At 44.6% G+C, this 72089-nt stretch overlaps 1 long non-coding RNA gene across 2 annotated transcripts; it reads right to left on the bottom strand.

Moving 5' to 3' along the window:
• Positions 1–24171: 24171 nt before the first annotated feature.
• Positions 24172–55802, bottom strand: LOC113604369 (uncharacterized). Of its 2 annotated transcripts, none has more exons than XR_008293746.1 (3): positions 55398–55802; positions 47179–47329; positions 24172–25284 (listed from the first exon to the last, which is right to left on the bottom strand). It is a non-coding gene; the product is annotated as an uncharacterized LOC113604369 (long non-coding RNA). The 2 variants fall into 2 exon arrangements; XR_003426276.2 differs by lacking the exon at positions 24172–25284 and adding an exon at positions 29928–32325 and having other exon boundaries at positions 55398–55801.
• Positions 55803–72089: the final 16287 nt, after the last annotated feature.

Below are 72089 nucleotides of genomic sequence, written 5' to 3'. Positions count from 1 at the left end.
TATCACTTGGAAGCTCTTGTAGGACATTAATCAGGATTATATTCTGAGATTGAAGCCCTAATGTCAACATATAATGTTTCTGAACAACTGGAAAAGAGGAGATGGCTTCTAGGCTACAAGATTTCTCAGCAATCTGATGGAATGAATAAGCACATTTAGTAAAAAAAAACAAAAAAACAAAACATGTTGCTCAAAGGGATTTTAATGTGTTCACAAGAGCAGCGAGAAAGGAATGTCTTGGAGGCAGTTTTTGGTCCTGCACATATAGACTCTGCCCTGGGGGAAAAGGGCATTCCCAGCCACCTAGAAGAATTCTACTCCCATTGGCAAGGGCATCCCTTATGGAGATGATGAGGAAATACTCAGTTGACTTTGGTCCGTTGACAAGGCCATCTTCAGAGTGCATGGGCTCTATCAGGTTATCTCATGTGATGCTCTTACAAATCCAGTGCCTTTTGATTCCATTAAACTTTCAGATAAAATAGATATGCCTCCTCCTCACACATTCGGCTCTATGAAGAGACTGGATTAATTGGGAGAACTTTTAAAAGTTCCTATGCCAGTCATTTATCATTTTGCATTAATAAGTTGACATTTCAGTTTTATAACAAGTCCCATGAGCTTCAGTAATATGATTCCATATCTGAAGAAGGAACTGATCCTTCTGTGTTAGAAAAGTCAGCTTTCTGAGCCCCTAAGACTGAGGGATCAGCCCTTGGAGACTAGTAAATTTACCAAGGGAATAAATTCCACTTTGTGAGGCCTTTTGAGGCTTAGACTACTGGCCTGTTTTTTTGGTGGTTGACCCACATCTGCATTTGAGAGACTGTGTTAATGTTTCTAGAAGTTTCTTCTGTGTGGACCATCTGACTTCCATCTGTAGTCTTACCAGATGCCCTTTCTTGTGAGCTAATGCTCATTTGAGTGTTTTAGGTCTTAGTCTTAGGGATCATCAGGTATGTAACACTCTTTGTAGATGCGCCTTTGGGAAGCTCTAAGATGCTTAGGCCTTGGGTTAACTGCTTCTCCTGACTCAGTGATCCTTATGTAATATTTTTAATTTGTCCTTTGACCACTTTATATTTAGATTTCTAATTTACTTATCAGATGCAAAGCTATAGTAAAAAAAAAAGTCTTAGTTATAGTCTAAACTGGAAACTGTGTGATTAAGCCGCCATTTTTAATTAGCAATGCCCATGGAAAGTATGGCTCCTGATTCTGTTCTCACTTTTTCTTGAAATCAGCTTTATACTGGAGATTTCTTCTTATTTCACAGCTGGGAATTCTAGGATTTTTTTTTTCTTTCTGCATATTTTCTATATAATAAGATCTGGTCCTGATACCTTGCTGCATGGCCCAGATAGGGAAAAGGGAGAGAGATAATCAAATTCTACAATATTGGGTGATAAGAACCATCAAGTGCTACAATATTTGGGTGTTAAGAGCCCAGAAATGCACTTAATAGACTGCTTAGGGAAGGTAGAAATCTTGTTCAGTAAGTAGGCTCAGTGGGGGAACTCAGCCTCCCAAGATACATAACTACACATTTGGGGACTGTTAACACTTGAAGTCATTTTATTTATTTGTTTTTTAGGTAGGGAGAGAGGGCACAAGTGAGTGAGGGGCAGAGAGAGAGAGAGAGAGAGAGAGAGAGAGGGAGGGAGGGAGAGAGAGGTGGAGACGTGGGGCTTACTTGGGGCTCCTGTTTTTACCTGATGCGGGGCTGGAGCTCACCTGAAGTCGTGCACAACCTCACCTGAAGCAGGGCTTGTGCTTACCCAATGTGGGACTTGAACTCACCGACTGTGAGATCATGACCTGAGCTGAAGTCAGATGCTTAATGACTGAACCATCCGGGAGTCTAACACTTGATGTCATTTTAAAGGTTGTTCAATAAGAAGGTGCACCCACCATATCTATACACACAATTAAGAAAATTTTTTTTAATGTTTATTTATTTTTGAGAGAGAGAGAGAGAGAGAGAGACAGAGTGTGAGCAAGGGAGGGGCAGAGAGAGAGGGAGACACAGAATCTGAAGCAGGCTCCAGGCTCTGAGCTGTCAGCACAGAGCCTGATGTGAGGCCTGATCCCATGAGCCATGAGATCATGACCTGAGCCCAAGTCAGATGCTTAACTGACTGAGACACCCAGGTGCCCCCACACAATTTTTAAGGCAGGCATAGGGAGGGTTAAGTCTTATTTAATAGTCCACCTAGAAAGCAAAGAGTTAAATGGTATATCATTTCAAATGCATTCAGCTGCATGTAACAAAATGCCTAATGAATAGCAGCTTAAATAATAAAGGTAGCTAAAAATATCACATAATAAGTTTAGCAGCTCAATGAGGTCAGAGTGGGGTTCAGTGTTTCTAAGATTATTTTTGGCATTTACTTCATGGGGAAAAAATGGTTGCCACTGCTCCAAGCATCAATCTCTCCATTCCAAGCAGAAAGGAAGGGAAGCAAAGACTTTTTCCCCTGAGGTTCTATTGTTTTGTCAGCAAAGAGAAGCTTCCCAGCAGACTTATTCTGATGTCTCATTGGACAGAACTTGGTTACATGCCCAAACGTAAGCCAATGGCTGGCAAACAGAGAAGGAATTACCATGGTAGTTTAGACCAACCTGAAGCTCAGAAGGGGCCTGATTCCTTTCATGAGATGAAGTTTCTACTGTCTTCAATAATAAAGGGGTTACTAGCTGAGTGGGCGGAAATGAAAATGTATTCCATAAGTATATTTTGATTAATTGTATGAACGAATTAAAAAAATTATCCTTAAATGTGTAGGAATAAATGTCAAAGAAATTCTTCATAGGGGAGGAGGGAAGAGGAGACAGTGGGTGGGGTGGATGCTGGGATGGGCAGGTATCCAGGTAAAAGTTCAGCACAAATTGTCCTGTCTGTAGGAAACCCTGTTGTGTTTCCTCCAGGTAGCCTGCATCTGCGGTATAAAATACATGGAAACTTCAGCCACTATGAGCCACATAGTGTAACTGTCACTTGTCACAGATGACTGCCCCTTGCCGGCTTGCAGTCCAAAGCTGAACCACCCAGTAAAGCTATTGCCTGTTGTTCTATGAGATGTTGTGGAAGCATGGAACACCAACTTCGAAAATCCCCATGACTCCATCCAGGGAGGCACCCTGCAGACAAATGCGATGTCCAGGGAGTACGAGGCTGAAACAATTTCTGTCGAGTTAAACTAGAACATTAAGTGCTGAGTGGAATTTGGCAGAAGGGAGAAACAATCACATTTTCTGAAAGAACATGAAAAGCCATAGTTATCGGATAAGCCAGGGAAAAAAATGAAATTACATAGGTATGAAGAGGAGTGTTTGCCTCAAGTGGCTGAAAAATACAGACCTCGTAGATGGGATAGGGTTACTCTGGAGGCAGAGTGATGTTAGCAATAAAGGCAGATGATGAAGAAAGGGAGGCATGGCCAATGTACAGAAATTTGGTTCAGTCGTCTATTCCGTGGAAGTGCTTGACAACATCTTTAAAACGGAGGTGTTGGTGTGAGAATCTGCTGAGAGTTTCCTTCTCTGAGTCTGGAGCCATTTCTAAAGGAGCTGAATAAAATGTAGCAATTAATTGAGACATTGTATGTAAAATTAGTGTAATGCCAGAAGGAAGGAGTCAGGTCTGCAGCCTGGTGGAAAGAGCATTGTTTAGGGAGCATCGACATTGTACTGCGAGCATGGTACATTCATTATCTCATTTAATTTTTACAATCACCATCTGAAGCAGGTGCTTTTATTATCTCCATTTGTCAGGTCAAAAGGGTTGTAGTTTAAAAGTCTTAAATGGTGAGTGGAAAGGTCAGGATGTAGACACAAACTGTCTGAATCCAAAAATCTGTGTTCCTAACCTCTGCTCTGTACTGTCAGCTGAAATTAAAAATACTGAAGTGACACAAAGAAGTTAGAACTGTGATTGGATGAACTGAATACAAGGGTTTGTGTGTTCCCCAGAAGTAAAATGATGTGGATTTAGTGACAGATTGCAGCTTAAACTGGCTCAAGCACCAAAAAAAAAAAAAAAAAAAAAAAAAAAAAAAAAAAAAAAAAAAAAAAAAAAAAAAAAAAGAATGCATTGACTCCTGGGATAGGCTGCACAGTGGCATCTCCAAAGTGTCCACATCTGATTCCCCAGAACCTATGTAGATGTCACCTCCAATGGCAAAAGGAGCTTTGCAGTTCTGATTAAACTAAGGATTTTGAGATGAGAGATTATTTTCGACCACCTGCGTGATCCCAGTGTAATCACCAGGGTCCTTCTAAGGGAAAGATGGAGATTTCACTGCAGGAGTAGGAAATGTGAGGATGGAAGCAGAAGGGTAGAGGCATGTGAGAAACTGGCCACAAACCCAGGAATTCAGGTGGCCTCCAGAAGCTAGAAAAGGCAAGAAAATGGATTCTCCCCTGAAGCTTCTGGAAGGAACACAGTGCTGCCAACACCTTGATTTGACTTCTGACCTCCAGAACTGTAAAAGAGTAAATACGTATGTGTTGCTTTCAGTCACCAAATTTGTGGTGATCTATGACCCCAGCCATAGGAAAATAACTCAACTCCTATACCTAAAAAAGTCCAGGGCAATGCTGGCTTCAGGCATGGCTAGGTCCAGGTGCTCTAAGAAGGTGGCCATCAAACTATTCCTCATCATACTTTAGCTCTATTTTCTTCTGTGATAGACTTGTTCACAGGCAGACTTTCCCTGAGTTGGGGCCCTTCAGTAGCTTACAGGCTTCCACTTTGCCGCTTTAGCAATCCTGGTAGGCCAAAGAACACTCTTTTCCAAATAATATCAGCAAATGTTCCTAGAGTGACATGTAGGGGCCTGGCTTTAATCTGAATCCAACACCTTGATTCTGATTGGCTAGGCTTGGGTCACTGACCCTCCCTTGGTGAGGGAAGCCGGGGAGGGGAGGGGGCATGGTGTGGGGTGGAGGGGGTGGGGGGAGATCAAAGTCAGGGACTCACCAGGTGGAGGGTGCTTTCCAAAGTGCTGTAAGTGCCTAAGACAGGATGCGGCAGGTGCACTGGGACATGGGCTTTTGCTGTTTTTAAGGAAAACCCGTAGTAGAAATGGAGGTTTGTCTCTGACTTGCAGAGACAGTTAAAAAACACACACACACAAAGCTCCTAAAGGAAATCAATTACAGATCACAGTTATGGGGTGAATCCAGGGACTTAGCTGAGATTGACGACGGGGAGGTGTGACAAGAAGAGGAAGTCGAGAGATAGCTAGCTAGCAAAGGAGGAAGAAGGTTCTGGGATTTCCGTGTCAGTACATGGTCCTGAGGAGGGAGGACCACTTGCTTGTTGGACGAGAGAAAGACGGCTGTGAGGGGGATGTCTTTGGTTACCTTCTAGCTGATGGCCCCCCCTTGTCTCTAGCTCCTGCATGGCTGGGCCCTGGTTGCTGAAAAGGGACTTTTCAGAGCAAATCTTCACACCCCGACAAGCTCTGTCTGCCTTGTAAGTCTTTACAAACACCAAGAGACCCTGACAGAGAGCTCTGGTCTCTGAGACGACTGTCAGATTGGGGCTAAGATTGGCAGCGCTCACCTTCTAGGCGGCCACTCCTTACCCTCGCATTTATCTTTGAAAATGACCATGACTGTAATTAACAATACCGCACATTTAAAAGTTGGTTCCCATCATAAGAAAAAGTTTGTAACTACGTGGGGTGGTGAGATTGATGTTAACTAAGCGTATTGCAGTGATCATTTTGCAATATGTACACATACTGAATTGTTAGGCTGTACGCCTTAAACTAATCCAGTGTTGTATGTCAACTACGTCTCCATAAAACTGGGGTAGAAATGAGCGAGGAGACAGGTGATATCATTGGTGCTATGGCAGCTAAACTCTGAAGTCAGTTGATTGAGAGTACGGTTCAAACTGCTTTTTCTCTACATGACTCCCAGGGAGAGCCTCAGATACCTGTTTCTTTCATTCTTGCCCTGGGTAAGGGTTCATCTCTTTTGGTGCTTATGTAACTTGACAGGATGGACACTAAAGCCCTTAGCTTTCATATCTAGGTGAGTTTTCCTGATTCTTTAAAAACACAAGCCAGATCATGTCGTTCTTTGTTCAGAGCTATCTGATGGCCTTTTATCTTTCTCACAGTCAAGCCAAGCCCTAACAAGGCTCATGCTTGGTCTTATTCTGTCCCCCCTCACCAGCTGCCCTTGACTCTCTGGCTTTCTCACTTTCTACTCTTGCCCTCACTCACTCCACAGCAGCCACCGGGCCTCCTCACTTACTGATTTTATTGTCTGTCTGCCCTGTCCCCCACCATGTGGCCAGCTTCGTAAACTCAGGACCTTTTTTTCCTGTTCTACTTGCTGCCCCTGGAGAAATATCTACGCATAGTAGGTACTCAGTAACTATCGTCTGAATTGAGTTGGTGCATTAACTCGTGAACGTGTGCATGCATTCATTTCTGCAACATTTAGAATGTGCCCAAAGTGTCAGCTAGTGAAGAGGAGCTGCCGCGAGCAAGACAAGCTCCACATGGTCTGGGCCTCCAGTAGCTCATACCCTAGTGAGAAGAGCAGGCAAGCCAACAATAGCAATCCAATGTGATAATTACCACGAGGTTGTGTAAACCCTGGGTGTGAAGGGAGCCTGGGGAGAGGGGAGACCAGCCAGGGGGGCTGAGGGTCCGTCCTGTTTCTGCACGTGTGATTCCATCTGCAGACCCAACACGTAATTAATTGCTAGTTCATGTTTATTTCCTGTTGGAACTGCCTCCAGGTGTGTGTGCCTCTGTTGTGAACGAATGCATTCCAAATCCAGCAGGTTTCCCAGCTCCCATGTTCAGTGTTAACTCCTGTGCCATTTAGTCTCCACTTAACTGGGTTTGCTGGTGGAAAATTGCTGTTTCCTCTCTGTGATGAGGAGAGCAGGAAAACCGGAGACCACTGCTGCCTCTTGATTCCAAGGAACAGGAGCAGAGAGATGCCGGAGGCACTTCTAACCGCCAGTCCAGCACAGGTGATTGGCTCAGGTGGGGCAGGGACGCCAGATTCCAGCTTCCGCCTCTGATCTCCGCCCTTGTTCTCCCCCTAGTCACCCTCTTCCTGTTATTCAAGCCTCAATTTAAATGCCACCTCCTGCCTGCAGTCGTTGTGGGGGTTGCCTGGGTGGCTCAGTCAGTCAAGTGGCCGACTTCAGCTCAGGTCGTGATGTCACAGTTAGTGAGTTCAAGCCCAGCATCGGGCTCTGTGGTGACAGAGCCTGGAGGCTGCTTCGGATTCTGTGTTTCCCCTCTCTCTTTCTGTCCCTTCCCCACTCACGCTGTCTCTCTCTTGCTCGCTCAAAAATAAATAACCAAAAAACAAAAAAAATTTAAATGCCACCTCCTCAGAAAGGCAGCCCCTATCTAACATTGTCACCTTCCAGGTCCTCCTAATACATTTTCTTCAGATCACTAGCTACCCTTTGAACACATCCTGTTTTCTGTCTGTCTCCCTTATGAGAAAGTCAAGTTCTATATGGACAGGAGCCATTTCTGTCCTGTTTGTGGCTGTGTCCCCCATACACATGGTAGGTGCTCCATAAATACTGGACAGTTGATAGCGGAACACTTCAGCTACAGCAGCATGAAATCTTGAAATTTATAGGACTAGAAGGAGCCAGTACTGTTTGTTTTTTTTGCTTGTTTGTTTGCTCCTGAGAAGGGCGAGGCCCAGGAAAGGAAGCAGCTCCACTCAAGCTACCCCAGAAGAAGAATCCAGGCTGACACCCTGTACTATAAGCCTGTGGGTCTCTACTGAGAAGGCTGCTGACAAGGGTTGTGTCTCCAAAGCCTTCCGGAGCCACAGCTCCTGGGCTGGTCCCGGCAGAGGCTCCCAGGGGTGCCCTCTAGTGGCAGGTCTGTGATAGACACTCAGCTGTCCCAAGCTCCCCGGAGTCCATGAGCAGAGTTGATGGGACACACCCTTCTCCTTCAGACTCACTCAGTTGGCTCCTTCTGGAGGCTTGTTACAGATTCCACCTGGGCCATGGTTGGCAAACACCAAAACCACAATTAATTCCAAAAATGACCATCAACAGTGATCAATAGTCCTTTTAGAGCCAAAAACGAATTTTGAGTACTAAGTCACCTCAGCCTGTATTTTGCTCACTGCTCTTGTGTGTGCTGCTTCAAGAGCTGCTCAGATATTTTAGCCCTGTATTCTTTTTTTAAATGTATTTTGTTTAAATTGAGATATAACCTTCACAAAATAGATGGCAGACATTTAAAATGTGCAGCTCACTATTTTTTTTTTCTCATATGTGTGCATTTAGAGAGCCACCACTCTGATCCAGACATTTCCACCCCAGATACAGACATTTCCACCCCAGAGGGCAGGCTTGTGTGTCCTCTCTCACAGATGATATGCTCCCCCCACCCCGGCCCCCGCACCACCAAATGTAACCACCATTTCCACTCTCATAATTTCATAGATTAGTTTTGCCTTTTCTTGCATTTTTATATAAATATCACTATTCAGTGCTATTTTTTAATAGCTGGATATTTTCAGTCAATATTTTGACTATGCCGTTGAATAGTTTATTTTTCTCCATTGCTGTGCACTGTAACATAGTATGAACACATTGCAGTTTCCTTATTCATTCTACATTTAGGACACTTAGCTTGCTTTCAGTTTTTGTCAATTATGAATAATACCACTCAGAACATTTTCATACACGTATTTTCATGGACTAAGCATTCACGTAGACTGTGTCTATGCCCAGGAGAGGAATTGCTAACGTATTTAGTTTTAATAAATATTACCAGACATTTTCCCGAAGGGATCATACCCATTGACCCTGCCATCCACAGTGAAGGAGAGTTCCAGTTCTCATATACCTCTGCCAACTCTTGGTATTGTTCATGCTTTTGGATTTAACCATCTGGTACCTCAGTGTGATTGCATCATGCATTTCCCTCGTGGCATATTTCATTGTTTCTTACCCCTGCATTCTGAACAACTACACATTCCTTGTCCAGAGCTTGCACACTCCCAGAGTTTACAAACTGCCTTTAAACTCTTTTGACCTTTTCCATGAACTTTTTCTCTGTGTCTCCCCTGGAATGCAATGTTATCACCATCTATGTAAGAATGTAGACTGGAAACCTTGACTCTCTTTCTCCTTTACCACCTGTACACATACGATCGCTAAGTCCTAATGCCCCTATTTCTAAAAATATGCCCTGAATTGTTTGCTTCTGTTCATTCCTGTTGTGATCATCCCAGCTCAGTTTTGTCATTTTTTTGGTCCCTACTAGCAGAACATTGCCCTTATTATTCTCTTAGCTGAAGAATGGGCCCCGTCTATCTGAGAAAGTGTCCTCTTTGACTTAGCATGTAACACACCTGGAATCACAGACAATAGTAACAGCAATGGTGACTGCTAACATTTTTATTTTTTTAAATAGTTATTTATTTATTTATGTATGTATGTATGTATGTATGTATGTATGTTTATTTATTTTTGAGAGAGAGGGGGAGACAGAGTGTGAGCAGGGGAGGGGCAGAGAGAAAGAGGGACACACAGAATCTGAAGCAGGCTCCAGGCTCTAAGCTCTCAGCACAGAGCCTGATGCCGGGCTCGAACCCACAAACCACGAGATCATGACTTGAGCCAAAGTCGGACACTTAACTGACTGAGCCACCCAGGTGCCCCAACTGCTAACATTTTTAGAATGTTCAGTGTCTCGCAGGACTTTTAAAGGTTCTGGTTTACTTGTTACAATATCCCTGTGTCCTCTTGCTACCCTTCCCCCTCCCTCCCCCCAGTTTCAGATGAGGGAAACAAACTTACAGAGGTTAGGTAACTGGAGTGAGGGCATGACAGGGTTGAGCTGGGGTTGGAAACCAGAGAGTCTGTCTGCACAGCAGACTGCTTAGCTACTCTATTATAGTTGCCAACAATGTTTAATCGAAAGTTACAAGCTCCTATTTAATAAACAGATTTTGCTTTTCTACACAATTATAGTTTGGGGATTTACAGTAATGTAACTGGGATTGAGGGAGTTCTGACAGCTGCCATCTTGGCTCGAGAGGCACTCCCTTACACTTGAAAATACAGTGGTATCCAGGCCAATATTCAGGTTTGAGCCTCTCCAGAGTCAGCTAGTTTCCCATGGAGGAAAACCATCGATGACAGCAATGAATCACAGGGGAACTAGATCAAGGAGTGTGCATGCATCCCTGAAAACCATCTCCACTATCAGAGACCTGACTCGTACTGTAGGCACTGCTGATAATAGGGCTCCAGTGCTCTCTTCACATGTGAAGATGGCCTTCTGTATATAACCACGGAGATGGGTATTTCTAGAGCCAGCAGTCTCAACAATAGGTGCAGTAGAATTGGGTACCATTCCTTCTGTATAGGCTCAGAATGGGGCTCAAAGCAGTCAACAAGCAATGTGACAGTTCCTGGGAGTCCCAGGGGAACTTTCCCTTAGCATCCTGGGTTCTTATGGGGCTTCATAAAGGATGCAGGGATTTCATCCTCTTTAAATGAAACCTTCAGGACCTAGCCCTCTGGTATGATAACCCACCAAGGATTAAATGCAAAAATAAGGTTTATTGAGCAATTACAAAGTCTCAAGCACTGGGCTGAACACTTTCTTGCCACAAGCTTATTTACAATTCACAATAACCTTATGAAAGAGTTACTTTTATGATGTCCATTTTGCAGATTGGGTTTCTGAGACCCAGAGAGGTTAACTAATGAGTCCCTACGTGAGTGCTTCTCAGAATTTTACGGGTTTATGAATCACCAGGGGATCTGGTTGAAATGCAGATTTTGATCTCGTGGGGCAGGTTAGGGCCTGAGATTCTGCGTTTCTAATAAGCTCCCAGGTGATGCCTAGGCTGCTGGTTAGGGGACAGCACTGAGAGCTGGTAAATGGTGGAGTTGAGATTCTCTTACAGGCAGCAGGACTCTGGGGCTTTGTCTCTTCATCACCATGCTCTCTTGTTTCCTGTTGCAGCTCTTTAACACGTTAAGACCCATGAGTTCTCCCTTCCTGTCTATACCCCTGTCTCAGTAGCCTATTTGCTCTTCTGCTCACCTCCAGCCCTTCCCCTTCCCCACACATCCACAAGGCATATTCTGTCGTGTGCTTTTCTGGTTTCTCCTCAAATGTCTCCTCCCCAGGGAGGATGCTATCTGAAATAGCTCCCCTTCCCTCTGCAGCAACCTGATGCCTCTCTCCTGTAATCCTCTTGTAAGCTTCTTCATAGCATTTATCACTCCAGATAGAATGTGAAATATACGTATGGTTGATTGTACATTGTCTATCTCCATCACTAGAATAAGAATGTAAGGTCCATGAGGACAGGACTTTGTTAACTTTGTTCACTATTTTATCTTTAGCATCTAGAACAGTATTTGTAACATAGTGAAGCTCAATAATTGTTTGTGAAATAAATGAATGAGAGAATGAATGAATGAATGAGTGAATGGTCTAACTTCCTAATACATAGTAAAAACAGAAGCACCTAACATTTACTGAGCATATTCAATGCCGGAAAACATACCATGCACTTTACCCAGATAGTGTCATTTGATTCTTGTAAAAGCTCCTAGGGCTGTTGTTATCCACAATTGTCAGAAGAGGAAACTGAGGCTCAGGGAGGTCTACTGATGTGCCCGAGGTCACACAGCTCTTAAATGACAGAATTCGACTTTTCACCTAGATCTAACCCTCGTAAAGTCACCAAGAAGTCACTCTACTAGGTATGTGACCTCACCATTGTTTCCATGGAAACAGATCATGCAGATAACTCAGCTGAAAATCACCTGGATGGGAACATTGAGCTTAGAGAGTGGGACCCCATGCTGGAATCACAGATATTTAAACAAGCTAGAAAAAAATCAGATGCCTGGCTTAGTAAATTCATCCTTATTTTCTTCATTTTTTATTTTCATCCTATAAGCCTCCTCCTGGTCAGGAAAAATGATTCCACTTGATGTTTGCTTTTAATTTTACAAAATTGACCTCTGCTATGTGGAAGGATGTATTTTGCCATCAAGAATGTGCATGTTTAACCCCAGTATGGCAGGTCATACTACTTCTTACAGCAGGCATGTTATCTCAGAGTGGAAGGAGAGAGTGGGGAGACTGGATTGCATTTTGTACTCGGTACCCTCAGCAATTTCTGGTGCATTGTAAACAGTTAAATAGGAATAACCTCTTCCTAATCTTGGAAGCAGGTTAATGGGTTTATTTAATCACTGACAAAAGAGTGTATTATCTAGGTGGAAGGGAGAACAGACAGAGGTTTGTGATCAGCTAGAATGGCAGAGGCCTGGGATTGAGGCTCTGGGCTTCTCCATGGCTTGACAATGATCCTGAAAATCAAACTTTAAAGGGGAGAGCCACATACCCTCTCTTGCCAGTGATCAGAGACGTTCTCTTGCACATAAACAAGTCTGTGATTTTTCAGAAGCTGGGTCAGTCCTGGGTCCCCCCAAGTTCTGCGAGTGTCACCACTTGGCTTAAGAAACTGGGGATCACCAAAGGCTTTTCAAAGTATTGTTTTCTTTCTTTTCTTTTTTAAAAAATTTTTAATGTTTATTTATTTTTGAGGGACAGAGAGAGACAGAGAATGAGCAGGGAAGGGACAGAGAGAGGGGGAGACACAGACTCTGAAGCAGGCTCCAGGCCCTAAGCCATCAGCACAGAGCCCAACATGGAACTCGAACTCACAAACCTTGAAATCATGACCTGAGCCAAAGTCAGTTGTTTAACAGACAGCCACCCAGGAGACCCAAGGTATTGGTTTTTTTTTCAAAGGAAGGAAACCAAGTTAAAGACTGTGGAGGTTCCTGCAAGAAGCCAGGAGAAGCACAGCTACAGGGCTCAAGGACGCATGTGGTTGTATTCTTAGAGGTCTTTGCATTTGAATTGTGTGGGAAATGGAGGTTGACTCTATTGAGAATGGGTAGATGTTTGAATCAATTAATGAAGTTTATAATACTAGTGGTAGTAAGCACAAAGGCAGTAACAGCATCACAAACCATGTTGAGCTTCCCACCTTTCGGTAGTCCCTTTACCTCCACAGGGGCCCCAGTAGGTATAGGACCAAGGTGCCTCATTTATTAAGAGTCTTTAGCTCCATTCCCTGGCCATGTAAGTTGGTTAGGATCCCAGAAGGATACGGATAATGTATTCAAATTAATTTGAGGAGTATTTAGTGAGGGGAAAATATGTGGGTGGGGTATAGGGACACCAGAGGGATAGTGCTAATGTTCAAGGGTTAGCAACAGCCAGGCTATTAAAATCGTTGGTCCTGAAGGGACAAGAAGAGGGAATTGTTACTAAAACCTGAGAATCCTGCAAAGAGGATCTCTCTGAATGAAGCTGTTGGCCTTTGGTAGAGGGATGAAGCCAGCCCCAGCTGACTATGAAGGGAGGGAGTCCTGGCCCCATCCACTCCCTTCCCCTAGTGTCCTGCTGTGGTTCCCCATTGGTCGCCCCTAGGCAGAAGCCAAAGTCAAGGAAGGACATGAATGCAATCCTCACAGGGCAGAGGTAAGGCAGCCAGGGCTTGACAGTGGATCTGCAGGGGCCAGTGGAAAAGAGCCAGAAAGCTGAGGGCGACTGGGCCAGCATGGACTCCTCACCAGAATCAGCTCAATCAAGTCTCTTCCGCAGGAATTTAGAGCCAGGGCTGAGGGTCAGCTGGCAAGTGAGGTTGGGTGACTGGGAATTACTATGATTGTAGTATATTCAGGAACTATATTGGGTGATCCACAGTCTACTGTGTGGACAGCAAAACAGAGACAGCCAGTGCTCAGAGAGGGAAGGAGGATGGAAGTGTGCAGAAAGAGGCACAACCAAGAGACGGAGAATGGATACCACCCGGGATCCTGCTTGTGGTCTCTTTCTGAAGATTGTCTACGCATAAATGTCCCCTTTTGCCTAAGCAGTTTTAGTGGGATTCTGATTTCCTAATTAAAATAAATAACCATCATCTTGGAGCATTTACTATGAGCCAGGAAATAGGCTAAGTTATTTATTTATTTATTTATTTATTTATTTATTTATTTATTATTATTTATTTATTTAGTAGGGGCTCAAACTCATGACCCTGAGATCAAGACCTGAGCTGAGATCAAGAGAGGGACACTCAACCAACTGAGGCTCTCTGGCTCAGTTCTTTATAAACATTATCTGATTTCAAACAATTCTATATGATGCTTCTTTTCCAGAAGTGCAAACGGGGCCTTGGGGAGGTTAAATAGCTTGCTCAAGGTTACACAACAGGAACAAGGCTGAACTGGGACTCGATTCCAGGTCTGTATGACTGTAAATCCCAGACTCCTGACTGCTTCTCTCCCCTGTGATGAGAAGAGTCTTCACTGTCCTTCAGGTTGGCTTCAGGACATCAGTGGGACATCACTGTGGTGCTGTGATTGACCTGGGAGCACTCATATTCATCTGTCAGCCCTTCACACTTCACTCGCCCTCTCCTCTAACACTCTGAGCCCTTGAGCTGTAGCGGCTGGTTATTAATCTTTGCTGCACCCCCAGATCCACTCTCTGCCTTCTTCTACTCTGTGCCAGTCCCAGGAGTCTGACTCCTGTGGGCTTCCTCTGGCTTCCACTGGGGTTCAGCCACTGGGGCAATGGCAGGAGTCAGAGGGGTGGAGGAGAGAGAGGGGGGTATTTCTTCACCTGCACCCTCTGTGCTTTGGCTCCTAGTAGGCTCTTGTAGCAGGATTTCCTGCCTGTGTCCCTCCAGTGCTGATGCTGCTAATGCTGCTCTCTGGTACCTGATCATCCCTTCCCAGTCCCCATAACCCTGCCCTTACCTGTAAACAGGCCCTTCTTTAAATTCTTTTCAAGATCTAAATGTGTCTTCTCTTTCCTGAGGGACCTTGTGCTGTAAACCGTGTTCCTTCCTGTCTTCGTGAATGTCCAATCATGTGGTCAGGACTGCTGGTCTAAAATACGGAAGCCCAGTACCTCAGGGCCACTCCACTGGCACACTGACCCTGCAGTTGCAAACCCAGCAACTCTTTTGGCTCATGACAGCCAGGCCTGTGCCCTGGATCCCAAGCATTAGGCCTGCAGGGCCATCAGTGATTCTGGCTCAGGACATGCTGGGAGGGGCTTTCCTTCTGTAGTTCTCCTTAATAATGCACATGACAGCCATCAGGACATTTCAAGAAACTCAGTGACAGCTCCCTGGATAGCTGTGTCATTATAGTAATAATTTGAATCAATAGTGTAGTAAAGCTGCCATACATTTATTTCACCCAAGAGATTAAGGGAACAATTATATAAACATTCTTTAGGAAAAAAACTAAACACCCCAGATGCAAAGGGAGACTGTGTGCTTGTCCCTAACCAAATGCTCTTCCTTTAATACATTTATTTTTTGCTCCTTTGTTACCAGACCCTGAATTCCCACACTCAAAAGGAATCAACATACAAATTTGCTGCACTTTATCTTCCAGCCAGGGAACTTACAGTGTGTGTGTGTGTGTGTGTGTGTGTGTGTGTGTGTGTGTGTGTGTATCTGTGTGTTTTGTTAACATCCCAGAATGCACAATGCCAACCTCACCACCATGTACATGGCAGAAACTCACTAAGTGCTTGTGAACAGTGGCTGCAAGAGTTACTGTCTAAAAGAATCACAGTGGCCTGGCTTCCGAGCACAGTGGTTTCTCCTGGTGATGAGGCTCTCCTTTCTGCCTTCCCCTTTCAGTATACTGGACCACAAACACCACCGTAATATGTTTGAAACTTCCATGGTGACAGTTTTATCTTCACATTGGTCTGAGGGAGCTGCAGCTGGGAACATTGCAGGCGCTGGAAACAGCATTAACTTTCGGAGGCCAGATTTTCCTTTCTCCGTACTATCTAGAGGATTCTCCAGTGTTCATCTGGTAGTTTGAACTTGGCCATAATTATAGTCTTATTATCCTCTCCAGCTTTACTTATCTCATTATCTCCTCCTTCCTGTGTTAGAGGTCAGTAGAACATCCCTTTTATTAGCCACTTAATCCTTCTATCTAGTAGTGCAACCATGAAGGATCCACTTAAGGTCCTTCTTTGTAGTTAACTTTGCTGACCTTTGCGATTCCACCCTCCCTCACCCCCTGAGCCTTTTCACTGGGCACAAGCAGCCTGGTTTTCTAGATCAGAAGTTTATTATCATGAATGTTATTGTAAGGAAGTCAAGTTTCATCATTGGTGAATGAGCACTGCCTTATTTTTATGCTCCTTTCCCCCCTTTACTTTTTCTGAAGGTTGGCTCTTCTCTCTTTGCATATTTGTTTTTGAACTGTTCTAAACTTTTGGTAACAGAAGGGCTAAGACTGATGTCTAAAAATCCACTTTCATAGGAAAGAGCGGGACCTCATGGCCAGTCATAGATAGATTGAAAGAGCCTTGTTAAAGAGTGTGTGTGTGTGTGTGTGTGTGTGTGTGTGTGTGTGTGTGTGTGAAAGAGAGAGAGAAGGAGAGAGAGAGACAGAAGGGGGAAGGGAGGGAGAGGGAGAGACTGAGATGAGACACAGGTGTGACTGTGAATAGTCCATTTTATTGATTCATTCAACAAATAATTATTGGGCATCTCTTCAATATTGACTGATAAAGGCACTAAATCATCCCAGATCATCATTTCTGACTACTTCTAACCCTGTACAACCTTTCCCAGGAGAATATGCTCACAATCTGTCTTTGTTTTTAACTTCTATCTCAATAATAAATTTGCAGTGTATACACTGTTGTGGAACAAACCCCACCATTTTTATTTTGTCTATTTTACAATTTACAAAGTTGCCTTTATAGCCTTTTGATAGTTCTCTCCTATTTCCAACCACCACTGTTGGAAATTCCCCACCTGAGAATACCGGTGTGGGGGCAGGTAAGACAAATATTATGGCTCTAAGAGACGTTTAGGGCTCAAGGAGTATCGCTGGCATCTGTGTAGCATACCCTGGTCGTGGTGGTGGTGGTGGTGGATTTGGGGGTGCAGAGGCACTGAGAGGATTTGGGAGATTAAGATCTCTGTGAACGAACAAAGAATTATTCTGGAGTTATGGTCAGATACTGTCCTACTAAGCGAAATTCACAAGAGATGCACTCATCACCCTAGTTGAGGCTAGTCCACCCCACCAAGGAGGTTTGGGAGAAGTGAGATTGTGGTTTCTCCTGGGCATACTGCTGAACTAGTGCTCCCAGCTTCCCCTTTGAGTAGTTAACAGGGTTATTAGGGAGAGTGGCTATCCCCCCTGAGGCTGACAAAGACACCCCCGCCAGTGGCAGCATCAATATCGCAGACGCAGACACTCAGCTGCATAGGTTACTGGAACCTCAGGCCACTGGGTTCTTCACTTGGTTCTAAGTGACAGCCTGGGCACACATCAGAACCCCCTGGAGGGCGTGCAAAACAGGGTGCCTGGCCTCAGCCCCAGAGTCCCCATTCAGTGGGTCAGGGGTGTGGCTTGAGAGTTTGCTCTCCTAACAAATTCCTGGTCCTGCGGCTGCTGGCTGCAGGACCAGACTTTGAGAATTGCTGGCATGTATTTACCCTGTTCTCCTCTTCGTTCTTTGGTGGCTCCAGAAGGTTAATTTCCTTGTGAGCTAGGGAGATAGCCAGAAGGGTATGCCTTTGGTTGGGGAAGTTTTCTTTTTCTTTTCTTTTTTTTAATGTTTATTTATTTTTGACAGAGAGAGAGAGAGAGAGAGAGACAGCATGAGTGGGGGAGGGGCAGAGAGAGGGAGGGAGACACAGAATCTGAAGCAGGCTTCAGGTTCTGAGCTGTCGGCACAGAGCCTGATGTGGGGCTTGAACTCACAGACCGTGAGATCATGACCTGAGCCGAAGTCGGACGCTCAACCGAGCCACCCAGGTGCCCGGGAAGTTTTATTTTTCTTAACTGTAATTATTTAAAACCTAAGAAAATTCTACTGAACACCACTGTGCCAACTCCCCTTTTACCAAATGTTAACAGTTTTCCTGATCCCTAACTAAAGCTATTGTTTATGTAGGTGATTTGCATGGCATAACTTACTACTAAGACAACTGTAGGAGAGACGTTTTCTTGCTGACCCATATTGCAGAGGAAGAGATTAAGGCCCATAGAGGTTTACAGCTGCTTGCCAGAGGGCCCACAGCTAGCAAGCAGGATCCTCGATTTGAGCTCAGGGAACCTGTTTTCAGGGAATCCGTGCCCTTCACCAACACAGTAATCTACCCACAGAGATTTAAGAGCTTTCTTTCTCTTTTTAAAAATTTTTTTAAAGGTGAAACATTAGAGATTCAGTCCAAATCCTGTCTGTACCCTATCCCTGACCTCAGTTCCACTTATACAGGCTTTGACTCTCCTACAGTTGGTTGAATTCAGGGGGAAAGTTTTTAGAGTCTCATTTGGGTTCTTTGTGGAATTGTCTTGCCATTGCCTGCGAGTCTGGTCATTTTTTCCTCCGGCCACAGAGCAAATGGCCAAACTTTGGTTCTAAGCCTTTAACAGCTCATTTCTCACCCACAGAGATGTTTTCAGGTGTCCTAGAGAATGTGGCCAGCCTCCTGCCCAAGTTTCTGTTCCATTCCTCTCGGGTGGTCTCTCCAAGCCCCAGCCACTGTCTTCCATTTCTCCCCCCTGGCTGGTTCCATTCCACCGTCCTGGCCGTAGTGTGCTGCCCGACTGACTGCCTCATCCTTGCACATGGCCTCTCCCCTGGTCTCTTCCACCCAGTGCTTCGCTCATTCATTTGCTAACATTTATCGAGCACCTGCTGTGTGCCAGGTACTCTCATTGGCCCCTGGGGATGCAGCAGTGGGGGCCAGATGCACAAATCCCTGTCTTTCTGAGTGCTTATAATCTACTCCCCCTTGGTTCTCTCTCCCCTGCTGTTGATCAGGTTTTTTTCCCCAAGATCTGTGCTCTGCAGTCTAAACATTAGCCTGTTGTCCTCCCACAACCTGCCTCCAGAATCAGACCCTGGTTCTTGTATCCTGCTTCCACTTCTCCAGAAAGACACTCAGGGTATCACTTCCTCTCTGAGCATGAGGGCAGGCATAAACTTCAGACATTGTATAAACCTGAGGGTTTCAAATTTGGTACCTACTTAGGACAACCTTGTCTTGAAGCAAAACTGTAGGCAGTCTGAGCTGCTCGGGTGTAAGCCAGGCAGGACAGCTGGGAGCTCTCTGCCTGGCTCATCTTTTTTTGTGGTGATGCCCAAGGCTCTGGCATGACACAAAACACAGTTTAACAACCACGCCTGCGCAAGTCACCTGCGCGCTGAAATTGACATCCTAGGTATACCACCCTACCCCCACCCTGGCGACCCTGGACAGTTTTCCGAGGCCACTGTCTCAGCCTGCATTTAATTGATTTTTGCTCCCGTTGACCGACATCCTGGGCTGCTGGTTTTGTCATTGTGTTCTTTTGTTATTGTTGTTGTACTTGTCAGGACTTATTTACTTTGAGGAAAAAAGGCTCAACCCACGTACTATGAGAAATTGGCTCTGACGTGTATTTCTTTTCCTTTTCCAGAGAAGTTTCCTTATACATTTTCTCAAAGTGTCATTAAACTCTAATAGGCTTCCCCCCAGAACTCCCCCCGCCCAAGACTGACTTAACCAAGCATTTTCTGAAAACAAGGTGACTCTTATTTAAGGATTCTGAATGTATTCCAGTTCTTGGCAGTCTTAAGCACACAGCTGAATGCGTGCTAAGTCTAGCATGGATAATTACACCAGCTGTGACCTTTTAGAAACATGTATTTGGACTAAAGCAGTGTTTAGTCACTTTTGATTGACTTAGGTTTTACCTAGTTTATGTTTGGTAAACTTCAAATATTTGCTCCCGTATAAGCTGGTTAAACTTCTCAAGAGGAGCGCCGTGTGTGGCCTGCTGGGTGGGACAGCCTCTCTGTCATGTCAGTGACACAGCAGACTGCTTGTGCTTTTGCACTTGCGTGTGCACACCCATGTGTGTGCACACGATTAGAGGCAGGTGGAGTGGCAGATGACATTTGGAAGTAATGTAGCCTGATGCTGCCACGGATGGGGCATGACGTCCAGAAGGGCACTGGCTGTCTGGAGACAGACTTGAGCTGTTACTGCTTTAAAGGCAGTTTGCAGCTGCCCAAGAGGCAGGGGAGAGCTGTCAGAGAGGACCCGCTCTCCCATTTGTGCTCGCTAGCCTCGAGTGATCTTGGACGACCCTGTCAAATTCTCTGAGCCTCAACATTTCCATCTGCAAAATGGAAGTGATGTGACCCCCTACCGCCTCCATGTGCTGTTGAAGAATTAGGGATTCTGCAGATTCCCTGCTGCACACAGTTGGAATTCAATAATGGTATAAAACCTCCATACTTGGGTTTCTTGACACCTGCTCATCTTTCTGCAGAAACTCTGATTTGGGCATTCTTCTTTAAAAAATTTTTAAGAAAACGTTTATTTCTTTATTTTGAGAGAGAGAGAGAGAGAGCAAGCAGGGGAGTACAGGGAGAGGAAGAGAGAGAGAGAATCCCGAGCAGGCTGTGCATCATCAGCGTGGAGCCCGATGCAGGGCTAGAACTCATGAAATGTGAGATCGTGACCTGAGCTGAAATCAGGAGTGGGAGGCTTAACCCACCGAGCTCCCCTTGTGCCTCTGGGCATTCCTCTTCTGCCACACTCCCTACTCTTGATTGCTTGGTGTAGACTGCAGAAGGTGCCAGAATTCTGCCCACATCCCCTTACCCTCACCATCCCAGTGGAAGCCCTTTTGTCTTCTAACTGCCCCAAACCGCATCTTCCCCCCTGGATTTCCCTGGCCACCGGAACCCACTCCACAGACTGGCAATCTTGAGGAACTCACGTCCTCCTCACCTCCTATGCCAGGGACAGTTCTCCCCCAGTGGCGGATGGGACCTGGTGTACACACCCCAGCCTCCTTAGCTCTCAATGTGGTGAGGCACGTGTTCTACAATGAATGCCAGAGTTTCCTGAAGGGAATAGCTTCAGTGGCCTGCAGTGTAGCTGGCTTGAAAACATTCCTTTTATTGCTTCTTGAGCGTCTTCATGACAGGGTAGCTGGCATCCAGAAGATCCAAGAGAGCAAGGTGGAAGAAGCAGTGTCTTCTCAGCCCTGTGTGTTTCCTGTGGCCGCCATAGCAAATGGCTAAAAACTTGGTGGTTTAAACAATACACATCCATTCTCTTACAGCTCTCTAGGTCAGAAGTCCAAAATCAATTTCGCTGGGCTAAAAGCAAGGTGTCAGCTGGGCTGTGTTCCCTCCAGAGGCTCGAGGGGAGATTCGTTTACAGATTCTTGAGATCATCCTCATTCCTCAGATCACAACTGCATCATATCACCTTCTTTCTCTTTGTTGGTCAGATCCTCGCTGCCCTGCTCTTACAAGGTCCAGTGGTTACTTAGGACCTATCTGAATAGTCCAGGAAAATCTCCCCATGTGGAGATCCTTAATCACATCTGTAAAGTCCCTTTTGTCATTTAAGGTAATGTTCAGAGGTTCCAGGGGTTAGGATGTGGACATTACTCAGCTGACCACAACCTACCCTCGGGTTATCTCCTGTCACCTCCTCCTCCTCCTCTTCCTAGTGACTTAGAAATGAGTCACTAGGTCCAGCGCATACTCAAAGGTGGGGAATTAGGGTCCTCTTTTTGAAGGGAAGACTATAGACATATTTTGAAACCACAAATTTGAATGACCCCAACTAAGACATCCTGGCACAAGCAAACATACACCCCAGTTTCTCATCCTTTCTCTTCCCCAAAGTTCAGTTGCTAAGAGACCTGAAGTCTTGCACTGGCCTCCCTGCTCTCTCTCTGAGCTGAGTGGGTTATACCCCAACCTAAGGACACTCAGGGTATCTCATTCTCAGCTGCCCTTCCTGGGACAGAGTGCTCATAAGGACACCAAAGTCAAAATAATCTTAAACTCCGCTGTCTGTTGCCTCTTTTGCCTTTGTGTGGGGGGGTCATGATTCATATGGTTGAAAAATAATTTCCTATATAAAGACTGGAGGCAGCAGGAGAAAAAACAAAGACTGAAATTTTATGTTATCTGTCACTCTTTACTCCTTTGTGTTAATCAGTCGGTATTTATTGAGAGCATACTATGTACCAGGTGCTGGGACAGCTGGCACAGAGTGATGAGCATGCGGGCATGGGGCGTGCTTCCAGTCCCAGGTGACTTCAGACAGTGACACAATGACCCCCCCCAGGTGCATTGTGACCACAAGTGCCCCCCTTTCCCTCCCTCTTCCCCTCCTTTTCCCTTCCTTTTTCTTCTTCCTTTGTGGTCCAAAAGCATTGGGATTTTCACAAGTAGCCAGGAAAGGGGCCACTAGTATGCTTTTACTATTGGTACTATAAGGCAAACCCCATTTTAACAAGGGCCCTACAGCCCCAATTCCTGAAAAGCAGACAGATTGAGAAGCTGATCGCAGATGAGGGAGGTGTAAGGCAACCCTGCCATGGAATGCATTTGGGCAGTTCCATTTGGAGCCACAACAGGAACTGACCTCCCATGGTCTCAGAACTGACAAAATCCTAGGGCCCCAAAGAGACCATGCAGATGAACATCTTTGGGCCATTAACTCGGTTTTGTCAGATGCTTCAGATTAGGGAAGAAGCCAGTCTGCCTGCTGGGTTTGGCTATCAGCCTTGATGAGGATCTTCAAGTCAGCAACCCCCGGTAGCAAGAGTTGCCCCAGACAAACCTTTGTGGCATCCACTGTCAGCCTGTTTTTGCCTCTGCTCAGGCCTGTTCCTGGCTTGGGTGTCTCATGCTGATCCTGCTTGCAACTTTTTTTATAACAGCTTTGTTGAGATATAGTTCACATACTATACAATTTACCAATTTCAAGTATACAATTCAATGCTTTTTTCTTGATTTATTCACAAAATGGTACAACCATCCCCACAATTAATTTTGGAAAATTTTTATCCCGCTTAAAAGGAATCCCCTACCCTTAGCTATCACCCCCTAATGCTCTTATCCTCCCCTTCAGCACAAAGGAACAACTAATGTAGTTTTGGTCTCTGTGGATTTTCCTGTTTACACATTTCATATACATGGAATCATACAATATGTGGTCTTTTCTGTTGACTTCTTTCTCTCAGCATAATGTTCTCAAGGTTCATCCGCATTACAGCATTTTTCAGTACTCCATTCCTTTTTATGGCTGAGTAATATTCCATTTCATGGATACACCAGATTTTATTTGTCCATTTATTTGTTGATGGAAATTTGGGTTGTTTCTACCTTTTGGTTATTATGGATAATGCTGCTATGAATATTTATGTATGTGTTCTTCTGTGGGCACATGTTTTCATTTCTCTGACAGTGGACCTGCTGGGTCATATGGTAGCCCTATGTTCACTTTTCTAAGGAACTGAAAGACTGTTTTCCAAAGTGACTACACCAAAGTGGAATTTTGCAATCCCATCATCAGTGTAGGAGAGTTCCAGTTCATCCACACCCCTGTCAACACTTTTTGTTGTCTGTCTTTTTGGGTATAGCCATCCTAGTGGGTGTCGAATGGTATCTCACTGTGGCCTGCTTGGAATTCAACATCTCTTGAAGGTTGATTTTTCCATGTTGGCGGTGCCCATGTCTCCTTTGGTACCATCTCCCTGCATCTTGCCCCATGTCTAGCTCATGGTAGATTCTCAGGCACCATGTGGATTTTCCATATTTGCTATTCACAGTGACACCCATCTCCTGCTTCACAAACAAGACTTTTCGTATTCTATCCATGATCTCCTTTTACCATGTGAATACTCACCCTAACCTTTAGCTCTACATTTCTGTCCAAGGATGGCCATTTTTTCCTTGGAATTCATGCTAACTCAGTTTCTTAGGAGAGAATCTACTTCAGATGCCCAGAATGCACCACAAATGCCCAATAAAGTAGCTGATGTTAGTTCTCCCAGCCCAGTATCTGGCCCAGAGGTGCTTCCTTCTGAGAAATGCTTCCTTCCTTCTCCTTGCCTTATGTATGAGTTTCCTATGGCTGCTGTCACAAATTACCACAAACCTGGTGGCTTAAAACAACGCAGATTTATTTCTTGAGAGTTGTGTAGGTCAGAAATCCAAGAAAGGTCTCAGTGGGCTAAAATCAAGGTGTGAGCAGGGCTGTGTTCCTTTCGGGGGAAAGAATCTAAGGGAAAGAATCCATTTGTTTTTGTTTTTTTTTTCCTTTTTCCTCTGTCTGGCCTATTCCTTGATGCTTAGTGACTACCTTCATGTTCAAAGCCAGCAACATTACATTTCTCAGAACCTGCTTTGTCACATCTCTGACTCTCCTGCCTCTTTCCTGTACTTCCCCCCCCTTCTTTCTTTCTTTTCATTTTAGAGAGAGAGAGAGCATGAGTTGTGGAGGGTCAGTGGGAGAGAGAGAAAAAGAGAATCTTAAACAGTCAGCTCCACAGTCAGCTCAGCACAGAACCAAATGTGGGGCTCAATCCCACGACCCTGGGATCATGACCTGAGCCGAAATCAAGAGTCAGATGTTCAACCTACTGAGCCTCCCAGGTGCCCCTCCTGCGTGTACTTTTAAGGATCCTTGTGATTACATTGGGGCCCCTCTGGACAGTCAAGGATAATCTCTTATTTTAAGGTCAAGTGATTAACAATCTTACTTCCATTTGCAACCTTCCTTGTCCTTTGGAAGGTAGCAACATATTCACAGGCTCTAAGGATTCCCATGTGGACGTCTGTGGGAGCCATTAGCCTGCCTAGCACACCTTGGTTTCATTCTTCCCTCTCACTTTTTACCCTTCTTGCCTTCCTTTGCTCTCTCTCCCTTGCCTCCCACTTGCTCCTACCACATTTTAATAGGGGAAGAAGTCGAGCAGACTGTCACTTTACCAAGCAGGCAATGCTGGCAGGTCAATGGCAGTTCTGGGGTCATTACTGAAATGCCAAAGGCAGTAGAAGCTGTCTGTCAAAATCGGCCTTGTAACTTGTAGGTCTTTCAGAGTGTATTTTTAAATGGAACGTTAACTCCACGAAGCTCATGTTTTTCGAGAATATTATGAATTTGCAAATCTCAGAATGCAATTCTTTCATCCTTTAATCAGAACCATTCAAAAGGCAAGTTATTCAGGCTTTGTGCACAAGGAGGATAAATTGCTGGGTGGCGCAGTTGCATCTTGGAGCCGCGAGGAAAACCGGGAGGGAAGTCCTTCCGTCCTGTGACCTTCACTTCAGCCTGTGAGTGAAGGCTCGCGCCGTGACATGGAAGGAAGGGGTGTCAGGGCCGTAATTGGCTTAAACCTTGAGAAAGATAAACCTGGAAGGTGAACAGGAGGGAAAGAAAAGGAAGCAAAGGAATCACAAAGCAATCTACACTTTTTTTTTCCTTTTTTTTCTATGAATACATTTGCAGGATGACAGATGAAAACAGTCTTATTCATTCAACACATCTTTCCTTGGGTGTGTGCAGTTTGCAAGAGAAACATTATGCAATCGGTGTGAAGCAGGAAAATTATAAGACAAAGAAACAGAGGGCGGTACCTTTTCTTTCACTGAGCTAATACTGATGTAATCACGCCCTAGGCACCACAAGGTGGCAAGGGCACGCTGAGGTCGTCTGTGGTGGGCGGTTCGCACCCATCTCCTGTGCCTCCTGCACTCAGCTCCGTCTCCGGACCGGGTAGTATTGGTGGTGCTTAGTGCCCTGCTTCCTACTGCAAGAGACGAGGCAGCGTGATTCTGAGCCAGCAGAGGATGTGCCCGGGCTGGTCAGTCAGGACTGAATGGGGCCAGATGAAGGGATAGTTGGAACTCACTGGCCGCAGCCGCAGCAGAGCCTGGTAGCACCCTGGTGGCATCCAGTCAGGCTGCTTTGCCAAAAGGTGCTACCTCTTGGTCCTCTAAGACTGACTTGGCTCACGCCTGTTTTCCAAGTTGGGTTTTCCGTCTTCTCATTGTGTGAACCCAGTTTTCTTCTCTAAATTTCTTCTCCGCTTAACATCGCAAAATTTGTTTTTTTGTTGCTTGTGACTCTGAGCCCTGGTGGATCACACTGTTTATTAGCCGGGAGAAAATGAGCTTAGTGGCTGCAGACTGTAAACATGCAGGAAGTCGGGACACTAGGGCTTAGGGACCAGCGTTTCCCTCCGCCAGGAGGGATCTTCCCTTGCTCTTCCTGGACATTCAGGTCCTTGTTAAATGCCACCATCTCAGAGAGGATTTCTACAGCCAGCCTGCTCAAGCCACCCACCCTCTTGCTCTCTACCAAGCAAGTCTGCAGCCCTGGAGATACATTGGAGTAACCTGAGAGCTGTAAAAATATTAGTGTCCAGGTCCTACCCACCATGGATTCTGATTTAATCTGGTGATCGGCTGGCTCACCTGGATTTTACATATCACTCTAGATGATTCTAACATGCAGTTGAGGTAGAGAATCCCTCACCTATCACACCACCCTGTCTGGATTCTCTGCAAGGTGTACATTTTCTACTTTTCGGATTTGAATACTGGTTGTCTTCCTGCACCATGATGTGAACTCAGTGGGAACAAAAGCTTTCTCTTGTTCATGTGCTTTGTAGTAAATAATACAACAAATACCGAATGAATGAATCAACAGCACAAACATTTCTTTCCTTTTCTCGGCTTGTTGCCTTCCAGTGTGCTCAGATTTGCTTTGGGTGGTACCTGAGCATTCTGTCTCCATCTCCCTCCCTTCTGGGTTATCGTGTTGACTCTCAGCCTGGGATCCGTCCCTGCCATTGCTGCATGGACTTGGAGGCTTGGACACAGACATTCCAAGCCTCATCTTGGGAGGGCAGTCATGGAACTTTAGATTTCTCAGGTGAGGCAGGGCAGCGGAGGGGCTTAGCTTTTCCACCCTTCAGTGAAGGATTAACAGAACAGCACACTCTCTCTCTGAGGAGGCTTGTTTCTTCTGGTCTGGGTATAGGGGTCAATTGTGTGGGCTTGACCCAAACTGCCTGGGTTTAAACTTTGGCTCTGCCTCCTTGAAGCTCTGTGCCCTTGGGCAAGTGACCTCACCTCTTTGTGCCTAATTTTCTCCATGGGTAAAATGGGGGCATTAATAATGAACCTTATTTCACAAGGCTGTTTGTATGAGATGAATTTACTGTTTTGATAGCCTAACTTAAGTGCTGTGCATTGTGCTAAAAGAGTCACCAGCCCTGAAGTTAAGCAGGAGTGTATATGCGGCAGTTGGGGGGGGTTGGGCAATGCAGTAAAGGGGTGTGGAGCGACTGTGATGGTCAGCTTACTGAGTGACCACTGGGAGGTGGGCCTAAGGCTAAGTGTTTTCCTTGGAACTTCGTATTAAATTTTCACAACCGCATAAGCCAGGCACTATGATTATCTCCAATTTTGTAGATTTATGAGCCAGAATCCAAACCCTAACAGGTCTGCTTGACTCCAGAACCCAAGGTGAGTTATTGCTGCGAGGGCCTGAATTAAACAGCATTGTGTGGTGAACTCAGGGTGGGGCGTGGGCTGAACTGGAGGAAGGATGTGAGGAGCTGGGATGGATGTGGGCAGACTTCCCGTCGAAGGCGTTTTGAGTGGTAACCTCAAGCAAGTGGGGAGGCCAGCGAGGACATTGCAGGCGTCCATAACTGTGCCCACCGAGGGGGAGGTGGGCGTGAGCCAGAAGAGGAGGCTGCTTCATTAGCGGCTCTCTACCTTGCCGGGGATGCCCCGCTGGCAGAGTGTATGCAAAACCTCCCCTGCGAATTTCCACCTTCCTTCCTGGCTTATTCTCTCCTATCTGAGGGCTTTCCCCGCCCCCCCCACCCCCCATATTCTCCCTTCCTTTCTGCCCCACTCCTCCTCCAGTCTGATGATAGAACAGTCGATGTATTCATCCTAACATCCAACGAATATTACATATATTGAGGGCTTGCTTTGGGCCAGGCAGTTGCTACAGGTAGGACAGTGAGAACACTCTCATTTCAGTACTCACCACCCCCTCAGCTCCCCCCAGCTGCAGGTGCCTTGGTCACAGAGAGCCCCCAGCATACCCCTGCCAGTCTCCGTGTGCTTCCCTGGGTGAGCCTCCAGTTCCACATCAGAAACTCAGCTGGGGACCAGGAAAATGCACAAAGGAAAAAATCACAAGCTGCAGGTAGACTCATGCCAGTTTTCCTCCCAAGACCCCCTTCAGACCCATTATTAGATGAGACTATGGGCCACAGGGAGCCTGTGTCTTCAAATGCTGCCCAATTTCCTCAGAAGTGTGCCTAGCCACCCGGGATTAGGTAGGTGGGACTACGGATCAGAAAATGATTGTTTCTCCTCTCTCAAGGAAACATCCCACTGCGTGTTTTTCTCCAAGAGAAAACTCTTGCTTCGCATTCTGTTCTAGGGCAGGCTGACTCTTTCTGGAAACCACCCACTTGCGTGGATTTTTGCAATAATCCTCACGTGAAAGCCCCCTCCCCATAGCCCATTAGTAGCCAGATGTTTCCAAAGTGGGAATCTAGCCGTGGAATCCCTGCCTCCACTCTGGCAAAAAGCTTCTCAGGGCTCCTAGAAGGAGCAAGGAGGTCAGCACCTTGCACCTGCAGAGCCTCATGGTTGGCCCTGCTTCAGTCTGGTCTGATTTACACCTCCCTCTTCTGCTGGGAAGCACTTTCTTCTCCTTTGTTCATCCCATCATCCACTCTTTCAGCTCTGCAGTTGGTTCCCAGCTTAGTTCCTGAATCCCTTTACCACAGGCTCACATCGAATTTACCCCAGCTGTGATTTCACCTGTATTAGTGTGGCCCTTTCCTTAATATCTGTGTCTCCTGTGAGCACAGTCGGAGTCGGGAGCTCTTGTCTCATTTTTCCTCCCCGCTAGGAGAGAATTCTAGACTTACGGCTGTTTCCCAACATTCATTTGTCTGTCCTACCCTAATAACTGAGCCTTGAATTCTCTCAGAGCAGCAACATGCTTAGTTGAAAGACCGTGTTTCTCAGCCTCTCTTGCACTGAAATGCGGCCAGGTGAGAGAAAGTTATGGATATAAAGGATTGTATGAAACACACGGGAAGACTGTCAGATGGAATATGACATCATCAGCGAAGGCACTTTTGACTTTCTTCTGATTGCTTGGGATGTGGAGATGATGGCTGGAACTTGAGCAGCCACTGTTAGACCATGAGGTAAAGGTGTAGCTTGGCAAAACATCAAGCTAGAAGGAGGCTGTACCCCTGATAACCATCAGAGTCCCCATACCAACTCTGGACTACCTGATTTCAGGCTTCTTTTGTTTTACCTTAAAATATCATTTTTGTTGGTTCTTTCCCATATAAGATTTGTTCAAATTATATGTATTTGAAGTGGTAAGATCACAGCTACAGAATAAGCCATCCTGCAAGAAATCCATTTATAAAACTCATAAACACTGTTTTCTCTTTTATATATTGTATTATGTACTTTCTTTTTTAAAGGGCATACAAAAGGTAAACTTAACAATACTTTGTCTTCTCCCAATTTTGGAGAAATACTTCCTAATTCAAAATCCTGTACCTGATAAGAAAAAAAAAGTTTCCACAAATTGACAATTATCCCCTGACTTCTCTCTTTTTAAATTTATTTATTTATGTAAAAAATTTATTATTTTGTAATTTAAAACTGAGTTAATATAGAGTGTAATAAAGATTTCAGGAATAGCATTTAGTGACTCATCATTTCTACATTAACACCCAGTGCTCATCCCAACAAGTGCCCTCCTTAATGCCCCTTGCCCATTTAGCCCCTCCTCCCACCCAACAACCCAGCAGCAACTCTCAGTTTGTTCTCTGTATTTAAGAGTCTCTTATGGTTTGTCTCCCTTTCTGTTTCTATCTCATTTTATTTTTGCTTCCCTTCCCCTATGCTCATCTGTTTTGTTCCTTAGATTCCACATATGAGTTAAGTCATATTTGTCTTTCTCTGACTGACTTATTTCGCTTAGCATCACTAGTTCCATCCACGTTGTTGTAAATGGCAAGACTCATTCTTTTTGATCACTGAGTAATATTCCATTATATATATACCACATCTTCTTCATTCATCAGTCGGTGGACATTTGGGCTGTTTCCATACTTTGGCTTTTGTCGGTAGCGCTGCTATAAATATTGGGGTCCCTGTGTCCCTGTGGATCAGCATTTTTGTAACATTTGGATAAATACCTAGTAGGGCAATTGTTGGGGTCTTAGGGTAGTTCTATTTTTAATTTTTTGAGGAACCGCCATACTGTTTTCCAGGGTGGCTGCACTAGTTTGTATTCCCACCAGCAGTGCAAAAGGGATCCCCTTTCTCTGCATCCTTGGCAACATCTGTTGTTTCCCGAGCTGTGAATTTTAGTCATTGTGACAGGTGTGAGATGATATCTCATTGTGGTTTTGATTTGTATTTCCCTGATGATGAGTGATGTTGAGCATCTTTTCTTGTGTCTGTTAGCCATCTGGATGTCTTTTTTGAAAAAGTGTCCGTTCATATCCCCTGACTTCTCTTTTAAAGCATCTCCCCTCAGGTTTCTTCTCCCATAAACACCAGTTGCCCTGCACATGCTTAGTTATTACTTTTCCCAAAAAGGCAAAGCTTTAACTACTACAATTTTATGTACAGATCTACTCTTAAAACAGAAACGAAAACAAGAACCACGACAAAACACAACCACAAAATGCACTCTCAAAAATCACAAACCAGATAGAAGATACTCTGGCAGTGTTTACAAATTAATCGCTGTCCTCATAGAAAGTTGTTATGTAACGAAAATGTAAGTAGACTGTGTACGATGCAGATAAATCCATCTCCCTACAGAGTGTGTCCACATAAACTCACACCTGATGCTGGTGGACTGCTCGTGTGTTGCCATTTACTCGTTAATGTCATCATTCCCAACTGGTAACTTCTGGCCATTTCATACCTGAGCTGTAACAGTAGCAAGTCAGCGGTACAGGAAACCTGCATGCGCGATGCTGGGAGAAACACAAGCCTGTGCTACTGTAACTCCGTTTGTGTACCAGCTGAGATGCTGAAAATAAAATGACAAATGCAAGTAGAACGTGGGATGGAGCATCTACTTAAAGGACATTTGTCAAGCCCTTTACTGGAGACATTGTGTGCATGAAGGCACTTTTATGATGTATTACTATTCCTTTCATTTTCAAATATAAAATATAAATACGGCTTTATGTTACCAAAAGACATAGTAAGAAAGTAAAAACAAAACAGTTACTAGCCTAGCCAGGCAAATTTGTTCGTTAGATTTTGGAAAAAGTCTGCTTTCTGCAGCTGGCAAAGAGAGTTACGCAAAGCTGAAAGTGGAGGCTGCTAACCAGATGAGATCAGTATGGGAAATGGGGAAACGCTTGGTGTAAATGTTTCCCGCACAGAAAACAGCCCCACGGTGCATTTCCAGGAGGCGCTTAACACAAAGGCCCTGCTCCCTCTTCTACCCCAACCCTTCATCTTGGAGCTGGGCATCCATATTGTGTGTGAAGTCCAGGATGTGTGGGAGGCAGAGGATGGCAAAGGGGGCTGGTGAAGATAAGAGAGTCTGTATGCGTGGGCTTCTCCCCAAACATCTGCCCACGTACACCTGCAGCTTGACAAGCTGATGTCACCATGTCGAGCCCACTACCACTTCGCCTGTAGTGGAAATCTGTGTAGTAAGCTGCTGGGGCTGTCTTTCTTTTCCTTCCTTCCTTCCTTCCTTCCTTCCTTCCTTCCTTCCTTCCTTCCTTCCTTCCTTCCTTCCTTCCTTCTCTATTTCTCTCTCTCTCTCTTCCTATTTCTTTCTCCCCCAGGAGGTATTTTCAGTTGATTAAATACATATTAGTCAAGGGCTCACTATGTGCCTGGCTCTGTGTCAGACACACAGCATTTCAATGTAACTTTTCCTTTGGAGTTTCTTTTTTATGAAATCCTCTCCAGTCCCACAGTCCTTAGCATCTGGGGAATGGATCTTGAGGTACTAGGAAGCCGAACCAGACACATTCCCAGTGAGAGGTGGTGTGGCCATTCTCACCTCTCAATGGAAAAGTCGTGCTTGGGTATTCCCTATAGGATTTGCAGCTGGCACAAAGCCTCTAAATTGAGACACCTTCTTGAAGAGTATACTGTAAGGTACCCTGGCATGATGTTGCTTCATCTTCTAGGTGCTGATTTCTCTTGGCCAAACATACTTCACAGATGAATGGGAAAGAATATGGGCTAGGACTGTTGCAGTACCCAACCCAGTTTCAGTTTCTCATCCTACCAGTCTCTCATCTGCCCCCATCCTGAGAAGTGGTCCCCACAGTGAAGTATCATATGATCCTTTTCCCAGGCACAGGTTCCTGAGAAGCTCAAGGATGGTTCCAAGAAGCTCAAGCTCCTACAGAGAAAGGAGAAAGATGAAACAAGGCTTCTTGCTGAGGCTACAAAACTTAGATCACACAGGCTTAGACACTCTGGTGGGTGGAGGTTCTTTCACCCTCACCAGGGCCTCTGCTTAACTACTCAGAATTAGCAAAACTGTCTGAAGTAAGCAAATAAATTAAAATGGTGATGCATGCCACAGGAATGCTTAAATGGCAGTGAAAGAAAAAAAGAAAGAAAGAGAAAAAAAAAGAAAGAAAAATGTAAACAATTTATGAAGAAATCCTAAGTAGGCATTTGCTATGAATATGCTATAACTTAGAAATACATTGGGAGCAGGGAGTAGAGTGGTTCAGGGAGACACGAAAATCCACAACAGGTTAAGTTAGAACTTTACATTTCTTGTGGATTTGCAGCAAATGTTTGAAAACAGTTTTTTATACTAGAGTCTTTGGAGATTCTCTTGACCTCCTAACGTTACAGATGGTACACAGCTTAAAATGAATCATGGCAGTAACATAATAAATACAGTTGATCCTTGTTATTTGCAGATTCTCTATTTCTGAATCTGCCTACTTGCTAAAATTTATTTGTAATCTCCAAATCAATACTTGTGGCACGTTTGTGGTTATTTGCATACATGGGCAAAGCAGTAGAAAATTTTGTCTGATATACACATTTCCAGCTGAGGTGGGATGGAGCGAGTGTCTGTATTGTTTCAGCTCTCATCCTGCAAACAACTGTCCTTCTTGCCATGTTTTAGTGCATTTTTGTGCTTTTTTGGGAGGTGATCTTGCTATTTAAAATGGCCCACAAGTGCTAAATTACTGTCTAGTGTTCATAAGTGCGAGAAGGCTGTGATGTGCTATATGCAGAAAATATGTGTGCTATATAAGTTTCCTTCAGGCATGGGTTATAGTGCCTTTAGTCATGCATTTGATGTGAGTGAATCAGTAATGTATGATAAATAATGTGTCTTTAAATAGAGATGCACATAAAATAAGGTTCTGGTTTGATTGGTTGGTGAAAATATCATGGCCAGGGCTTAGAGGATCCTAATTTCGTATTTCCCCAGGAGCATGGCTCAGTATTTGCTAGTTCGATATTTATTGTGATGCTATTGAACATAAGTACCGTGGATAATGAGAATCAACTGTACTCCTAAAAAAAAAAAGTCACAGAAATGCATTTCATATTTTTGCTACAAATTTGTGTTTCCTGCAGTTCCATAGCATGTTAGCAGACCACAAACACATAGTTTCTGCTGACAAGATGTGGCTGGAATTGCCATTAGGAGGGTTGGTGCCGTTCCGTATCCCAACCGTCAGGCATAGCCAGCCAGCTCAGGGCAGAGGAGAGTGTGTGTGTGACACGTGGGGTTGCTCATTTTTCACTCGCTGAGATGTCCGTGAGATCTGGGAGCCTGGGAGAAAAGTAAGGCTTTCCCAAAGGAGCCTACAGCTATACAGTTAGACTTAAAAATTTTTTTTTTCATTAAATGTTAACTTTGTTCTTAAGTTTGTAGTTTACTTCAAGGTAATATCTTGGAGGAAGAAGGAATAACACTGCCTTACAGATGACCTGTATCACTTTGTAAGGAGGAGCCACACCAGGCATAATCTACTGCATGCCAAGTCCTCCACCAGTCAGAGCATTTCCAGATGATAAGTATGAAATCTCAGAAATATGGACTCCTTTTATGCTCCACAAACCATGGAAAGGATCTAAATGAGAACAGAGCTGGAGTAGAGGCCAGAGACTTTTTCTGAAGATGGCACATACTCTCATCTTGTGGGGCAACTGTCATTGATTGGTAGTCATTTCAGGGGAAAATGTGTTCTGAAGGAATCTGGGGCCAAATCCAGGCTCAGTGGTACATCGTGGTGACATGATTAATTAGCCATGTTCACTGTGGGTGAGGAGGGCGGTAGCACACGTGTTATAATTTGCCTTCTGTAAGTTAAAGCAGTAGAGCGTCAGCAGAAGAACCTCTCTCGTTAGATCAGAATAGGACTGGGTCTGGACTGGTGGTCTCTCTCAATGCCGTGCTTCGCATGTTGCCTCATATAGAGTAGACGCTAAGTAAGCAGTTGCTAAGTGCAGGTAAGTGCTTACATACCCTTGAGTGTGGAGGGGCATGGAGAGAGGGATGGGGAATTTTTCAAGCCTATGAAGTAGAGCAGGTACAGTCGTTTGAGGTCACTAAGTCTTCCAGTTTGGCTTGAAATCCTGCCCCAAGGGTCATAGCCTCCCCTACCTTCACCTCAGGCCATTTAAAAATGTGAAGTGTTGCAGTGTCATCAGCACCACCCTTGAAGAACTGCCTGAGCTGCTGGAGGCCATAGAGACTCAGCAGGACTCGAGCTTGGGAATGGATTTTCTGATTTTCTTTTGAGTGCTTTAAACTACAGCTACCCATGTAGAAAGAGTCACTACATAAGTCTTCTCTGATTGATTTGTGTCCCTTTCAGGATCTTGTTTGTTAATGTAACTGGCTTGCCTCGTAGGGGGTACATTAAGGCTGAACAGAGCCAGCTCATCTGTCCTTCCTTGGGTACCCTGTAGAGCAGAGGGTCATACCCACAGTTTGTCTTCATGATCTGCTCACGAGCCACACAGAAGGAACACATGTCTGAACAGCATGGGGACAGGCTCTCGAGGGGTGTCTGTGGAACACAGCAGAACCCAGGGGCTAGTAGTGGAAGGAAGGCCCTTTTCTCTCTGCCCTTCAAATGGAATCTAAGCAATGGTTTTCGGTATGATGCACAAGGTGATCTACAGAATTTTGTTTTAGATTACTTTTTGAAAATTTCATCTTTTTTATGTTGTGTATATATTTTATAATATGCATGTTATATTACTCTAGAGTTAATATAACTCTATTATATTAACTATATATACAACTGTATTCACAGTTATATATATCTGTATTCACAGTCATATATATCTGTATCTCTATATATGTCTATATCTATCTATATATGTATATCTATATGAAGGACCACTTCTTACTCCTCCCACTAAGTATAGCACAAATCTTTGGACATTATCCATAAAGGAAACATAAGTATATTCTGGAAAGTGGAGAGGAGAAAGACCAGTTTTGAGACCCAAGACACAGCAATAAGTTCCTTGAGGTTTCATTTTGCCTCATATATCCTGGACTAGATTCTAGAGAAGGTAGTAAACCTGGAAATGCTAATGGGTTCAGACAAAGAAACAAGTCTCTGAGAAAAGTCCTCTCTCTCCAAAGACCAGGAAAGGGGCAGTGTAGTAAGACAGACCATCCAAACACCATGAGAAAAACCTATGACACTTACCCCCAGCCCCATCAGCAAAGGCCAAGCAGAGAGATGAGATGTCCACTTTCACCAAAGGGAATGAATAATAATGAGATGAGGTACCCCTCACTCACCAGCCGTGATGTGGTGTCAGTGGAGGCCTAATGGGGAGCCTGGAGTCCCACCCTTCAGCTGTAACGAGGCATCCCTGCCCACCAGATGGAGGCTCAATGGGGAACTGGACTTTCATCATCACCTGGCAGTACTGAGGTGGCACGAGTCAGAGGAGGGCTGCTAAAAAGCAAGACGTAAAGAAGAACCAGAGTCTCTTGATATAATAGAAAAATGTTCAAGATACAAGGGAAAATCACCCATCCTACCTGGAAGCAGGAAAATCTCCATGTGAATGAGAAAAGACAATTGACAGATGCCTACGTCTGGATGACACAGATGTTGGAATCATCTGACAAGGATTTTAAAGCAGCTAACATCAAAATGCCTCAGTGAACAATTATGAACATCCTTGGAACAAATGAAAAAAAAAAAAAAGGAAAGTTCAGCAAAGAAAGAGAATGTTTCAGAAAGAAAAGCAGTTATAAGGGAGAATCAAATTGAAATTTCAGAACTAAAATGTATAATTGAATTTACAACAACCCCCCCCGCCCCGACCCGCCCAGTGGATAGGCTGGACAGCAGAATGGTGAGAACAGAGTAAAGAAATCAGTGAATGTGAAGATAGAACAATAAAAATTACTCAGTCTGAACCACAAAGTGAAAATAGACTTTAAAAAAATGAACAAAATCCTGGAGATTATAATAAAAGGTCATGTTAGTCACAGAAGGCCAGGAGAAAGGTGGAGCTGAAAAAGGATTTGTAAAAATAATGGCTGAAAATTTCCCAAATTTGGTAAAAGACCTAAACCTCAGATTCAAGGAGCTGAGCAAACCCCAAGTAGAATAATCCCAAGAAATCCACATGAAGACACGTCATAGTCAAACTTCTGAAAACTGAAGACAAAGAAACATTCTTGATAATAGCCAGGAAGAAACCATACCATACCCAGAGGGGAAAGGCAATTTGGATGACAGTAGACTTCTTATCAGGAAGTAGGGAGGCCAGAAAGAAATGGCACAATATTTTTCAAATGCTGAAAGAAAAGATATGTCAACCTAGAAATATATATCCAGTGAAAATATCCCTCAGGAATGAAGGAGCAATGAAGACATTCTCAGATGAAGGAAAACTAAGAGAGACCTTCTGTCACCAGCTGACCTACCTTATAAGAATGGTGAGATGGAATTTTCCTAAGCAGAGAAGAAATGATAAAAGAAGAAATTGTGTACAAAAATGCTCAGGTATTCTTTTTCAACATTACTTGGGCTATTCGGGGTCTTTTCCAGTTCCATGCAAATTTTAGAATTGTTTGTTCTAGCTCTGTGAAGAATTCTGGTGTTATTTTGATAGGGATTGCATTGAATGTGTAGATTGCTTTGTGTGGTATAGACATTTTAACAGTATTTTTTCTTCCAATACATGAGCATGCAGTGTTTTTCCATGTTGTTGTGTCTTCTTCCATTTGTTTCATAAGCTTGCTGGGGTTTTCAGCGTATGGATATTTTACCTCTTTGGTTAGGTTTATTCCTAGGTATCTTATGGGTTTTGGTGCAATTATAAATGGTATCAATTCCTTAATTTCTCTTTCTGTTGTTTCATTATTGGTGTATAGAAATGCAACCGATTTCTGTATGTTGATTTTATATCCTGTGACTTTGCTGAATTCATGTATCAGTTCTAGCAGTTTTTTGGTGGAGTCTTTCAGGTTTTCCATGTAGAGCATCATGTTGTCAGCAAAGAGTGAAAGTTTGACTTCTTCCTTGCCAATTTTTATGCCTTTTATTTCTTTTCGTTGTCTGATTGCTGAGACTGGGACTTCCAGGACTCTGTTGAACCACAGTGGTGAGAGTAGATATCCCTGTTGTGTTCCTGAATTTAGGGGGAAAGCTCTCAGTTTTTCCCCATTGAAGATGATAATAGCTGTGGGTCTTTCATATATGGCCTTTAAGATGTTGAGGTATGTTCCTTCTATCCCTACTTTCTTGAGTGTTTTTATTAAGAAAGGATGCTATATTTTGTCAAATGCTTTTTCTGCATCTATTGAGAAGAACATATGGTTCTTATCCTTTCTTTTATTAATGTGTTGTATCATGTTGATTGATTTGTGGGTATTGAACCACCCCTGCAGCCCAGGAATAAATCCCACTTGATCATGGTGAATAATTCTTTTAATGCATTATTGTATTCAATTTGCTAGTATCTTGTTGAGAATTTTTTGCATTCATGTTCATCAGGGAAATTGGTCTGTAATTCTCCTTTTTAGTGGAGTTTTTGTCTGGTTTGGGAATCAAGGTAATGCTGGCCTCATAGAATGACTTTCAAAGTTTTCCTTCCATTTCTATCAACAATAGCCAAGTTATAGAAAGAGCCCAAATGTCCATCGACTGATGAATGGATAAAGAAGATGTGGTGTGTACACACACACACACACACACACACAGAGACACACACACACACAATGAAATATTACTTAGCGATCAAAAAAGAATGAAATCTTGCCATTTGCAACAAGGTGGTTGGAATTAGAATGTATTATGCTAAGAGAAATAAGTCAGAGAAAGACAAATACGTGGTTTCACTCATGTGGAATTTAAGAAATAGAACAGATGAACATAGGGGAAAGAAGCAAAAATAAAATAAAATAAAAACAGAAGGAGACAAACTACAAGAGACTCTAAATACAGAGAGCAAAGTGAGGGTTGCTGGAGGGGAGATGGGTGGGGGGTGGGCTAAATGGGCAAGGGGCATTAAGGAAGGAACTTGTGATGAGCACTAGGTATTGTATGTAAGTGATGAATCACTAAATTCTACTCCTGAAATCAATACTACAGTATATGTTAACTAACTTGAATTTAAATAAAGAAAAAAGAAAAAAAATGTTCAGGTAACCCAGGTGAAGGCAGGAAAAAGGAAACAAATGAAAAACAGAAGGAACAAATAGAAAACAAAAAATTAAATGGCAGAACTTAAGCCCTAACGTATCATTAAATGCATTGAATTTCATCATCTAAATGCATTAATTAGAAAATCCAGAGATCGATAGTGGGTAAAAAAGAAAAAAACATGATACAACTGCATGCCACCCATAAGAACCTACTTCAAATGCAACACTACAGACAGGAAAAGTAAAGGATGAAAATAAGAAAATGGTATGTCAGTAATCAAAACAAAGCAGAGCAGGAGTGGCTATCTTAACATCAGATCAAAGGGGCTTCAGAGCAAAGAAAATTATCAAGGACAGAGAGAGACCTTGCATAATGTAAAAGGGTTAGTCTACAAAGAAGATGTAGTAATCTTAAATATGTGTTAAATGCATTTAACAACAGCGCCACAAAACATGGAAAACAAAACTTGATAAAACTAAAAGGAGAAATAGACAAATCCACAATTGTAGTTGGAGATTTCAACATCTCTGTCTTTAACAATTGATAGAACAGTGAGAAAATCAGCAAAGGATACAGAAGAACCCAGTACCGTCAACTGACAGGGTCTAGTTAGCTTAGAACACTCTATCCACCAACAGCAGAATCCACATGCTTTTCAAGTACCCAGGGCACAATCACCAAGACAGACCATCCAGGGCCACAAAACAAACCTCAAGAAATTGAAAAGGTTTGAAATCACACAACAGGAATCCTCTGACCATGTGGAATCGAAATTGAAATCAGGAACAGAAAGATAATGGGAAAAACTCCAAACATGTGGAAACTAAACAGTGCAGTTCTAAATAGTCCATGGGTCAAAGAGGAAGTCTCAAGGGAAATACAATTATATTTTGAGCTGAATGAAAATAAGAGAATGAAGCACTATAAAAAGTTCGTGTATAATTGTAGTGTAAAATATGAAGCAGAGGTTCAGAAAACCATCGTGACATCTAACTAGTGTTTGCTTCTCCAGACAAAAGGAAAACTGCTGGAAGAGGATGACAGAGAAAATGCCAGGGCACCAAATGTCAAGTCCTGCCTGTCTGTCCTGGGCACACACCATACTCTGCCCCCAGCTCTCTTTCCTGGGGTGTTTCCTGGTTGCAGCATGAAACAAAAGATACATTCGAGTTAGCATCATCCAAGGGAGTTTAATGAAATGGCTATTGATAAAGGTGAGGGTGGGGCTTAGGAAAACCACAAGGGATATTACAGGGCTCTGCCACTAAGGACAGTAGGGCTGTTAGTAATCTGAGGCCTGAAGGGGCAAGTGCAAGCACAGTTAAAGAGCCTGGAGACAATGAGGGGTGTATAGAGAACCACCCAGACAGAGCTGTGACCATCTGTCAAGTGACTCAGTACTCTCAAGGTGACCCGAAGGGGCAGGAAGCTGGAGAAGCAAACCATCTTCTCCTTTTCCTTCCTTTGATCTCCTGCCTAGGTACCCACTGACCAAACTCAACTGCAGGCCAGAGTCTCTCAAGAGGAGATCCATACAGATCAGCCTCCCAGGGCTAAAAGCAAGGTCGAGAAAATTAGATCAAAGATTTTTTGAGGTTGGAGTAAACGGGAAACTATCTGGGTGGCAGCGGGACTCAGAGACTGGGTGACAGTGTGGCCAAAAGGAGCCACCCAACCCTCAGTTGATTCTGATGTGAGAAAGAAACCTTTGCTTTGTTAAGCCTCTGTGATCTGGGGATGTTTGTTAAAGCAGCCGATGTTAATTACCTTGACCAATGCGCCTAATAAAAGCCTGGGCCTCAAATTCTGTGTGGAGTCGCATATTAAATGCATAATCCAGCACTCAGCGTAATTAAAAAGCGATTCCAGTAGTTACTTGTGTCTCTTGAAAAACACCGGTGGGGACACAATTCATAATTTTAGTAACTCCTCCTGAAATCTGTTTTGTCTCCAGGACAATCCTTCTTTGCCCACATGCTCTCATCTATCCACCCTCAGAAACTCCACCCAACTCCCGGTCTATGTAGGATTTGTCCTTCCCTCCAGCCCTTTATAATACCGGTCATTTACCTTCTGTCTCTGCCTTCCCCGTCACCCCTTTAGTCTCTCTTTTATCCCAGAAGATCCCTGAATCTGGTTGCCTAATATGGAGGGATGTGTAAAATTAAGGTAGGGAATAGGAGAATCCAGGGATATGTTTAAAACACAGGCTGTGTGCTTGTGGCGGGCTGGTTACCCTGGGATTTGGTCTCTGAGACAGAGCTGACATGTGGCATGTTTATTAGGGAGCAAGCTCTGGATCAACTCCTGTGGAAGGGAGAGGGCAGAAGCAGGAATGGCAGAGGGAAGGCCTCGCTGTGACATAGGAGCTCTGGCGCCTATACGGCCATCTAGAGTTTTCCTGCTTTTGCCAGGATGGCTCGGCCTTTATACCCTCGCCTCCATCTGGCATTGATGTGTGACTTTGGGTGACGTAATTCCTGAGAGGGCTGACAGCTGAAGGCTGCCTGCTGACAGCTCTCTCAGGAGCCAGGACAACGAATCTTGCCTTGCAGGGAGACCTGGGCATCTGGTCTTGTGTTTGTCACTGTGCAGAGGGTCTGTGCCTGTGTGAGAGGTGGGCTGCAGCTCTGCCGTTTCTGTGGTCATTACTCATGTACAGAGGTTGCTGTCATTCCCTTTAAGCTCTTTACGCCTTCCATGCAATGCCCCGAGGCCCTTATTCCACGTTACATTTGCCGCTTCCTTGAAGAACTGTATCAAAATTCTTTTCTTCCAAGAGCCCTTGATGTCTGACTCTTCAGCTTCTCCCTGACCCGGTGCTTCTGGGGCTGGTGGATGGGAGCCACAGCCCCAGAAGGTTCTCCCTGGGCTCTCTGAGTTGCAGGGTTATAGAGAAGTGTGTAGCTGCCCTTTCTGTAATGCATTGATTTCTTATTATAATTACAGAACAGGGTAATTACTGTAGTCATTGCAAGGGCTTGTTTACGGCTCTGTCCATCCTGATTGTTAGTTTCAGACAGTACTCTGGGGCTGTGGATAACTTGCTGGCCTTCCAAGCTGATTCTTTTCCCTGATTGTATATAATTAGGGCCCAGCAGCAATAGCCTTTTAATTTCTCTTTTCCCATTGAGCCTGATTTTTCAATTCTTGTGATGCCCCACCAGCCTTGTGTAAACTTGGGAGTAAAGCCCTGATATGCAGAAGGAGGAAGGGAATACGTAGTATAGTGCCCTGGGGCATGCCTCTGCTGTGATTGGGAACCCAGCTCAGATGTGTACTGCCTGTATGAAGTTGGGCATGTTTCTTAGCCCCTATACACCTTAGTTTCCTCATCTGTACAATATGGATGGATAACACCTCCTGAATACAGTTGTGGTGAGGAGAGAATCTCATATTATGTGCTTAGCACCATGCCTGATACCTGAGCAGTGTCTGTTGTATGGTTGTCATTGCTGCTAGTTCCACTTGTTCCTTTGAGAAAAGTGAAGCTCAGATTGCAGTCGGCGATTCTGATTGGCTGACAGTAGCTTCTGCACACCTGTTCCTTCACTAAGTGTCTTTGAGTATCTCCCCTCCGCCCCACCTCTAGTTGTGATATTGTAGTGAAACCCCGCAACCATTCTAATTCCAACACCAACTGCAATTTTCCAATAAGCTAAACCCTTGGTTCAGTTTGGTTGTTCTTCTTGCCAATGCCAACACTCATCAGCTCTGGACCTTCTGAGTCTTCCAAATAACTGGTCTCTGAGGGGAACAATGCAGACTCAGGCAAAAGGTGGTAAATTATACAAGGGAGTTGTTTTTAGAAAGTTGCCAATATTGAATGAATGGCTGTCTCCACCTCTTCAGCCTTATTTCTTATCACCAGGTTCCTTGAACTCTATGCTTCAACTATTGCATATCCCCAACATTCCATGCTCAAAACCTAGGAGCATATGTGAAGGCTGTTTTCCACTGTCTGTAAATCTCTTTTAATTTCCTTGTCTTCACTTGGCTGATTTCTATATCCACCACACTGCTCAGGTCTTCCCTTGCTTAACACCCTTCTCCAAGATTGCCAAGTCTTCAGATTTCTATGGAAAACAGTAATATCTCATCATTATCCATTCAGTCCTGTTATTGTTGGTCCTGCTGCTTTTTAAAGCATCTCTTTTAAATGCCAGCATTACAACTTAGACAGGGGTTATCCAGGACTCATGGGTGTGAAGAGAAAAGAGAGTACTCTTTCTCTGTTGGCTAAAGGTTTGATTATAGACCTCTGTGCTCCATAGTTTTGTGTATCAGCTCTATATGTATAGAACATAAGTTCTGTCCATTCACCTATCCATCCATCTAATAATAATATGCTAATTGAGCGATACAAACCTGAACCAGGGCAAAAGTGAATCCCTGCCTTCAATGAACTCAGAGCCAAACATAGAGATAAAGTATATGTACAAAAATTATAGAGTGAAGCAAATCAGTCGGTATCGTATGATCAAGGTTTTATGGAAAAACAAAATAGCTTTTCTATTGGGAGTATTGGCAAAAGGAATCTTTAGTAGAGAATATGGTACTTTAGCTTGACCTGGAAGGAAGGGTAGGATTTCAGTGAAGATGAATTCTTCTAGGCAAAAGAAGAATTAGGGGTAATGGCACCAGAATAATATTGGGACATTTCATGCATCCACATGTAGCTTAAAGTATTCAGAAGTGAGGCTGGAGAGCTGGTTAACACAATGAAGGGGAAAGCTAGAGCAGAAGTGTAGACTGCTTTTGGTAGCAGATGGAACTATTGAAAGGTTCTGATGTCAGAGTGACATCAGCAGAGCTGTGCTTCCGGCAGATTTAGTTGGCAATGTTATGCAAAATTTATTTTAGGGAGATGCCAGAAGTAGCCTAGACATTCTAGGGCAAAGAGTGAGATGTCTGGCTGGATCAACCTGTTGGCAGTTGGCTGTGTCAGAGAGATGCGTCTGAGGGTGTTCAAGAAGCCACACGCATATGACTTAGATGTTGGGACTTAAGGAGGTTTTGAATGCGAGTAAACAGGGAGGTGGTAAGATTCTGACAGAGCAGCCAGTTTGGGAGAAAGACATTGAGCTTTACTTTAGAGAAAGGAATTAGAAGTGTCAGCAAGAGCGTTTAGAGGGAGGATTCCAGCTGCAGTGGAAACTGGGCTGGAGCACAGGGGCATTCGTCAGAGCTGGTGCCAGAGTTCAGACTAATTGCTTTAACAGTCTGTAGTGAAGAACAGGAGAAAGATAGAAAGCTGATGGTTCTGTTCTTTGGTGTGCAGACTTCTTTATCTTTAGAGGGTGCCACTAGCTAGCTAACAGCTTTCTTGGCCTGAAGACAAAGTAAAACAATTGCCTCAATAGAGTGATTGAGGCATCTAGAAACATCCGGTGTGGAATAGCTTCCCTCCATCATGAGGCTAGAACATGGATTCAAGGTGTTTGCTGTGCTAATCACAGAGCACTTCTTCTGATCAACCACTTGGTGTGCGGCAGCCTTCTTCCTCTCCTCCTGCCCCCAGGAAAGATGATGAAGAACCAGAGTGTTATTTCAAAGCACATCTCTTATAGGAGCCCCACAGGGAAACAGACTTGCCAGAGCTGTGTGACAACCCCAAGGTAGGGACGTCAGATGAAAGCCAGACTAAGTCTTGAGGCATATAGGAGTCATAGATCACTCCATTTTCTCTGGAGACCGGATGAGACCATTGTCCCCGAGTCCTTGGGAGTTTACGGTTTTGTATTAAATCGAAGTGTTTCCTTTTGATGAAGCATTTTATGATGGGTATTGTAAATTACTCTAAGGAAACTTTTAGTCAGCAAGAATTTATGACAATGATAAATTTGGGCTATGTCTTTTTAAGTGTCTATATGAATGAACACTTTCAAAATTTCCCCAGGTTCTAGTCAAAGATAGAGCCTATTGGTGATTATTTTTGTACTTTCCACGTCTCAAGTGACTTCTTTTATTAAGATTCCCAAGAATAAGACTTATGATTTATCCTGATGACATATTAACAGCCAGTCATACCAAATACATTTTTCTTTCTTATGTACCAGAAAGTATATTCTTGCTGTCAGCCTTTGGGGTACAATGAATTTCAAAAAGTTCTCTGGTGTTTTTCCTCAACATTGAACATTTCTTAGCTTTGCAAGTTATCAAAATAGTTTGAGGGTCTGGAGAGAGAAAGAAACAGAAATGAAGATAGATGGTGTCTTATCAATAAGACATAGGAAAAGATGAAAGTCATCCTGTGGCTTTCATTTATGAAATGATTGAATTGGGTCAATATTATGGTGAATCCTATTACAGGATAAGAAGGAACACCCCTCCAAATTGCACTCAGCCAAAATCGGTTGGTTCAGTGACCACACTTAAATATTACCAATATGAAAGAGAACTCATATTTTGCATTAAAAGTTGCTTTCAGGATGGTGTCATTTGGTAAAGAAACACATAAAATTATTTGAATTTCACAGGGTCCTTTATTGTTTACCTCTTATGCTCTGCTTCTTAGATGTGTTTACAGCAGAAAAAGCAATCAAATCACTGGCCACTTGAGATTTTCCCAAGAGTAGATGAGTCATTCATGACTCATTAGAGGAGGGAAGCATCTTTCATCTATTGCAAAAGGAAAACAAAACAAAACAAAACAAAAAACCAAACCCTTTCTTCTTTCATATAGCATAATTTGTCTTCATCCTTTGTATGCAAGGCCTCACATTTGAATTCAGAGGTCTTAAGAGCAAGTTAAAAATATACAATATGTCCTTTGGGTATTTTGTAAGTACCATCTCTATACAACTAGCTAAGAATTTCCATGTCTCTATCAGATATCACTTTGACCTTGAAATTTTAATTTGGGTTCTTATAAATAGAAGCCAAAAATACATGAGGGCAGAAAGATAAATACTGAAACAACAGGATTTATGTATTTAGTATCTCCTTGACACTTCTGTTCTAAAGCGAATGTCCCCCCCTAAGAAGGGAGGAAAAAGGACATAATGTAGAAATGCAAAAGTGTGCAGTGGAATTTGGATTTGCTTTCACATCTTTTGATGTGCTCATTACTAGACTGTTGATCTCTGTAGAAGAAAGTGCCTAGGATTTGTGCACCGAAAAGGAGTTCTGGGGCAAGTTCTTGCCATATAATTTCTGCTCTGTTGATATTTGATGAATAAATCAGCTTATCAAAATATATTTGAGTGGGTCAGAGTTTAAATTATATACTTTTTTTCTGAATATAATACGCACATGAATAAGTAGATAATGGAATATATGAGCTACTCTTCTTTCAGAATGTCCAGGAGACTATAGATACTTGGCCGCTTTTCCAAGGAAACTGGCAGATGCTGCTGGGTCTTCAGAATCACTGCAGTGGGCTGGAGGTTCTAGAACTCATTTGAATGAACTAGAACTGCTTTGAAAGCTATAGAGTTCATCTTTTTTAGGACATTGTGTTGAATAGGCATTGATTGTTCATTTATTTATCTGTCACTTTTTAGTTCTACTCATTCAACAGCTTTGGCACTGAGTTGGTGCTTCTTCAAGATTGTTCAGTGGGTGTCTGGGTGGCTCAGTTGGTTAAGGGTCTGACATAGGCTCAGGTCATGATCTTGTGGTTCGTGAATTCGGGCCCTGCGTCAGGCTCTGTGCTGACAGCTCAGAGTCTGGGATCTGCTTTGGATTCTGTGTCTTCCTTTCCCTCTGCACCTCCCTGCTTACACTCTGTCTCTGTCTCTGTCTCTGAAAAATAAATAAAACACTAAGAAAAAAAAAAAAAGGATTGCTCACTGAATAAGTTTGCTTATTTGCTGCCCAGCTGGTACCCTTTCTTCCTTACTGCTATAACACACATGGCATCTCACCCATTTTAGACCAGTGGTGAGGTGAGCTGGTGTGTGTGTGTGTGTGTGTGTGTAGAGTGGACTGGGTGTCAGTAACGGTGTGGGGCACTGATGTGATGTGGTGGATTTCTTGTGAAAGCTTTAATGCAAACTCAAGGCCAGGATGGCCTTGGGAAACAAAACAGATAACGTGGCCAAATCCAACTCCAGGCTTGGAGTCCAAAATCAGAGCATCAAACAAATATCACGTGGAGTCTAAATGACCCCTGACAATCCTTTGAACTGCTCATAAAGTTCTACATATGGCACCTTCTTCAAACACACGGGGCCAACTTGATGTTTCCCACAGGTGATCCCTACCCAGTGCTCCCCAGGGGCGCGTGTGCTCTCTTTCCCACTATGATAGGGGAAGATAGGATTCCATAGGCAGAGAGGGAAAGATTAGGGCCTGAGGTCCCTGGGTGGGGAAAAACACCTATTTTGGAACAATGCTGGGAGTGTCTGACCACAGCAAACACCCTCACGCATAAGGTTCATCTTCAAGGACTCCACCTACTCCCTCTCAGGTTTCCCCTCAGGAATTTGACAGAAGACCACCCCTCATACAATGGAAACTAGCCAATCATGAATGGACACCCAGCACCTCGAGATAATCAAGCCAGTAAGGATAGAACCTGAGAAGGAACAAGAGGGAAGGGGAGGGGAAGGCCAACCAGAACCTGATAAAACAAGCACCTTTACCTGTAGTCCTCTGGCATTCACTTTCCAATATTCTCTGTAAAGGGACCTTTCCTACTCTTCTTCCTTTCTGATCTTATACTCTAATAAACTTTTGCCTGCTGCTCATTTTGTATCCACCTCTTCATTCTTCAAAGCGGCAAGACAACAAATCCTGGGTATTGTAAAAAAAACAAAATCCTGCAACACCACCACACTTTGTCTCCTCCGTTCCCCCATTCTCTCTCTGTTCTCTCCTTCCTCCTTGGTCAGGTTCATATATTTCACTTACATGAATTAACTCTAGGATGCTAGACTCTGGGAACTAGGCTGTCAAATCCAGAAATACTCAGAAAAGCATAAGAAACAGTTAATGAGCAGCGGGCCTCAAAACGGGGGTAGGAAGATGGATAGAGTGTTTGACCTGATGTGGAAGAACGTGGAGGGATGGCAGATGCAGGTGGTATTCTTTCTAACATGTCTGGTCACTGGCCCACTTCAGCTTAGGTCATGATCTCACAGTTCGTGAGTTTGAGCCTCACCTCAGGCTGGGCTCACTGCCATCAGCACAGTAGAGCCTGCTTCAGATCCTCTGTCCCCCTCCCTCTCTGCCCCTACCCTGCTCAGGCTCTCTCTCTCTCTCTCTCTCTGTCTCTCTCTCAAAAATAAATAAACATTAAAAAAAGGATTTAGCATAGCTTAAGATTCTTTTTACAATTCTCAATGACATACTCAAGTTAAGTCACCACTTTGAAAACAAAAAAGCACTTTTAAGACATATTACCTGAGAATGCAAGTGATTTGCTATGTAGATATTTTGAAAATAATTTCCAGTACAACTTAACAACAATAATAATAGCAAAAAAGGTTAGAAAGGAGAAAAGGATAAATCTATCATCTTAATATAACAATTCTTGTCATTATTACATATTCCCTCCTCCCTCCTTCCTCCCTTCCTCTCTCCCTTCTTCCCTCCTCTCTCTCTTCCTCCCTCCTTCCTTCCTTCCCTCCCTGCCTACCTCCCTCCCTTCTTCCCTCTCTTACTTTCTCCTCTATCTCTTCTTTCCTTCCCTTCCCTTCCCTTCCCTTCCCCCCCTTTCCCTCCTTCTCCCCTCCCCCCTTCCTTCCTTCACATATTTATTTTGTGTCTACTCTTCCCAGATACTCTTTTAGGCCCTGGGGATTTGATATCACAAAACAAAGATTTCTGCCCTCCTGGAGCTTATAGATATTAAACAAAAGACATAAAAATAAGTAAATAGTATGTTGGATTCTTTCAATTTTACTGGACAGAATAAAAGGTCAGCCAGGGTATGGGGTATGACAGTGCACAGGGGTGGGGGTAAGGGGCAGGTAATGGTAGTAAGGCAATGGTTAGGGCAGGTAACCTGTGAGCCAAGCCTTCAAAGAGGAGAGGGAGGTCCCCACGCATATGGATGAAGGAAGAGCAAAAAGAACCACAACCACAAAAGCCTTGAGCTAGGAGCTTGCCCGGAAAGTTCGAGAAGTAACAAAGAGGCCTGTGTAGCTGGAACAGAATGAGTGAGGGATGAGGATATAGGAAATGAGCTCAGAAAGATAAGATGGGGCCCTATCCCGTAGGACTTTGAGGGCGTCGCCCCTCTGCTCAAGTGGCGTCGAACTGAGAAGTTGCAGGAACTGACTTAGAGTTTTAAGGCGTCCCTCTGGCTGTTCTGTGGAAGATAGAGATGAAAGAAGGTCGATGGTGGCAGCAGAGACACCAATTGGGAAGCCACTATAGTGATGGAGGCAGGAGATGACAGCTGCTGTGCCAAGGTGGAGCTGTGGTCCATACCCACCTGTTCTGTATGGTCCTAAACATAATGCGCTGACTTCCTAATGAAGCCTGTGTGCATAGCATTGAAAAATAGCAACTTAGTTGTCAGTCCTCCCTTACCCCTCCTGTCACAGGCCATTCAGTTGATGATGGGAGTCAGAGTTTGGGTGGAAGCGTGTCTCGGGCAGTTTTGCTGATCCATTTCCTAGCGTTGGCTGAAAGAGAATATCTATACATTTATCAAATTTCTTCTGATGAACATGTTAATGAATCATTAGTGTCATTGTTTGCTGCTTCAAGGATTACATGCTTTGTCCACTTACCTTAGCAGAATCTGGTAAACTAAATGTGTTTGAGATTATGAGATTCTTTTCTGCCTAATTTATTTTATAAACTGCAAATGTAAATCACGCAGCTCTCTCATGCAATTTCAGTCGAGAGGGTAACGGCGACTTCGCCGTAATTGAGACATCCTCACTTGGGGGGGTTGCCTGCAGAACCACTGAGTTGGAATGCCATTTCACTTTTTTTTAGAGATGTTTTTAGTTTTAAAAATAATTTCCAGAGTGTCATTTTTGTAATTCTAATTTCAATTTATGGCCTAAACATTGCAGTGAGCTTTGGGGGGTAGTACAGCTTGCTTTGGATCTCTGTCTGCTAATGTTTCTATTACTGCATCCATGGTAAAACAAGAACATTAAAAAAAAAAAACTTATGACATAAGCACTTTCTGTGTCCTATCATGGGGCACTAAACCCTGCAGGGAAGCTTGTTGTTGTTTTAGGGAGTGATCTTGTGATGATAGTGGTAGTTTCACAGCTTTTCCATGGCAAGCAGAACAAAATAGGGCTCTGTGGATCCTGACTAGGAAATGCTAGAACTGGAAGGAATCTTAAAGATGGCCCAGACACACCCTCATATTTTGTAGATGAAATCTGAGGCTCAGGCTAGTGAGGTAACCTGACGAAGAGCTGGTACTTATATTGTGTTTTCTGATCTTACTAAAGTATAGATTATATCACACCCTGTGATGGTCTCTATGTGGCCATGTAAGGTGAGTGACATCTAGGTAAATGTAATTCTTTTGGGATTTCATTATGAATTTATAATTTATTGCCGTGTATTTTATCTTTGCTGTGGTATTCCATTGAAAGGCTAATTCTTTAGGTTTGATGGGACACATTCAGCTTGAAAAAGACAAAAGAGACCAGCTTTAAAGCAACTTTTCTCTCCCTGTAGTTAGGACACTAGACAAATGATGAGCAAAATCATTTTCTCAAAGAGAAGATGCTCAGCTTTGTCTTCCTGAAGCTGAAGTGAGATGCTGTGTCTTGCTGTGCACTGTCATCCTGTAGAGATTGACGATCCTCCCTGCTAGGGAGCCACAGACTTACAATTCACCAGGAGCAGAGAGCGTCACGCCCCTCTGCAATAGACAGTAATGACGGTAATGAAATAAGGCTGCAGCTCGGACCACAGAAAAACATCACTGTTGTCAACGGAGGTGTAAACAGCCTAATTCATGGTCATGCCAACAGATACCTAAGGGCAATCGTGCATAATGGAATGAACCCAAAGTTGCCCCCTCCCCCAATGGAGTACAAATTCTGGTGCTGCTATGTTCTCTAGGGGATGTTGGACAAGATGTTGGGCCTTTGTTACCTCATTTGTGAAATGTGAATGGTAGTGCGGGCCTTGTCGAGTGAAAAGGCACTTGGGTGCAGAGGCTGACAGAGGAGTTCTGTATGACGTCCCATGGGACCATGTGGGGCCTGCTCCGGAGAGTGCTTCCTTGGCCTGGCGCCTCTCAACCTCTGGTAGATAGTGCAGCAGTGAGGTCTGTGTGGGGCTGTGGACCCTGCTCAGGGCACTGGCACCTCTGCCGGAATGAAGGGGACCAGGTGTCTGCTCTCTCAATCATTGTGTTTTAGAAATACTGAGTTTTACCAGCCACTGATCTCGGTGTGGAGCTCTGCTGGCAACTAAAATCAGAATTCCTGATAAATTAATCCTGTGGTCCCTCAAGGTGAGGCTACCCCCATTGTCCATACCGCCCTGGTGATTAGCGTATTAGGCAGTGTTTAGAATGGCCCCTGACTTTTTCTTTTGTGAGTTTCTCCAGAAGTAAATGGACTTCTGCCTCTGATTTCTGAGTGGATCCCAATAGCAGGGATCTGGTTACCTGTATGCCTTTTCTTTGGGTGAAGGAGGCATTGCTACACCGTGTAGCATCCCTGTAGCCTAGGGGATGCTGTAACCAGCCGCCCAGATTCCCTGGAGGATTGCTGGAGCTCTGCTGACACACAGCCCTTGACATCACCAGCTGTAGGAATTCTGTCCTCCGAAGAGCCTCACTTGGCCCACAGTGGCCCACATCCAATGACTGGCTGATGAAGCAAGCGTACTGGTCTCTCATACCATCGTGGGGCACCTGTCAAGAACCATCCTGGCTTCACAGCTCCCCATGGGATCAGCCAAGGCTTTTGTTGAGCATTTCAGCTCACTTGCCCCCCGAATCCAATCCAATCTTGCTTCCATCCTGTCCCTTGCATGGGTGGCAATTCTGTGAGCACTGCCTAAGAAGCCTACTGTATGCACATATCCTTTTCAAAGCCAGCTTCCCAGAGACCTTGATCTATGACAGTCATGATTTCTGTATAAATGGGGTATATACGTATGTGCATCAGGTTTTCATTGCTCTGTACCTTTAACATCTGCTGCTGAAAATGACCCCACTCTGATATTGCATTTTGCCTTGTATATTCTCTTCATTCCACAGATTCTCATTACTCTTATCCTTTTCAGAATTTACTGGCCACTGAATTTTTTTTTAATGTTTATTTATTTTTGAGAGAGAGAACATGACAGAGCGTGAACAGGTGGGGGGAGCAGAGAGACAGGGAGACACAGAATCTGAAGCAGACTCCATGTTCTGAGCTGTCAGCGCAGAGCCCGATGCGGGGCTCAAATGAATGAACCGTGAGATCATGACCTGAGCCAATGTCGGATGCCTAACCAACTGAGCTACCCAGGTGCCCTGTACCAGCCAATGAATTTTAAATTATATCACCTTTTGGGAATGATCTGTGTGTCCAGGTGCAGGAGTGAAGGGTGGGGGAGTAGGGCTGGTGCCCAGACTGGGCATTTCAACACTCTGTGGGACAGAACTTTGCACTTCAGATGGACAGCTTCAAAGAAGTAAATGTTTTCTTCCCTTTTCGTCTTTAACCCCTTGGCAACTAATAGAGTAGGTTTCTAATGATTAACCATTTTCAAGGATCAAAAGCCCAACCAAGTCAAAAGTGAATTTTATTTTTATTTATTTATTTTTGTGTGTGTGTGTGTATGTGTGAATTTTGTTTTAAAAGAAGTCTGAAGTTCCGTCAGCGTGTTGGCTGTGTTTTGCTTTGGACGGTGGAGTTGTAGGTCATCTATTTCTGACTGTTACTGTTTGTGTCCCCCCAAATTTTTAGACAAAGAACATGTATTACTTTTGTAAATGAAAATAAAATATTTTAAAGAAAATCCCCTTACTGTGTCCTGTGCATAGTAAGCTGCCCCTGGCAGCTATGGTAAGAAAGCCCTAGATGCTTCTGACCTCTCTGAGATGGACATCCTGACTGAACCTGATGGTAGGACTTGAGGGCTTTTTGGTCAAGGCAGAAGGAACCACTATAGAATGGGGTATGTGTCATGCTATAGCTTGTAATCTCAGAACACTGACTGTTTTCAGCACAGATTACAGAAAAGAAGATGTGAGCATCGAAGGCAGGCTCGGCTGGGAAATTTCATCTCTGTTTACAGATGTTCATTAACATAACAAAACATTAGTGAATGTTTAGCCTGTACCCTTGTCTGTTCTAAGCAGAGGCTGAACGAAAATATGTCAGAAGTAAGCCAACTAGACTAGAAAGGCATTTTCTTACAGAAAAAAGAAAGATGTGAAATATATGGTCACCAAAGAAGGCCACCATGTTTTATTTTGTAATTATGAAAATTTGTCTCTTTTGACAGGTGAAATGAATTTAGGCACTCAGGCATGGGGAGAAAGTTGAATTGTCTGAAAATTAAATCAAAGTAAAAATGAAAAATACAAATGGGTATTTCATATTTGCTAACATAGGAGTCATCTTTTAGATCTGACATTTTGAAGCAATCCCTGAGAAACTTGATAGCTCATACCTCTGAGTAAATTATGGTCCCGAGCAGTGTGGAAATAATTGAGAATGTTTGTTGTTTTTAAATAAATGTAATAAATCTGGAATGGCGTTAGTAGGCTATAGTATAGAGAGTACCGTTTTATACCCTGAGATGTGTAACGTGCTGAGATCTGCATCACAGGGAGCTCATTTGTGTAGACACAGTGGATGTGGCAGGACCTGGACCCTTACACGTGTACATTTAGAGAGCCGTGTGGAGTTGACCAAAGAGGAGAGCCGTCCAACAAACATATCACATCTGGCTCCACCATGTCCTAGAGGTGTGGCCCAGGGCAAGCCCTTTCCTTCCAAAAAGGGGAATGCTGATGAAACCGGGCCTTCCAGGGACACAGGGAAGATCGATAAGCACTTCTTCCATCATTGCTGTTACCATGGGTGTGAAAACACCTTCAACCACAGTGCCTGGCTGTGAGAAGGGCCTTGGTGAATAGTAGTCAAAAATTAATCTGAACACTTTTCATAATCTGTGTGTGTGTTTACTGTGTGTGCTTTGTGTGCATGTGTGCAATTTGTGTGTGTGTGTGTGTGTGTGTGTGTGTGTGTAGTTTGTGTATGTGTACCTTGTATACATGTGCTTTGTATGTGTATGTTTGCACTTTGCGTGTATTCATTGTGTGTGCATGTATGTGAATGGATATAATTTATGTGTCTGTGTGTGCTGTGTGTGTGTACTCTCTTATGTGAATGTGCATGTGCGTGTGTGTGTGTACTTTGCTTTGGGCATCTTTGAGGAATTAGCCACCCAGGTGCCCCAGCACTGAATCATTCTTTTTTTTTTTTTAATGTTTATTTAATTTTGAGACAGAGAGAGACAGAGCAGGAGTGAGGGAGGGGCAGAGAGAGAGGGAGACACAGAATCTGAAGCAGGCTTCGGGCTCTGAGCTGTGAGCACAGAGCCCTATGTGAAGCTCAAACCCATGAACTGTGAGATCATGACCTGAGCTGAAGTCAGCCACTTAACTGACTGAGCCACCCAGGCACCCCAGCACTGAATCATTCTTATACCCCCACAAGCCTGCAGACCCACTGTGGAGAGCTCAAGAAATGGTGCTTTGGTTTTCAAATCTGCTACTGAACTGGCTGTCTCACTTTCTGTGTATCCTTAAGTACATGTGAGTACACTATATATATACTTAAGTATTCACATATAGTATTATTTTTTTAAGCGTGGGTACTTTTCAGTCACAGCCCAGTGAAGTTTTGGGTATCTTATGTCACTTAAGAATGAATGAGCCTACAAAATGGTGTTTTGTGGGCAAGTAATGAGGTTAGACGTCTTGAATTTTTGGTTAATTCCACGGTATAGGGTGATTTATTCAAGACAAAGAGACCCTTTGGCCAAATGTGAGTAAAGGGGATTCATGATAAGAAGGTAGGAGTATGAGACTAAAAGGAGAAAACTGGGTGTAAGTCCTGTCCATCCCTGCCTGTCTCTCTTCTTCCCCCTTTTCTCCCCTTCTCTCTGGGGGGAAATGTGGTCTCTTGGCTTTGCACATCTGCCCCAACCATCTGACTGTTCAGATTTTCACCTTGAGCTGGATCTTTCTGCTTTCTTGGTGCACATGGGTTCCCAAATGGCCACTCATCTTGCCCTCCCCTGACACCATTGTTCCTTGTTCTCATCCATTTTTGTCCTTCCCAGAAGTTCCACTCTCCACACCTACCTCGTGTATCTGTGTGTTTGCTGGTGTGTTATTCATCTTGCCCACTGGACCTGCTCTTCCTAAGAGTTAGTGCTAGATCTGTTTGGTTACTCAGCCTCAGGGCCTCCCATGGTGCCTGGCACGCAGCAGTTGGTAAATAACTATCTGCTAAGTGAATGGATGGATCAACATCAGCCTGAGACCTATACCCTACATCACCCCGTGATCGTCTCTCATTCTTACCCCGTCAGCATTCCTGTCGCCTTTCCCCCCCTAAATCACCCTCCCACACACACACTGTACCCCATTTTCCTTTGGCTCCAGGCCCAGCTAATCAGCATATTCCATCCACAATAACCAATAGGGTTGGGCTTGGGACCCACACTGATCCAGTGAGGTTTAACTCTAGCTTTTCCTGGAACTGTTAGGAAAAGGGTGGCTAAGTTGTAAGTCTGTGTTTCCAGGCTTCTGACATCTATTTTGCTGCTTAAGGATGAAGTTGACACAGAGGAAAGCATATGTAAAAGGTAGAGAGAAACCAAGTCCTGATGAAATTGTTTGAGCCCATGGAACCAGTCTTACCTGAAGCGGTTGCCTCCAGACTTTTCTGTTGCATGAGCCAAAGCATTCCTCTGTCTTCTCCCCAGCTTTTTCTTTTTCATAAGTCCAGCAGATTGGAACTCAGGCTGTTCTAAATCCCAATGGTTTTTGTCCTGAATTCACTTGATGGCAAGGCAAGCATTCCCTAAGACAGGCAGCTGAGCCCAAAGATTCCTTGGGATGAGCTGGGGCCCGGCCCAAGTTTCTGAGAAACTTGTGGGACCTCTGCCAAGTGCCTGGTAGAGAGAACTGCTGGGACAGGTTTTTATTTTGTTCAAATAATGTTACTAAGAAAAATTTTTTAGAATGTTTGAGCTCAGCTCATGTGACTTTCAGCCGGAGCAGCCTAACTGCAAATGCCTTCCAGGGAGGAGTTTACTCAGGGCCGCCTGCGCTGGTCATGATGTATGCCAGTATTTTTGTGAGGCATCCACCCTGGTCCTGGCAGCTGTGGTCAGAAGGCCAGCCTCGCGTGACCTGTCCCGTGCTCAATGGGAAAATGGAAGAGTTTCCTTCCAGGAGGTGTGAGAGGGGAGCACAAAGGGCAGAAGAAATGACAGGCTTTCCTCATACACCTGGCAGCATCAGTTATGAGTCTGTGTTGAGGCTGAGCGGGAGGTGCAGGAGGGAGTGGTGACATCTATGGGCACATGTAAGGGATTTGGGTTGAGCTCTCAGGGAGATCCTGGAAGGGCCCTGTGGAGGTGTGGAGGCAGGAAAGGGGGAAACTGATGGCTGGGCCCCTCCAGCTTCCTGCAGGGTAAAACAGGTGGTACGTCTTCCCACAGCAGAGGACTCTGACATCTTTCCTTTGTCCTGTTTCTCTCTTGGTGTTTCCAAGTCTTTGGTGCATTCGACAGTTTCTTTTGTGTGACCCCTAACTTGGGCTCCATGCATGGGTAACCCAGCATCACTAACCCCTAACCGAGCCCCTGGTTTTCTCCTTCTGGATTTCACTGACAGAGAAGATAAGTGTCCCTGCAGCACATTGCTGAAAATAGGGCCTCCCTTGGGGTGGCACCAAGCCCAAGGGTCTGAGAGCTTGGAGAGTGGGCCCTGTCTGCTAAGGGTCCGATAGGGAGCATTGCTTGGGAGGTGCGAGGTGGGGAGAGGTCTCTCACAGGTCATTGGAGCTTTTGTGTGAAAGATAGAAAGGACTCCTGTGCCAGGGGAGACTGAGACACATTGGAAGAGTGCAGAGCTGGGAGAGACCGCAGCCAACCAGAGGCCCCACTGCCCTTCCAGAGGACAACAGAAGGAGGGAAATGTAAGCTTTGATGACTGGCATCCTGTTGGAAGCCAAGCCCTGCCCCTACCTGCTCACTGTACCACTGGGGCCCGTCCTCTAATGCCTCTTTAACGCAGTTTCCTTCTCTGTAGGTAAAATTGGGGCGAGAAGATGTGTCTGGCAGGCCTTTTGTAATTATTAGATGAGAAAAAGCATGTAAAATGTTATGTGGGGCCCCTGGCAGACAGGATGGGCTTTCCTGCTCTTTTTATTTCTTTCTCTGCTTTCTTTGCATTGGATGTTTGTACCTGGGCTCAGTGGTGCCCAGGAAGACCATCTTTTTTTTTTTTTTTGTACTTGGTACAGTGCCTAACTATTGGCGAGTGCTTAGTATGTATTTGAGCTCCTTTTTTTCCTGGGCTCAGTACATTTCTACTGAACATGTGTTTTCCACTGTGATCTCCGTTAGGCACAATTGATGCATCAGGGACGAGGCAGATGTTGTACCCCTACCCTCAGGATTTGTGCAGTTTAGTCAATGCCGGGAGCTGCCCCTTGCTCATTTCTGTTTTGGGTCATGCCCTCTTTCTCTTCCCAGCTTCACTATGAAATAGGTGTTATTCTCCCTGCTTTACAGAAAAGCAGCTGTGACTCAGGGCAATGTGAGCACTTGGATGTCTGAGGGGAGAAGACAAAGGGGACCCTGGCATGAGAGAGGACTCCGAGACCCTTATCTGTGAGCAGAATCTGGCGCCTCTCGTGTAGGCTAGAGCAGCCTTGAACTTCTCAGACTGAGGGGAGAGGATAGTATGGATCACTGAGGTGACTGAGCTCTCTTTTCTGATTCTGGTGTGTGTGTGAGTGAGATGAAGGTAGACACACACACACACACACACACACACACACACGCGAGAGAGAGAGAGAGAGAGAGAGAGAGAAATGGGCAGAGAGAGACACACAGAGAGACACAAAGGGACAGAGGTGGACAGAGATAGAGCTACAGAGGGAGACAGGGTGTAGAGCTATGTCTGGTTCTGGTGGATCCCAGGGGAAGCACTTCCTAAGCTGCATATGGTTGCGGAAGCTGAGGCCTCTGCTCGCTAGAAGAAAAGCTACGAACAACCATTAGGTCAGGAAGGCCCTCCAGGTCCCCACTGACGGTGCCTGGGGTTCCCCAGCAGAGGATGCTCAGCTGGGCTGCAGAGGGCCTGAGCCGCTGTCACCAGCCCAGCAGGGGGCAGTGCAGGGGGCTGCGTGGAAGCTGGGCTGGGTACTGCCAGTTGGACACTTAACCTGGCACCTGAGGGGCTGCGGGACTTGGCATGAATGGCGTGTGTTGAGTAGCTGCTATCTAAGAGGCAACTTCGGGTGAATGATCTCGGCTTACCTCATTTCATCGAAAGGCAAAATCTAATAACTGTTGCAGGCCCAGGCAGACAGACCTGGGTTTGTACCCTGACTGCTACTTAATAACTATGTGACTTTGGCTCGCTAAACCGGCTCGCTAAACCTCAGTTTCTTTATCTGAAGAATGAGGACAGTGGTTTGGCTGTTAACTAAATGCAGTAGGGCCTGTGATGTGCTTAGCACAGTCAGGCCCAGGGCGTGCGCTGTGTAAGTGCTGGCCCTGCCCAAGCCCCTTGTCATTGGGTGCATCGTGATCCCTCTACTGCAAGCGGGGCCATTGTTGTCCCCCCACTGTGAGAGTGGGCATTGTTGTCCTCCCCCCACCGTGAGGGGTGGCGTCATGATCCCCCGCATCATGAGCGGGGGCATTGTTGTCCCCTCCACCATGAGGGGCGGCATTGTGATCCTGCCCACTGTGAGCGGGGGCATTGTGATCCCCCCCTCCATGAGTGAGGGCATTGTCGTCTCCCCCACCATAAGGGGCGGCATTGTGATCCGTGCACCGTGATGGGGGGCATTGTGATTCCCCCCACCATGAGCAGGGACACTGTTGTCCCCCCACCGTGAATGGGGGGGCATCATGATCCCCACTGTCACTGGTGAGGAAACAGAGGCTCAGAGGGCTTTGATATTTACTACACTTCTGGGGAGGGGGTCTCACAGCTCCTGGGGGGATGCCAGAATCTAGAGCCTTCTCACCTGACTCCAAAGCCCTCTCCATGATGGATTATTGATTTTTCTTCTCTTGTAATAACACTGGTTTGTTGTACAGAGTTGCCTGAGAGTTTGCAAGTTAGGGAGTCCGTGGCAGCTTGCTGTAGTGCTCTGGGGCACTGTCATTACCTTCTTGAGTTTTGGGGAATGTCTTTCACACTAACAGCAATGCCCCTCTCCCCACCAGGACCCTGGTGTCCTGGAAAGCACCACTGTCAGACATAGAGTGACATTTCTGTTTTATAAAAACATGTTTTAAAATTAGACTAACAAAGTATGCATGTGTTAAAAAAAAACAAGCAGAAAAAGAGGGTACGAAGTCAAAACAGAGTGACTCTTCTAGTTCAGACTCTTGGGTTCCTCTTCTGGGGCAACCATGATTGTGGCCGTTTCCTCGTTTTAAAATTTTCAAATTTCTCTACTCATTTGCACGTATTTGTGTGTTTGTGTGTGTCTACATATCCTTCATTAATAACAATGGGTGCTTACTATAACACATACACACACACACACACACACACACACACACACACACACAGCCTGTGCCCTTTTGTGCCTCTCAAAGAATTCTCTTGAGACTATTCTACCTCAACTCCATTACGTGTAGCTCATTCTTTCTTCATCTCATTAGGTGAATTAGGTCTAGTTTATTCTTTTTTCATGGTTCTTTCATGTTCCGCAATATGGACGTACTGATTTATTTACTCTTTATTGTCAGATCACCTCAGTTTTTGCTATTTTGCATTGAACATATTTAGACAAATGGCATTGAACGCATTTGAGAACACACGTGTAGGATGAAATCCTGGAAGAGGAATCCTCATTGAAAGGTAGGTGTATTTATAGCTGTCTCAGATTTGCAAAGTGCCTGCCACAGATGTTGAACCTGCAGAGTGGGAAGACGCTCACTGTTACCGCCCCACAGTCACCTCTGTGTCTGAACAAACTTGGTGATATCCATTAATCAAACAGGTGACAAATGGAATCTCGTTGTTGTTTTGATGTGCATTTCTTTAATATTGAGCGAGGTTGTGTTATGCTTTTATTAAGTGCCTTAGCTATTAACTGATAATTAAACCAGTACATTAATTGGCTATAATTGTGTCTGTATAATTTGTTGAAACACTTTTGCTGAGTCCTAGCCCAAATAGACTAAAGGAGGTAGGATGTGGGATGAGTGATGGCTTTCTTATAACTTAATTCACCAGTTCAGTTAGAAAGGATGAACTGGATTTCTTTCAAGGCAAGCTGTATATACCTTGCTTTTAGAGCAGGAGTTGGCAAACTTGCTTTTAAAGGGGACAGATAGTAATTATTTTAGGCATTGTGGTCCGGATGGTCTCTCTCAGAACTTCTCAACTTTGCTACTCAAGTGCAAAAACAGCCAGAGACAACATGTAAATAAATGGGTATGACTGTGTCCCAATACAATTTTATTTAAAACAACAAAGTCTTTGGGCTGTATTTGGCCTGTGGGTTGTGGTTTTCAAAACCTCATTCTACACTGTACACGAGTGAGTGTCTGGAGACAAGATTAGCACCTCAACTTGCAGGTTCCAGTGGCCTGGGTCTGATATACCCCAAACCCTCTGGTTACACGTGTTAATAGGCAATGTACCTGAAGAAACGGATAAATACAAGTCTATGCAGGCACTTGGGCATTCCAGATACCAGGCCTTGGGACCACATCACCCCGAGAGCAAATGAGGCTGGGAGTTTGAAGTTTTCCCACTTGCATCCATAATTTGTGGTCTTAATTTTCAATGTAACATCTCCTTACCCTGAATACACAGTACGTAATTGAATCTGCCACGCACTGGCCACTCTTATGGCATGGACAAGGCTAAAACTGTTGTTTATATAGTAAAAGAATAGTCCAGCTACTCCCGGGGATCACACAGAACTTCTCAGGAAGGGGACTCAGGGCCGAGGGAGGCAGTCCTGGTATTCTGAGGGTGAAGGCTGCAGAGGCTGTGTGGTGTAAGTGGGGGTTTGGAGGAGGCAGGAAGCAGAGGCAGGGGCTAAGCAGAGAGTGGCCGCCTGGGCAGGGGCCAAGTCGAGCCCGGGGGTCCCAGGAGAAACCAGACTTGAGGAGACCTTAAATGGGGACTTGGGTTAAATGTGTTGTGAGCACATATGACTTGAATGAGGTCTCTGATTCATTTGTCTGCTTTGTTGCCTGTGGACCCGTCCCACAGCAGTGCCTGGAACATTAGGGGGCTTAGTTCATGTTTGTTGGATTAATGAAGGAATGAATGAATGAAGGTAATGAATACCGCAAAAATGACTTTTTACACTCATTGTGACAATTTTACATTTACATCAAGTCATGTGAACAGTACCTGTCATGTTAAAAGTGTACAAAGTATGATGGCTGTTAATGTTAGCAGCTGTGATTCACAGTGGATTTCGAAGGCCAATACAGATAATCATACTGATGGCCACAGCTGTTTGCTGATGAGGTATACTCTACAGGTTCTAGTTCTGAGCACTTTCAATGAATTCCTTCCTTTATTTTCTACCATCCGTTAGGTAGCGCACAATGACTACCGCTGTGATTCCATTTTACAGATGAGAAAACGGAGTCACAGAGGTATTCATTAATTTATGTAAAACTTCCCAGCTAGATGTAAAGTGAAAACATACCTCTGGTATTTGGAGCAGTGGTTCTCAAACTCCAGGGAGCATCAGACTACCCTGGAGGGTGTGTTAAATCACACATTGCTGGCTGGGCCCCACTCCTAGAGGTTTTATTCAGTTGGTCTGGGGAAAGGCCCAGGAATCTGCATTTCTAACAGATTCCCCTTTGATGCTGATATTGCTTTCCTCGGGCTATACTTTGATAAATGCTGTTTAAGAGCATTTTGTGACTGTTAAAAAAAAATGGTGGTCCCAGGGAAGGCCTATTTATAATTTAGTTTATTTCTGGCTCTTCTTGACCTGCCCCCCCCCCCCCCCAAGAACCTTTTCAGTCCCTTAGTGGTGCTGCTCTTTTTTCGTCACCCTTCCCCACCTCTAGGGCTCTGGCCAATTCAGCCAGTGTGGTCACAAACCGAACCCCAGGAGACAGACATGGGGTGGCTTGCAGAAGTGATATGTCTTCTCTCTGGGAAGTACTGAAGGGTTGAGTTCCAAGGTCCAGGCTCCATTTCGGACAGGATGTCCCCGAGTTTTACTGCAGGTGGCTGGAGTGTGCTTGGGCGCTGCCTGAAACACAAGCACGAACAGCTCTTCTCTAGTTTTAGTGTCTTACCCCTCGCAAGTGCTAAATTACCCCATAAACAAAATACATCTGGTGTTTGACTCATGGAAAATATTTCTCTACGGTTGAAAAGAAGTGTGTGGACAGTCTGACTCCATTAATTTCCACTGGAGTGACTCTGAACCATCTGCTCAGGCTCTGCTGCAGGGGGGAGGCGAGGGGGCTGGGCCACGCGACAGTCAGTCTGGAAAGTGCAGCGTCGGCTCCACGGAGCTGTGGGTAGGTGCCCATGTCACTAGTGTCCCTCATAGGCTGGAGGAGGCTTCCCGATGCTGCTGTATGCACTGTGGACATGTGGCACGCTCTGGTCCTGGTAGAGATGGCCTGGACCCCAGTGCCTGCTTCTCTCTGACTGGGGATCCACTGGGTGTGCCACCGTGGCCAGGATCTGTGATGTCTGCAAGGCCAAGTACAGCAGATACTTCCTGGTACTCCAAGCAGCTCTTCCAGGGTAGTTCTGGGCTCTCCCTTCAAGGCCCACAGGAAGTGAGAGGGGATTCCTCTGGGCACTTCTGGGCCTTAGCTATTTGGAGACGACAAGATCTTGGTGGCAAAGAGGCCACCCTCCTATGCCACAGGGGCCACTAGGAGCAGGCAAGCCTATGAAGTGGCACAGATTTGGGTTCATACCTGATTTCCCCTCACCAACATCATGTGCCTTTGCCAAGTTATTCTTAACCTCTCTGACTTTTGTCTCATCATCTTTAAAATAGACACTTTTTATAGCATAACCATAACAAGGGTGATCAGTTGTGTATCAAGTCACTTGAACAGTGCCTGGCATGTAGAAGGTGCTGGAAGAATGATGGCTGGTAATATTATCAGTATATATTCTATGATGCCCCATGATGACTGCCCTCACTACCTGTCTTTCTCCACAATCGCATTGTGCATGCCTAGTATAATCACCTCTCCTTGAGTGAGGGCAGAATCACTAAACATGATGATGGCTTATGACTTTGAGTTAATCCAGAAGGAGATTATCTAGGTGGGCCTGAATTAATTGGGCAAGTTCTTAAATGTGACTGGACCTTTCCTGAAGCCAGAGTGGCTGAAATGTGAGAGGGTCAACGGAGGGGGTCTCATGGCAAGGACCTGACAGCTACCTCTAGTTGTCAGGAGTGATCGACAGCCAATAGCCAGCAAGACATCAGGGAATCAGTTGTACATCCACAGGGAAATGAATTCTGCTCATAACCTGAGGGAGCTTGGAAGCAATCTTTCCCCAGTCAAGCCATCAGATGAGAACGCAGCCTAGCTGACATCTTCTTTTCAGTTTTGTGGGACCCTGAGTGGAGGACCCAGTTAAAACATGTCCAGCTCCTGACCCACAGAAACTGTGAAGTAAGCAGTATGTTTTGTGTTAAACCACTTAATTTGTAGTAATAAAAATAATAATAGAGAATGAGCCCAAAATAATAACATCTGCCTCAGAGAAAGATTATGAGAAATAAATGAAATAATGTGTATAGAGCATGCAAGGCAGCTGAGTGGTAGATAATTTTTAAAAAAATGTTTGTTTGTTTTTGAGAGAGAGATAAAGCATGAGTGGGGGAGGGGCAGAGAGAGAGGGAGACACAGAATCTGAGGCAGGCCTCAGGCTCCGGGCTGTCAGCACAGAGCCCAACTCGGGGCTTCAACTCATGAACCATGACATCATGACCTGAGCAAAGTTGGACATTCAACCAACTGAGCTACCCAGGCGCCCCTGCGTGATAGGTACTTGATAGCAGTACCCCTGGGTTTCAGATCATCTCTTCAGCAAAGAAGTGGTCCAGCTCTTCCTCCCCCATCAGGAGCATATTCTTACCTCAACCCCCCATCCTGTTAGCTGGGATCTTGCTGAGCTCCTGCTCATCCCCTTAGGTGTTGGCTCATGTCTTGCTTTGGCCTCAATGCCCACCACTGCCCATGGGGAGCCTGAGCGTTGACCACTGTCAGTGTCACCTGTTTCACCCTGTATTTTTGCTAGAAGCATTTTTTTTCCATCCGTTCTTATAAGGCTGGCTCGTCTTTTAGTTGTCAGCTCAGATGTCACCACCTCTTAAAAGCTTTTTCTGACCATTTAGTTGGGCTCTTCTTCCTCCCTCACCATTCTTGGAGTCCTTGTTAATTTGTTTCACAGCACTTTCTCAATTCTCATGTTGGTTTTGTTCACTGCTGATCTTGGTGTCAGGGGCTCAGTCCACACATATGTGCAATGTGCCTGTATGCATGTGTGAGGAGCACCATCGCACCCGGCCCATACTGACCTCCGACCCTCGTCACATTGCCTGAGGCCTCTGTCCTCACCCCTCTGGGCACACCAGTTGATTCTCAAGAAACTTCATGTGGGATTGCCCTGTGTCCAGGCAGCTGGCTTTCTTCATCTCACTTCTTCTCCAAGCCTTCTTTGTGTAGCTGAGTCCTGTTCCCCAGCCTTCCACCACTCCTCTGTTGTAGTCTAAATACAGCCAGGTACTTACATACATTTCAGGGGGACACAAGTCTAGGACCCTGGGTGATGGAAAGCAACAAATGAGGCTCTGCTATGATACAGATAAGCTATTCAAAGCTAAGCTCTACTGTTGACATCAGCAATAGGATATTTCCCTGAGCCTCAGTTTCCTCACCTATAAAATGGGACATTTATATCCCCATGAAAGAGTGGTTGTGAGAGGGATGTGAGATATGGATAGAGCATATGTAGCTCAGGCCTGGAACTTGGAAGATGTTCCAACATATTAGCATTCTCCCCAGCTACCCCTTTCCAGCTCTAAAAGTAGAAATCTTCTACAGCAAGAAAAGACCAAGTGCAGCGCAGAGTGAGTGACAGGTGAAGAAAGACAACTGATGGTGGGACCAGGATGTGGAGACTTGGGTCAATGTCCTGGGAGTCCCAGGTGGTGGGACAGGTCTGGTCCACACTCTGCTTTGCACTTCCTCAGGCAGGATTCTCCTTCCTGCGGAGCACATTATCACCCAATGGGACCATTTCCGTATTCATCCAAAGCTCCTGATTAGAGGCTCATGAATATTCAAATTCTTGTCTCCCCTTATTTGCCTGACTATTAGCATTCTGTCTCTAGGCTTATTTTGCGGTTTTTCTCTCTTGCACATTTGTTCAGTGATTCACGCTTCATCGTCCGATGTGACCGGTTTCAAGACAATCCCAACTATTGCCAGTTCTCGGAAAGGCTGGGTCTCCTCCCTGCCCTGGCTGCCAGCTTTCCCTTGCTCTTTCCGCTCCCAAAGATGGGTGGGTGGTAGAACAGCCTGCAGAGTGCCACTTTGGGAACTGGCTTCTGCATTTTTAAAATTCATATTGATAACAATAATTCAGTATGTGTGTCTATCACTTCAGATTTTACAAAGAGATTTCATATCATTCTGTTTTACAGTCTGGCTTTCTGCAAATGCAAAATGCTGACATTCTTTTCTGTATGGGGCCATGTCTCTTTTCCTTCTGAATATTTAACAACAAGATTTGAACAAAACAGAATCTGTGTTAAAGCCCAGCTGTACAATGATTTTTCACAATGGCACAATGTAGAAGAGGATTTGTCCTACTCTTTCCCTGTGTTGGTTGGGGCTTTGTTTGAAGTTTGTTCGTCTCTGTGGGAGATACAGAATGTATTAGTTTCCTATGGCTGCTGTAACAAATTACCACAGACTTGGTGGCTTAGAAAAACACAAATTTACCCTCTTATTGTTCCGGAAGTCAGAGGTCTAAAATGGGTCAGCAGGACCGTGTTCCTTCTGGAGATTCTAAGGTAAAATCTGTTTCCTTTTCAGCTTCTAAAAGTGACCTGCATTCCTTGGCTCACAGCCCCTTTCTCCATCTTCAAAGCCAGCATCTTCAAATCTTCATCTCTCTGTCTGACTTCAGCTTTTATTGTCTCATTTTCTCTGACTCTGACTCTCTCTCTTATGACAATCTTGTAATGACACTGGGTGCATCCAAATAATCCCAGATAATCTCCCTATTTTAAGATGGTTAGTTTAATCATATCTTCAAAGTCCCCTTTGCCATGTAAGATAACATGATCACAGGAGGTTAGGACCTGAATACCTTTGGGTAGCTGTTGTACCTGCCTCACTATCTTTCTGGGTTGGTCCCAAAACCCAGATTGCTCGAGACCAACACCTCCTTGCTTGTCAAGCAAGTGTGGACTACTCCTAACAGCTGCCATGAATTTCTTGGCTGCAGGATCATTGTTTCCATTGGATACACAGAAGGCTTGTGGTGGTGAGTTCGGCAAGCGCAACTTCCTAGCCAGATAGATATCTGTGTGCCCAAAGCATCTTCCTTAAATACAATACCAATTTGATCTATACAATCACCTCTGAACTAAGAGTTATCACCTCCAGTTAAAGCGAAGGTGAAGAGAAGTTAAATAATGTGCTGCCCATCTCTTACACAATATGGTGCATGGGTGCTGGTGCCAGATGGGCCTGGATTCAAATCCAGGTCTGACTTTGTTACTTTGTGCATGTTCTCTCACCTCTCTGAGCCTCAGTTTATTCATCTGTAAGTATGTATTGTGTAGTTGTGAGTATTAAGTGAGCTAAGGCTTAATATTATAAAATGCTTAATATAGAATCTGGATCAATGGCTGTTAGCTGTTTCCTGTAATTATTGTTACCATTAGGGTTATCACTATTTCTGACAAATGCATTTCTGTGCTTGCTGAACGTTGTTGTAATAAAACTATTGAAGTTGCTGTTATTATTGCTATAGACTAGGGGCATGCACAGAGATGATTCCCTAAGATTTCTAACCCCTAAATTTCCCTAAAACTTGGAAGGTCTAATTGAGCATATCCTATACACCACAGCACAGGCAGAGTGCCTTGGGCACGTGATCTCATTTGATCCCCAAACCAAAGGCAGGAGCTACATACAACCACTGCCTTTATTTTACATATGCAGAAAATGAGGCTGGGGGAAGTGAAATGATTTGTCCAGCATAATACTCATGCTCATGGATAAAATTAGAATGCCCTGGGTCTGCCAGAGCCTTGACTCCTAATCCTAGGCCCTCTGCCTTGCTGAGTCGGTCCCTGGTGGACATGATAGGCTGTGCTATCCTCTCGGATCTCTGATGGTAGATGCACCCTGCAGCTTGGAGGCCTGAAAGAGCTCAGGAAGGCTGAGAGCCAACTGTCAGTTAGAGCTCTTTGGGATGCCACTGTCTCAGGCAGAAATCAGTGCTTGACTCAATCCCAGTCTCACTGGGCTCCTGTCCCACAGAACAATGGGAACAATGGGCCCCCCGGGGCATTTTCTCACACCTGCCCACAGCTGTTTCCTCATAGGCGTCCTTCATGATTGCCAAAAAAACACTTACACTGAGACTGATGTTAATGCCAAAGCACAGGATCAACTGGGGGAATTTTTCTTAGGATAGAAAATGTCCAATTTCCAAAGTTCTGGCTGGAGCACAAGGAAGTGTTGACTTCAGTCCTTCTGGGAGTCGCTGCTGTGCATACCAACAGGGTTCCTGCCCTGTGCCGAGACAACCCAGGCTTCTAATGGGGTGTTTGTCAACACAAGGATCTATGTGGGGCCTGTGGAGGTCTTGAATAATGTATAAAATCCACACATTAAGGTTGATTAAAATCCTAAGTGCATTATACAACTGGAGCAAAAGGCTCTTGAGTCTCTGATCATTGAAAGTCATTGATCTTCAAGGACTTTTGTCCTCACACTGTGCCCCCAAGACAATGAATTATGGGGCCATTGGATTTATGGGGAGACCAGCATGAACACAGGAACTCATAGGAACATCTCCATGCCACTTCATATAGAAAGGGAATGTGCATCATATATTGCATCCTCATAGAGCCAACAAGGAAGAGAAAACACTCAGAATTTGTTTCTTTTGCTACTTTTTCCTAGACAGAAATCTCAGAGCAAGCAAGGAGTGAGAGGCCAGTTACTAGCATGTCAAGATGATGTTCTGAGCTTCATCATGGCCCATGTGTTTGATTGTCAAGGTTTCTAATGTCATCAGTGCATTAGGAATCATTGACCTCTAAGCTGGCCTGTGGGAAACAGACCTCTGAACCTGGATTTCCTGGAAGAGTGGTGTTTGAGGGAACACCAAGCAGGGGTGTGGTCGCATTAGGAAACCACTCACAGGAAGGCCTTGATAAAGGCAGATGCCAGGATATCCAGACTCCAGGGAGAAAATTTGACCCTACCCAGGACACTGTCTATCTTATGTCTGTCCCACCATTGTGTTTTAGAAGCTTAAAATAACTCCTTATCTGGTTTCACAGCTTTACAGATGGAGAAGAATTTTGCTTCAGGATGAATCATACCCCAAGTTTCACCCATACCTGATTCAGATGAGATTTAGATGAGGTCTTGGACATGGAGCTGATGCTGGAATGAACTAAGAATTTGGGGAATACTGGGATAGGGTGAATGTATTTTGCATGTGACAAGGACATGAATTTGGGGAAGCAGAGGATAGAGTGTTATAAGTTAAGATTGTGTCTGCCTCTAAATTTACATGTTGAAATCCTAACCCCTGAGACCTCACAGTATGACCTTGTTTGGAGACAGGGTCTTTACAGAGGTAATCAGATAAAGTGAGATCATAGGGTGGGCCCCCTGACCCTATGAGCCCTAACCCAACATGACTGGTGTCCTTATAAAAAGGGGAAATTTAGATACAGAAGAGCTGAACACAGGGAGAATGCCAGGTGAAGGAAAGGTAAAGATTGGGGTGATGTTTCTATGAGCCAAGAAATGCCAAAGAGTGCCAACAAACCTCCAGAAGCTGGGGGAGGCCTGGAGCAGACTGTGAGGACCCAGCCTCAGAAGGAGCCGGCCCTGACAATACCTTGATCTTGGACTTCCAGCCTGAGACAATACATTTCTGTTGTTTAAGCCACTCAGTTTGTGGTCCTCTGTTATGACAGCCCTAGCAAATTTTGCTGTGTTAGCTGAGGGATTTCTTTGTTCAAATACATTTGATGAGAAGTCCATTATGTAAAGCAGACAAAAGCTCTGGGTGAAGTGGGGTTTGGTTTGAAAGTCACTGACTCCTTAGGAATAGTAAACGATGCTGACATAATAACATGGCAGCAACAACTAGCGGAGCTGCAGAAGCTTCAGGAAGCACTGTGTGCAGGAGGATTCAGATTCAGAGGCTTTGCTTGGCCTCAAGAGCAAGGCGTGCAGTGATTGACTAGTGATGTCTGTTACAGGCATGGTAGTAGGAGAGGAGTAGTGAGTAAGACCCGTGTTCCATCCCTGGAGCAGCCGAACTCCCTCATTTGGCAAAGAACAAGTCCTGCAGCCTAAAGAGAGGAAATGGCTGGCTCAAAGCCACACACTGCCTCTAGAGTCAGATGGGATGGGTGACCTTTCAAGCCTGGTTTCTATAGGCATGAGATTTACTCTCTGTCCATAGATTCACCCTGAATCACTGGAGAGCACGTGCCACCCATTCAGGGAAGTCTGTATTTCCAAGATCTTTTGACCTACAGCTGAGGTCTACACCTGTTTTTATTCTTCTCTCACTGCTGGGTGTGTTGTTAGAACACCCTTTGCTCCCAGATCTCTCAGTATTGAGCCTTTTCTGTAGTTAAGTCTATTCCTTCCCCTCCAGGAGTCAGGGGCTCTAGACTAGTGGTTATCAATCAGGGGTAATTTAGCAGCCAGGGTACACTGCCCCCCCCCCCCCACCCCGGGGATGATTGGGCACATCTTTGGCTGTCACAACTGAGGGAGGGTGCTATGGCATAGTGGGTCAAGGTCATGGATGCTGCTCAAAACCTACAGTGCACAAGATAGCCCACCACAGCAAAGAGTGATATAACTTCAAATGTCATGTGCCAAAGTCAAGAAACTTTGCTTTAGAGTTGTGCTCTTGCTCCTCATGCTTCTAGAAGTTCCCTGGGAGTTGCCTTCTCCCCCTCCCAGAGCCATACTTCCTAGAGCCTCTGTGGAAATCCCCAGCCCATGTTGGCTTAGAGTAGGAGAAGTTCTGCTGAGGGTGGCTGGGAGTGCCCTGCCAGGGTCCTGATCGCACTTCCCTAATGAGTGTCACTAAGCCCCAGAACCTTGGAGGAACAGGTTCTGGTGAAGGGAACAGCAGGGGACTTTAAGGACAAGCTGCTCTCCTGAAAGTTGTTTTGTGGATTCTGCTTCTCTCCCAATGGAGTCATTGCCATGGTGACAGTTTGTATCAGTCCCTGGGGGTTGGGTTTTGAGTTTCTCTCACTGGGCAAGATGCTGGAATGATACTGTCTAACGTGGGACTTGTGTAATAGAGGAGGAATTTTGTTACCCCTTCCGACTCTAGTCTATAGGGTTTCTTGTTTCTATTTCTAGAGAATAAAACTTACTTTTTATAATATCATGCAATTTTAGAAACAGGTTCTTAGTAGCTCCAGATATGGGCTGTTCTAGAAGTCTGATGGTATTGAACAGAAATTGTCTGTTTATGTATCTGTTGTCTGGACAGACAACAGATTGGACAAGAGTTCCTTGAAGTCAGGGACCAGGTTTTGTTCACTGCTCTGTCTCAGTGTCCAGCATTATGCCTTGTGCAGGAAGCCCCAGCCTAGGTTTGTTGAGTTAAGGAATGAAGGCATTAGATTAGATGGGAGCTGAAGCCCAAACTTTGTTTCTGTGCATGCGCGCGCGCGCGCGCGTGTGTGTGTGTGTGTGTGTGTGTGTGTGTGTGTGTATTGAGTCACAAGAACAGTAACTGTCACATAGTAGGTGTTCCATAAATAGTCATCAAATTAATTGTTGAGTGTTGCTGCTGCCTCAGTGTTTGTGCTTAGCATTTAACATATAGTAACTCACTTAAACCTCACACAACCCTAAGAAGTGGGTACTATTCTCTCCATTTTGCAACTAGGGTCCTAGAGGTTTAATAACTTGATCAAAGTCACACAGCTAAGGAGTGGCAGAGCTGACCTGAGTCTTGATCCGGTGCTAAAATCTAAGCTTATAGGTGCTACATCGTCACTTTGGATGTCAAGCAAGGACATTTGAGGCCTGTCTTGTACTCCATGGCACCATCGAAGGCTTCTGCATAAGAGATGAGCCTGATGAAATCAACAGTTGGAAAGAGGCCTCAGGGAATAGTGGTAGATATGGGAAGTTAGTGCATATCAGGGGGAGAGTCATCTAGACCAGAACAAAAGGAAGGCACTGAGAGGGAATGGCTTGAAGGAAAGACGGGTTTCAAGGATATACATTGGCCTGGGGGCTAGGGGATGCAGAAAAATGAAAGTATTTTGGAAAAAAAATAGCAAAGTTAGGAGATGTGGGTGTAGAAATAACAAGCTACGCTGATTTTATTTTGGAGCATGTTGAGTTTGAGGCTGCTAAGGAACATGTAGAGGGAGATGTATAAAAGGTAGTAAATCACTTTCAATAATAAATGGGTAGAAATCCATTAAAAGTAACATAAGTTTAAAGAAGCATATATTAGCTTATATAACTGGAAAGGATTAGGTGCTGCCTTCAGGCATGATTGGATCCAGGGGCTCCATGAAGGTGTCAGGGTTCCACTCCTTTCCATCTCCAGAGCAGACAGGTATCATGGTCACCAGACATCCCAAACTTATATCCTGGCATCTTAACAACTCAAGGGAGAGAGAAGGAGGAGGAGAAGGAAGATGAGAAGGAGGGAGAGATGGGAAGGGAGAGAGAGAGAGAGAGAGAGAGAGAGACAGAGAGAGAGCTTCGTTGGCTCTGTCAACAGCTTCCAGACTGTCAGGCCTCTGGCAATCAGTATCCACCACTGAGGTAGAAGAGGTAGGGGTCTGTCTACTGACAGCCCTCCAGAGTCACATAGAGAGATGGGTTAGCCCTTCAGCATCCACCGTAATGAGGAAGTTAGTGTTTAGTATTCATTCTGCAAGAAGCACCCTAGAAAGTGGATCATTCAGAAGGCAGGATCAGAGGAGATGGTCTAGTTTATGACTTTTTAAAAGGCATTTCCCAGCTGTTTCTTAAGTCCTTTCTTGGCTTTCCCATGGGTCTCTAGGTCGCAGGTGCTTCTCCGTGGTAAGGAATGCACTTAAGAAGCGGAGCCTGTGCCCTTAGTACA

The sequence above is a fragment of the Acinonyx jubatus genome, chromosome E2 (genome assembly GCF_027475565.1).
Source record: "Acinonyx jubatus isolate Ajub_Pintada_27869175 chromosome E2, VMU_Ajub_asm_v1.0, whole genome shotgun sequence".
In the NCBI taxonomy this organism is placed as follows: domain Eukaryota; kingdom Metazoa; phylum Chordata; class Mammalia; order Carnivora; family Felidae; genus Acinonyx; species Acinonyx jubatus.
The sequence above is the reverse complement of the archived record's forward strand: the minus strand, read 5'-3'. Positions and strand labels throughout refer to the sequence as shown.